This window comes from Cupressus sempervirens, chromosome 4 (genome assembly GCF_028749045.1).
Source record: "Cupressus sempervirens isolate cs-2001-9-10 chromosome 4, ASM2874904v1, whole genome shotgun sequence".
Taxonomy (NCBI): Eukaryota; Viridiplantae; Streptophyta; class Pinopsida; order Cupressales; family Cupressaceae; genus Cupressus; species Cupressus sempervirens.
Genome location: NC_143121.1, coordinates 409677184 through 409749272, shown reverse-complemented (window position 1 = coordinate 409749272; position 72089 = coordinate 409677184). Strand labels below are relative to the sequence as shown.

Sequence of the window (72089 nt, the reverse complement as noted above, 5' to 3'; positions counted from 1 at the left end):
TGTATCAAATCAACATGCATTTTCTTGACACCTGGATGTGTTGAGTAAGGTGTACGATGGGCCTCTGCTAAAATCAAGGTGTGAAGCTCATTTAGTAATGGCACATAAATCCTCCCCAAATGTCTCAAAAGACCATTTGACTCTTGGACATAGCCTGCAAACTTACCTTCCAAAGGTCTTCCTGAATCTAGTTCTCTGCACACCTCCTAATACCAAGAATCTGTAGGAAGTGCTTGAAGAATCTGACTCCTCAAATCCACACTAAGAGTCATAGATGATATCACATGTCTCTTGCAACTCAAAGTATCTGCCACCACATTCTCCTTTCCTTGAATGTACTTAACCTCAAAATCATACTCGCATAGAAATTCCATCCATCGCCTCTAGCGAGCATTCAAATTAGGCTGAGTGAAAATGTACTAAAGACTGTGATGATCGCTATGTAGCCTGAATCTGTGCCACAACAAGAAATGTCTCCACCTTGTCAAAGCATGAACTACTGCTGCTAACTCAAGATCATGAGTAGGATAATTTGGCTCATGATCCTTGAGCTTGTGTGGTTCATAGACAATCACTCATCCATTCTGCATCAAAATTGCTCCAATCCCTTCTAGGGAAGCATCTGTACACACCATGAAATCACCTTTTGGATCAGGTATGGCTAAGATCAGTGCACTAGTCAAAAGCTTCTTGAGCTTCTGAAATGCTTCCTCACATTTCTCTATCCACATGAACTTCTTTCCTTTCCTCTAAAGAGAAGTGATAGGATGTGCTACCCTAGAGAAGTTTTGGACAAATTTGCGATAATAACTAGCTAGACCCATAAAACTAAGAATTTTTGACACATTAGTCAATGTAGGCCAATCTATTATCACCTCAATCTTTGTAGGATACATTGAAATACCATCACCTGAAATGACATGCCCTAAATACTAAATCTCTTATTTGAAGAATTTTCACTTAGCTGCATTGGCATAAAACTGATTGTCTCTTAAACACTGTAAAACCAATTGCAAGTGTTCCTCATGCTCCTTCTGAGTCTTAGAATATATCAATATATCATCAAGAAACACAAGTACAAACCTATCCAGATAAGATTAGAACACACCATTCATCAATCTCATGAAAATTGATGGAGCATTAGTCAACTCGAAAGGTACCATTGTAAACTCATAATGCCCATAGCAAGTTTGAAAGGTGGTCTTGTGAATATCGTCTTCCTTAATGCGAAGCTGGTGCTATCCTGACTTAAGGTCAATCTTGAAGAATATTGTAGCTTCCTTGATTTGATCAAATAAGTCATCAATCCTTGGTAGAGGATACCTGTTCTTAATAGTCACCTTATTCAACTATCTGTAGTCAATACAAAGGTGCAAAGAACCGTCTTTCTTCTTCACAAAGAGCACTGAAGCTCCCCATGGTGATACACTAGGTTGAATGCTCCCTTTGGCAAGAATTTTCTCTAGCTGAAGATGTAACTCACCCAATTCTTATGTAGTCATATGATAAGGAGCTTTAGAGATAGGCTCTGCTCCAGGAATTAGATAAATACTAAAATCAATGTCCCTCTTTGGAGGCATGCCTGGAATCTCACTTGGAAAAACATCTGCATACTCCTATAAAATTGGGTGATCTAAAGTCTTCCTCATGGGATCTTCCTCATCAAGACCATTTACCATAATAGCAAATATCTAACATCCCTTATCAATGTAATACCACAAAATTGGCTCATTGCCATTATACCAATTTTGGTCTATTCTTGATGATTTCAAAGTCCTATTAGAATAGGCAATTCTCATTCTGCTATTTGCTACTTGACTTAATTGTCAGATGCAGAAAACCTAAATCTACATTCATCATGCTTATTATTTAATTCCTATAGTATTTACTAAGTATTAGTCACATTAAACCTATTCATTAATATTTAATTTAATTATTAAGTATTTATACTTTAATTAAATTATAATTATATCCTAAGGCTAATGTACTATGGAATTAAATTTATTTAATTTAATAAATACACCTATCTTAATTAATTAAATGTAATTATTTAATTAAATGAGAAAGGTATTTCTAATTAATTAAAAGAAATTATTTAATTAAATGGAGTACTTACTTCTAAATAATTAAACAAAGTTATTTAATTAAATGGGAAAACATTCTTAATTAATTAAATGAAGTTATTTAATTAAACAAAAGTGTCTCTAATTAATTAAAGATTATTTAATTAAATAGAAAAAGTAATTATGAGAGTATATTTCATTTTATTAAATTAAATATCTCAACAAAACCTCTCTTCAGTTCAAAAAGGGGAATTTCCAGTTCACTATTGATCAAAAATGAGTTAACTCAGTTAACTCCTTTTTCTACTCAAATTAAAATAGTTAACTCCTTATTTTACTCAAATTAAGTCTGTTAACTCCCTTTAATTTGGGAATCTCCCTTTATGACTGAAACTCATCTTCAATCCTGACCGTTGATCTAAATCGATCTCAATCATTGATGGATTCCAGGAGACTCTATTTAAGAGACCCTCATCTCCTCATTTTGAAGGATGAATTGATTTGCTATCGAATTGTTGTTGAAATTCATGCTCATATTTACTTACATTTCTTGCATACATTCTCATTCTTAATTTAATCTCATTTTAGTTTAATCATGCATATGCTTAATCTAGTTTGCTTCATTTGTTCTTAGATTACATTGTATCTTTCATTTTTTTGTCAGATTAATCGGTATACTCATTCTTAGCTTAATTTTATTGTCAAATCTTTCATTTCTAAAGGGTTTGGTTGCCTGTACCTCAATTCTAAGGATATTAATAGTCAAAATCTCTTTAGATAGAAGGCAACAGGTCACTTTGCAGGGAAAATTTCAGATGAACAATTCAATGTTCATTCCGCGATGAATCCACAAATAAGGACCGTGTTGAAGTGTGTGTGTTAGCATAGGCCACATTTTCACATATACAATGAAAACTCTACTTCAATTGCATCACATAAATCATCCGCAGAGATATAGGCCTTGGTATCCCAACTATCTTCACATCATTCCCTTGGTCATCTTGGTACATTATAATCTTCTTCCTACAATCTATACTAGCTCTATGAGATCCAAGCTAGTCTATGCCCAAAACCACATCATTGAAACCAAGCAGTATGACTCGAAGATCCACTATAGTATCAAAACCTCCTAAGCTAAGCCCACACTTATGAGCTAGCAAATCTGTGGAGACCTTAATACTTGAGGCTAGTTCCACTTGCCAACCATGATCTTGCTTCACCACGTCCAACTTACACTTAGAAACTATAGATGGTGAAATAAATGAATTTGTAGCTCCTAAATCAAACAATACTGAAAGAGATATACCTCAAATAGCACTTGTGGTCTCAACCACTATTCCCTGATGATCTGCCTAATGGTGATCTACTACTGCAAATACTGTATGAGCTCTTCCTACATCACCAACTGTAGGCTATGAAACTATAGGCCTAGTTCCTAAAAATTGAGGCGCTCACTATGGACATTGAGCTACATAATGTCCAATCTGTCCACATGAAAAAAAAATTGTATTTCTGCTAGATCCTTTACCCATAGGTCATACATTTGATTGCTGATGGCTGTTCTTGCTAACAAAAGACTGTCTACTCTGAGCTGGCTGATTGGACTGATTTTTTTATTGCGTTGAGTATTGTGGTTGTTCTTGGAGTTAGAACCTTTGCCACCACCTTGAGCCTAAGAATTCGATCCCTTCTGCTGCTGTGTCTGTTGAGACTGTTATTGATACTGTTTCCCCTTAGAAAAAGAACGCTTCCTATTACCACCTAAATTGTAGTTGCCTTTAGATCCTGATGATCCTGGTGCTCCTACAAAAACTCCTTGACCAAGGTTGACACTTTTCTCGAGAAGGATAGCTCAACATAACCCATCCTTGAGGGGTTTTGGCTCAAATACCTTGACACCCCCAATTATATGGTTATTCAAGCCCCTAATAAAGTGTTATGTCAACTGAACAGAATTTGTGCTGAATCCTAAAAAATACATGAGCTCATAAAACTTACACTCATACTCTATCACTGACATAGTGTACTGCCTGAGATTATGAAATTCATCTGCCCTTTACTGCTTTGATTCCTCGGGTAGGAATCGTTCACAAAAAATCTCTAAGAATAGTTCCCATGTGACACAACTCATATTAATTCCTAGCTTCTCCTCCTCAATTTCCCACCAAGTGGCCGCAAAATTCTCCAAATTGGTGAGCGCAAATCTTGCCTTAACATTGCTATCGAAATCCTGCATGGAAAAAATCTTGTCGAGGGAAATAAGCCACTATTTCGCCACATATCCAGAACCTTTCCCATTGAAAGGCTTGACCTTGGATCTCGAAAGATCCTTCATCTGAGTGGACACAATGGACATCTGATGATCCTTCTGAGGGCTCCTAGACTTGGGTCTATGCTCTTGCTCTGTCTGATGTGCTTTGGGCTAATCTTGAACAAGAGGTAGACGGTCAAGAATAGTTTGCATCATCTATCTCAAATCAACCTCTTTAGACTCAGCTTGGTCCTCTCTATGGTTCTCTTCCTACTTCTTACTAGCGTGCTCTCCTCTGCTCTCTTCATGAGCAGATTCCCCATGGGTAGACTCATGGACACTAATAGCTCTGCCATGACCACGACCTCTAGCATAGCCTCTAACAGAAGACCTAGTCCCAGATACAATCCTACAATAGTACAAAGTACTATTACAATTAGAAGACACATATTTGCAATAGTCTAAGTTCAATTTCAGTTTTGTCTATGTTTAGGTTTAAGTAAAATTTTTAGTTTTGAAAACTAAGTGTTGAAGTATGAAAAATATACAAGCAACAGTTCAAGTTCTGGTTCAGTTCACCTAGTTTTTAAGTTTGAAAAGATACACTTAATAGTTCAAAGTTCTAGTTGATCCAAAATACCTAGAGCTCCCAATGTAGAAACTCATGCTCTGATAACAATAGGGTGATCTCTTCTCTAACTTGGTATATCAAAATAATTTGTCAACATGTGGCAAACACTAGAACTAAAAGATCACACAATCAAATCAACACAACAAAACTATTGGCTCCATTCTTATTCATGAACAAGAATCCACAAAAATAACACACTACAACAAGAATAACTATGCTCAAAATGAGAGTACTAATAGCATACATTATTGCATCTTCTTAATTTATGTTTAGAGTGAGAGATCTCGTAAAGAAAACATATGCTTCTAAAATAATAATAAAAATCTAATAATATACAAACTAACTCTCTAAATGGTGCTAAGTAGGACTCCACACTTGTTTATATGAATTAATTGGTGAATAAGCCTTTACATGTCTTAAAAAAAAAAGAAAAAAAGAAGAAGTAAATAAGAAGAAGGAAGTTGCAAGATGATCTGAGAGTCACTACAGGCTCTAAAAACGAAAGCTTGACCTTCTTTGAGTGTTTCTAGGAGTTGAACTATAGTCAGAATACATTTCCAATGCACAGAAAGCTCTAAATTAACAACTAGCAGTCAACTATCAGCAGACACCTGTGCACCTTGAGCACCTACACACCTTGATGAAATTTTGTGAAAGGTGCTCAATTCACCAAAAAATAGTTCTTCTCTATTTTGAAAATGGTTTCTAGTATTTTCTTAGATGAGGTTTGGGAGTACTTGTATGTACTTATTTTTCCCTTTTCAATGATTTATACCCTCTTTATACCCCAAAATTTTTATAGACTTGAATGCCTTGTGCTTCTTCTATCTAAACTTCCAAAGTACATGTGTTGAATCTTATCATTGATAGTTTCATAAGATGAAAAACTTGTTTTGGTTCATGTGTCCAACCTTTGTATCTTTGATCTTCAGTGTAAATTCATAAATCAAAAAGTACATGTGACTCATTTGAAGGTGAAGGTTACCATCTTAGGTGAGATCTCTATTGCTTCTAATAATGAAGTTATTATGATAATCTATGCCCTTGCCCATTATGTGCCATAGCTTTGTGATATGCTCACTTGCACACCTTTGTGTTATGCACATCTTCATGCACTATGAAGTCTATTCCTTGACTTTTTCTTCTCTCCAAATACCCGATCCTTCCCAATCAGAGACTAGGTGATCTAAATCATCCAAAATGATCCAATGTTTGAAAATTTTTCATTTTTTTAACAAGCTTTTCTAGCCATTTTTAACTAGCTTTTTCAGAGGTCTTTTGTTCAAAATTTAAAGTTGAATCTTTCATCGGTCCTTAAAATTTGGAAGCCATGGGATCACTATTTTAGGGATTGAAATTATATTTTTAGTTCTTCTTTCCAATGGGGTAAACAGTTTTGAATTGTAAACTCTAAGTCAAAAGTTATAACCCTGACAAGTTAAGGATGCCCTATTATATGCATAAAGAAGAAAAAATTAGTTATCTTATGTTGGAAGAAACAAAAGAGGACTCAACAAGAGTTGGACTAATAAAAATTGGGTCATCAGTCAAATGATACAAGACATTGGATTTTTTCCCCCCAAAAGCTAGTTTTGTGCACTCGTGCACCTAGTGCACCTTGGAAAGAGCGCTAGTGTTCTAATTTTCCTTAGGAATGGAAAAATGTGTAGCTTTGAAATAGCACATGTGTGCACCTTAACAAGTTGTGCATGGTGCACATGTGTACAACTGTGCACATGTGCATAGGGCATTGTGCAAGTTAGGGGTGGGCATCAAAGTGTGCACCTTCATAGGTATGCACCTTTGAAGGTGCACACCTCTTAGGGTGCACACATGCACTATGCATAGCCAGAGTGGGGATTAAGTGTTCATGTGCACACTTGGCACACCTATTCATGTGTGCATGCGCACAGTTTAAGTACATAAAAGTTTTAAAGATGCTTTTTTCACCTATCTGACTACTTGACCCTTCCTAATCAAAGATCAAGGTTTGACCTAGACCCAAGGGAGAGTCCAAAATGATTGTGGCTTCAGACTAGATGCCTCATAGGGAGTATTAAAAGTAGGGGCCCCCCATTTTGTGACTCAAAATGGGGCGTGCATTGTGAAACTATAACATTTATGTCAACCTAAAAGTGGTTTGCATAGTACATTGTGCCATTAAAAACAACTATATCTTTATCTATTCACTTAGCATTCAAAGGATTTGATGCTCAGCCAACACTATGCTCTTAATGATATAACTCAACTTCTAAAAAACTTGGCACACACTATTTACTCAAAACCTGAATCACTTAGTACATACTAGCTACTCAGCTCTTAAATGACTTGGCATGCATAGACTACTCAAAACCTACTAGTGCTTGACACTAACTATCATATTGTTTGCCATGTATTTTCTTGCAAGTTATGCTCGGCGTGCACTCTGCAGTTGGCTAGATAATGACTTAAGTCTTTTGTCTTTACCCTTTCAAAACCAAAATGAGATCAACAATTTATTGGTTATGAAACATTGGCTAGGAAACCACCAGGGCCTCATGAATAAACTTTTCATCCAACACTCGGTTCAAAATCCCCCACTCCTAGTTAACCCCCTAGCCTTTATCACCCTTCATGTCTCCTTGGACTCTAGCTATAGCTCTACCCTTAAGAGGTCCATGAAAGTCCATGCCATCAAGGTCAAAATTAGCCTTGAAGTCAAAGTTAGCATTATTGAGTCTAACTCAAACACTCGAAAGGGCTAATCTGTTGGCCCCTCGTTCCACCTTGTGGTTCCAAGCCCAACACCACATTAAATAGGGGACGGGTCTGCAGGACATAAGCATTAAATGCTCCACTAGGAAACCCTTTTGTGCTTTTTAGAACTCACTAATTTCTAAGTTGTGGACTCGTTTTGGCTTGTGTGAGGGGTTAAATGTTCCACATCTTTGGACTCACCTCACATTAGTTAAAGTGTTAAGTGTACCACTTTGTTGCTTTTTGATTACTCTTAGATAGATTTTCTTTCAGGAATTAACATCTGTACACACATAGTAATTAAGCCCCCATGAACACTATTCCTGGATCTTGACAGAGTGGGTTCCTAGTGAAACTCTTCTCTAAGACGGATTCCTTATGGGTGGGGAGGATACTTTGAGCATCTCGTAGATAGATGAATCTTTGACTTGTTGATTAAGGCATCCTTTCTCCGGAGAGGTTGATAGATCACAGGAAGATGATATCATAGATCTTTAAGAGATAATCTTAGTTTAGCCTGTCGGATTAATCTGTTTGTTTTGATTGGGCTAAAGGTGAAAAGGTGTCAAAACCTTGAATCTGGAAGCTAAGTCCCCTTGTGGTACACTATTGTGAGTTAGTCACCTTTAGAGAGGGTTAACCGTAGCAAAAAATCCCTCTACAGGGAAAACTGCGTTGACGGAACCTCAAGCGGTAATAGCCATTTTTGCCATGTTAGTGACAACCGCTATATAAATGTCCTTGTGGAAGAAATCTCGACGGGTGTGGTTCATTGTGGGTTATCAGATCTCCCTAGCAGCTCTTGAAGATTAAGTTCTCAGACTGTGTCAAAACCTCGGTGCACCAGGATTGGAGGTCACCCCTGTGAGTCATAAAAGTTGCAAAGTCAAACCATTACTAAATACCTTAGAGAAGCCAACTTTTATTTTCTAGGAATGTGTGCAATGATTGCAAAACTCTTTGAAAACATACACAAATAGCTCTCTTAAGGATTAGCACAAACTAAGTCAATTGATTTTTCATGCGCAAGGTTGCTTTTGCCCTTGCTCATTGTTTTTAGACGTGCTTGAAATCACTTGCTTGCTGTTCTAAGTGCCTATTTATCTGCTTGGTTATTGGATCGATCAAAAATTTTGTCAAAACCAATCGCTATTGTGAAAGTGTTCTGTCCTCTCGCTCGAAATCATTTTTCTCTCATGCGAAGCCATTTTTCCCTCGCGCGAAATTAAAGTTTTATTGTGCATCTTCGCATGATCAGAAAACATTCTCGCGTGAAATTAAAAATTTTTACTGATCTTTGCACGAGACAGAAACATCTTCGTGTGGCGCATAAAACTTCTTCGCACGGCCCGTAAAAGTGTTTCACGTGAGACTTTGTGTCAACATTAACAATCTGGGTTTGTTCTAGCTATCTGTGGCCTGCACACTGTCCTTTTTTGCATCCGTTCATCAATCTCTATTTGTAAATAGTCCTGGAACAATGACACTTCGCTTAACTGAAACTTGTGTCTTATACCTTGACTAGTCTTGTCTCATACATAATCTTGGTCCTTGTCTTAATGCTTGTCATACTTTGTGCTGCAGTGGTCATAATCTCTAGCTATTCTAGCCTTTAAATCAGACCATTTGAGCCTTGGTGAACATCATTCTTGCTACTATCTTGTCCTTTTTGAGACTTAGTTTTCGTATAGTCCTTGTCCAGGTTCTAGCTTCTTGTCCTTGCCTATGACTATCACAACCAGAAGCAGCAACATGTTTTGTCCTGATAATATTAGACGTGGTCGTGCTAGGGGTTGTAATCGCGGTAGAGGTAGCTTACCTTTCGCTATGCAATCTATATCCAGTTTCGCTAGTGAGGCATCTTCATGGTCTTCCTCACCTGCAAGGTCATCTCAAAATCAACGAACATTTTCCAATTTGCAACAAAGTAGGAATCCTTTTTACCAAAAGGATACTGAGACAGGTAGGAGTCTTGCATTCTCAAACACAATGTATGATCCTTTCTCCACGGATCCTTTTGAAACACAACATACAAAAACTGAACAAGTTCCTATAATGACTAATCGTGAACTTGAACGGGGTAGTCATAGTTGATATCAAGAACAACCTAGGGATGACAAGGAGAAAGAGAAAGAAAATGACATTGATGAAGAACAAGAAGAGGTGGAAATCCTTCCTAAACACATAGCAAGATGTCGAAGAGACAAAAAATTTCAGAAGGTCATGGGAATCCTACTCAACGAAGAGAAAGAAAAGTACTTTCTCAAACTTTCCCAAGAGGGAGCTAAACTGCCCATACATTTCAATGTGGAGACCATTATCACACCTAAAGAAGAAACTGAGACCACTAAGCTCCAAAAACAACTGTAAATTATGCAAGACCAATTGGCTCAGATGATGCATGAGAAAGAGAAGCCCAAAAAGACATACACATTGGACGCTCTTTGTTCATTTCCATTTGACAAAAGTATAAAAATGGCGCCTTTCCCAAGAGGCGTAGAACTACCCAAATATGACAAGTACTTTGGTACTACTGATCCCCAAGATCACTTGTGGGAATTTGGTGCTTTGTCTATGGAGTTTATACACAATCAAACGTACCTCATGCGTTTATTCTCTAGAAGCCTAGGTGGTCAAGCTTTGGAGTGGTTCTCACATCTACCTCCTGGTATCAAGACGTTTGACGAAATTGCTAATTCATTTGTTCAATAATATTCTCATAATATTCAATATCTTGTAAATATTCGAGATCTATGCAACCTTAAACAGAAGGTTGGTGAGCCTTTTCTCACTTTCCTCCAATGGTGGAGACAACTTTATATCAAGTACTCCCGTAAAATCCTAGAAACGGAGAAGCTCGACATTTTCATTGATAACCTCTTACCTAATTTTTGGTATAGAGTCCAACTACAAGGTCCATGTACCTTTGAAGACATGATTACACAGGCTATCCATATCGAAGAATTTATGGTCAAGAAAGGTGAGCTCACTCTTCAGAGAGACTCAAAACAAGGTTCCACTTCCAACAAGGATAAAACCAAACATGTCAACAAGAACTGAGAAATTGTACATGATGGGGTTGTTGATAATGTCACACCAAAACCTGCCAAAGTAGCATTTAATCTCACAGACTGCTTCAAAGTGGCCAAAAGTGTTAAGAAGTCTCCTCTTGACAATAAAACATCAGGGAACAAACCGAGAAACTCATGGGAAGCACGACCCAAGAGAGAGTATACGCCTTTAGGAGAACCTTTGGATGTGTTTAAAAAACTTTGCTACAACACAAGCTCATCTCACCAATGGATAACCCTCATCCCTATGATCTACAACCACATCCACCATGGTGGAATGAGACCTCATTTTGTGAGTATCACCAAAACAAGGGACATAAAACCATCAACTGTATAAACTTATGTCATAAAGTCCAGGACATGATTGATGCTGGTGAACTTGTGGTAGATGGACATAACAAAAACTCGAACCACATTGCGTTCAAAGAGCCTTTCCCACCTTATGAAAAAGGAGAGACTTCGAAACCAAAACCCTACAATAAGGTCAACTATACGTATTCCAATGAGGACAATGTCATTCACATGGTTGAACCTATAGATTCTGAATACTGCGATGTTATTATCATAAAGGGGAAGCAAGATAACGATAAACCTAAGACACCATTTGTCTTGAGAGGCCCTACTTCCAATAACATGGCTAATGCATCTTTGCAACACTGTGCTAACGCTGTTACTTGCTCTCATGCGAAATTGGTGCTCAAAGGCCCTACACCTCCTACTTCGAATCTTGAACAACACAAGGACAAAGCCATTGTTGGTCCATCCGGTAAAGGTGCAAAACACATGACGAACTTGACTGCAACCAGTTATAGTGTTCTAGATCAATTGAAATGAACTAATGCTCACATTTCTATATTTGAGCTACTTAAAATCTCGCCTGCTCATAGGCAAATTCTGGACAAAGCTCTCACTAAGGCAAACATTCCTTAGGATCTTGATCTTGAACGATTTCAATCGATGGTAGGTCATCTGACCTCGCCTCATCTTATGACCTCTGAGGAGGATGATAACTCACTGAATCACCCACACAATCAGCCTCTACACATTGAGGTTATGATCCACTAGACACGTGTTCGTCGAGTACTCATCAACAATGGCACTGGCCTAAATATTGTTTCTGCAACTCTGCTTAGACAATTGGACTATTTTGAGGACTCTATTAATCCTCGACGAAAGATCACTATTAAAGCATATGATGAAGTAGAATGAAAGTCACTAGGTCTTTTGACTTTACCAATTCGCGTCGGTCCTTTTGAAAGGGATGTCACCTGTTAGGTGCTTGACATTCCATTAGCCTACAACATTTTTTTGGGACGACCATGGATACATGAGATGTGCGCCGTGCCATCCACATACCACCAATGCATTAAATTCTCATTTCATGGCTCTGAAGTTACTATTCTTGCAACTACTAGCTACACTTGCAATATGCTGAAAGCTGCTAATTCTTTTGTCCCTGCTAACCGTGAGTCTACTGATTGTCACAACAATAAGTTGAAAAAAATTGATCAGTCATTTAAATTGAAAGAAACCAGTATGGGAGAGTACCACATGAAACTAGTGTTATCATTAACATCAATTCCAGATTCCCCTCGACATTTTGGGAGACCCTCAGTAGCAAAGAAGCCATTTGTGTTGACACCTCAGACCAAGTTTAATGGCTCTTTTGTCAAAGCTACAACTCCCTTAGAAGATGAAAGCGAAAATAGAGCCATTGCTATATGGCTTTACAAAGAAGAGTCTCTAGTAGACCTAACAGAACAAGTTTGAGAAATCACTCCTAAGAAGTATGGACCTGGTCTTAAGCTTATGAAGCATTTTGGCTACAAGGGAACCAGCCCTATTGGGTGCAATAACAATGGTTTAATAGATCCTGTCAAGGCAACAGCTCGAAGCAATAGTGACACAACTGGCCTAGGGTTCAAGAAGGTCCCTTTCCATTTGGGATCCAATAAATTCATACCTATACCTAAGAGTTCATCCAAAGATGAGTCACAATCTGAATCAGGTACTCAAAATGAAGAATCTGATGATGAGGATTCTTACCCTTATCCTATTCCTTATGATCTTGCTAAATTTTTTGCTGAGTCAGATGACTTTGTGCCATGTGTTAGCACTGTGGATGATACTAGTGATTCTTCTAAGGACAATACTGAGCAACTCAAATATCATTCAGAAAAGGGGGAATCTAGTCAGTCATGTCATATTGAGTATTAGTGTAAGAATCCAGAGGCTGAAGGAGAGTATGTCCCTATCACTATTGGGGAATTCTATAGTCTCTCACCATGTAGCACCGATTCTCATGAATATGAATTTGAGAATATTTCAAAATCGACTACTGATAAAGACATTGACCAAGTGCATGTCTATGGAAATCAAATTGAAGTGAGTGAAATGTCTAGGGATAGGTCATAGGGGTCTGATCCAACTAGTGTCTTAGAGTCATCAGTTACTAACGTTCGTACTTTGAGACGTTTGAATACACCTGTGGGTGAGGTTTTTGTAGGTCTTGAATTGCTGGTCCATGCATTTAATAACTATACTATGAACGCAATTGAACCAGCCACTACTCTCTCACTCGCACATCCCGAGCTTATAGACTGGAACCCCAATGCATCTAACAAAGTCCCCACGTTCCAGAATGACTATACTCTTGCCTGTTACCTAAACACTATCGAACCTGCAACGTCTTCCACCAATGAGCAGAGCGTCAACATGACTGAGGCCGACATCAAATATCTCAATCACATAATTAAAAAGAAAAAATGCAAGAGGTTTGATGGTGAAAACCACATTGTGGCAGTGTCGGATCCAAAAAAAGTAACAAAAAAAGACATAACTAAGGGTGAAAAACTCTCTGAGGCACCCTCGGATGAGATATTTGATGTCCTTCTTAGTCACTTTCAGGAGAGATCATCAGTGTTAATAGAGCCAACACAACCAATTAACCTGGGCATAGAAGAACATCCTCATGTGATACATCTGGCTCAGTCATCGTCAACTGAAGAAAAGGAACAATCATTGCCTTTTTCAAAGGAAAGAAAATAATTTTTTCTTGGACATATCCTGACATGCCAGGATTGGATCTTGATCTTATTATGCATCACTTGTCCATAACACCAGGCATTAAACCAGTCAAACAAAAGCTTCAGAAAATGTATCCTCATGTTGCATTACTAGTCAAAGCCGAATTAGAGAAACTTTTGAAGGCTAGTTTCATTTATGCAATTGATTATGCTGAATGGATATCTAATATTGTCCATGTGTCCAAGCATGATAAGTCTATCAGAGTTTGTACAGATTTCTGTGATCTTAACTTGGCATGTCCTAAAGACGACTTCCCACTCCCTAATATTGACATGATTGTGGACATGACGGCTGGCTATGAGATGTACTCACTTATAAATGGTTTTTCTGGATACAATCAGATAAAAATTACACCAGAAGATCAAGAGAAAATAGCCTTCACATGTGCATGGGGAACCTTTTGTTGGAATGTGATGCCATTTGGTTTAAAGAATGCTGGAGCTACATATGAGCGGGCTGTTACTACAATTTTCCATGACATGATGCATAGATCTATGTAAGACTATGTTGATGATACTTTGGTCAAAAGCGCTAAATGCAATACCCATTTGCATGATTTGGGACCAATCCTAGATCGTATGGAAAAGTTTAGTCTTTGGCTCAATCCTAAGAAGTATGCATTTGGTGTCACATTAGGAAAACTGTTAGGATATATTATTTTTGCAAAGGGAATTGAAGTAGATCCAGAAAAGGTACAAGCAATAATGGACATGCCACCACCTCGAAACATCAATCAAATGAGAGGACTGTAGGGAAGGCTTCAATCTATTCACAGATTTATTTCACAATTGGCGGATAAATCACAACCCTTCACAAAGACCTTACATAAGGGTGTGAAATTCAATTGGAGCCAGGATTGTGAGCAAATCTTAACACAAATTAAACAATATCTTGTCAATCCACCAATCTTGATGCCTCCTATGCATGGGAAACCTTTGCTTTTATACATTTCAGCCACTGAAACATCTTTGGGAATCCTGTTGGCTCAGGAAGACAATGATAACAAAGAAAGAGCTATTTATTACTTGAACCGAACATTGGTCTCTTATGAGAAAAACTACAGTATTATTGAGAAAGCTTGCTTGGCGATTGTCTTTGCTTCCCAAAAGTTGAGACACTACATGCTTGCTCACACTACACGGCTTGTGGCTAAAATAGATCCATTAAAGTATTTGCTCAGTAAGGCAGCTCTCACAGGAAAATTGGCTAAATGGGCCATGATACTAAGTGAGTTTGACATCCAATATGTTGAAAACAAAGCTATAAAGGGATGGGCAATAGCAGACTAGCTAGCTGAGACACCCATACAGAGTCTTCTACCAATAAACATTGATTTTCCAGATGAGTCAATTCTAACACTGACTCACCATACATGGGTTATGTTCTTTGATGGATACTTCACACAACAAGGATCAAGTGCTGGATTAATTTTCATCACATCACAAAAATACTCATTGAACAAAGCATACAAGATTCTATTTCCTTGTACAAATAACATTGCTGAATATGAAGCTTTGATCAATGGTATGAAAATTGCAGCTGAATGGAGAGTAGATCAATTGGATATCTTCGGTGACTCTCAGCTTGATATCAACCAAGTAAATGATGTGTATCAAACAAAGGATGAAAAAATAATTCCTTACAAATGCATGGTTGATGACTTGACAAAATATTTTGCACACATCACCTTCCAACAAGTTCCACGCACAGATAATAAAGCAGCTGACGCCATGGCCACTCTGGCCTCCCTTTTACAAATGCCAGAAAATGATCTCCGACACGAGTTCTTGGTGGAAACATTACACTACTTAGCCTATGACACACCTGATTCCAAGATGATCTATTCTATTATAGGACAAGAATCATTCTGCTACCATCACATCTATTCCTACCTTCGTAATCAAACCATTCTGGAAGGTCTGACCCAGAATGAGAAACGTTACCTAATCCATAACGCTTCACATTATGTCATTATTGCTGACGATCTATATAGGAGAGGTCTCGACAGAACACTCATTAGGTGTTTAGAACCCGACAAGTCCAAACGTGCACTAATTAACATTCACGAAGGCATTTGCAGATCTCATTCCAATGGTCTAACACTAGCTCGCAAACTCCTTCGTGCTAGTTACTACTAGCCTAAAATGGAGCAAGAAGTTATTAAATATGCTAGGTCCTACAAACAATGTCAGCTACACATGAATCTCATTCACGCTCTAGCTAGAGAGCTGATTCCCTCTACTACAACATGGCCATTTCAACAATGGGCCTTTGAATTGTTCAGGCAGATTCACCCAACCTCTTCTAATGGACATAAGTTCATTATCACCATTACAGATTATTTCACGAAATGGGTAGAGGAAGTCCCTGTCACAATTGCTGATGGAAAATCTGTAGCGCTTTTTATCACAAACTACATCATCTGTAGATATGGTATACCATCCTCAATCATTATTGACAATGGAGGACAGTTCAAAAATAAAGACCTTAAGGAACTGTGTGAGAAATTCAAAATTACACAACATTGGTATTCCATTTATTACCCCCAAGGTAATGGCCAAGCTGAGGCATCCAATAAGGTGATCCTCAAAATTCTTCATCGCACAGTTGGTAAGTCAGGGAGAGATTGGCATCTCCAAATCAATCCAGCCCTCTGGGCATATAGAACAAGCATTAGAACTCCAACAGGCACGACTACTTTTGCATTGGCATATGGGGCAGATGTTGTGCTTCCGATAGAGGTCGAGATTCCTACCTTGAGAATCTCCATGAAAGGTCTTATCATGGACGATGACTATAGGATAGCCCAGCTTCAAGAGCTTGTGTTGCTGGATGAATGATGACAAGTGGCCTGTGATAATCTATGAGCATATCAACAAAGAATGGCACGAAGCTACAATAGGAGAATTAGGCCACGTGACTTCTAGCTGGGTGATGTCATCCTGAGAGAGAATCCCAAGAATCAACAACAACGAATGCAAAAGGGAAAGTTTGAACCAAACTGGCTAGGTCCTTACATCATTACTGCAGTATATGGATCTAGCACCTATCAGCTTTCCACAATCGAAGGAGAAGTGCTTAAAGAGCCTATGAACACTCTCCACCTAAAGCAGTTGTACAATTGATTCAATCTCAGCAAGCTCTCTGTACATATCTAAATGTCCTACAAAAAATCCTAAAAATAAGAAAAAGTCCTAAAAAAATTATTACCCTGGTACAAACCTAGCAATAGGCACCTTCATAAGAAACAAACAAAAAAAAAAAAAAAAAACAAGGAAAAATTGCCAAGAAGGTGAAAACCTAGTAAACAGGCGCCTCTTGTTCCCAATGTTCCATCTTGTAGTGCATCTTCTGGCTATTCTGTACAGTCACTTTCATGCTTTCACTTCATTGCTTCCTACTCATGTATCCATGGATTGAGTCTTGTCATAGCTCGGAGGCATTCCCCCCTTAGTGTCACTTTCTTTTCGAGATTCTCCTCATAGAATCTCCTTTGCGACAGTCACCAGTCGTTCTGACTGCGTCTGCCTACTGTCGCTAGTATCACTCTTGTTGATATTCTCTTCATAGAATCTCCTTTGTGACAGTCACCAATCATTCTGGCTATGTCTGCCTACTATTGCTGGTGTCACTCTTTTTGAGATTCTCCTCATAGAATCTCTTTCACAATGGTCACCAATTGTTACAGCTGTGTCTGCCTACCATTGCTCGGGTTATGTCTCCAGATTCCTTTATGAAAGGTCTCTTTTGCATTAGTCACCAATCGTCCTAGCTGTGTTTGTCTACCGTCGCTTAGTCCTTCTTAGGTTCTCCATCGTGAAGATTCCTCTTTGACCTCAGTCACCAGTCATTCTGACTGTGTCTACCTACTGTTGTTACCCTACTGAAGAGATTTCTTTCTTATATGTTTTGGTCATTGACACTTGACATCAATGCCGAAAACATTAAACTCAAAAAAAGAATGATATACTTATTTGGATATGCTGACCATTTTCTTTGTTTTCTTTTTTTTTTGCTTTATCATATCTCCTCGAGCAACTCGATGATGTCATCTTCGACTAGAGAAGTAATGACCGGGGGCATATTTTTTTCTTTGCTTTCTGTTTGCGGTTTAGTTCTAATAAGTTGATCTATTCCTATAAGAGGGGTGTCCACTATAAGAGCCTCTATGTCGTATTGGATGGCCGTGTGTACCTCGACTCCTTTTATAAAAATACATCAATGACATTGGTTCTTCTCTTTGTTTGTTGGAGTGAACTCTTCGAGCTATAGTACATATGGATACTCATCCTATTAAGTGAACGTACAGGTCACTGTGAGTATATCAAGCACATTTCTGTCTCAGGTTACGAATGCAAGGGTCATTGCGGATAGAATGAATACTGAATACTTAGCATAAGAAGAATCTCCCATGTGTTTGGTGTGCCTGTCATGCAAGCAACATTCAGGCCATCCTAGCATTCATGCTTTGATGCTTATGTTAACTTGCTACATTAAAAGGGACAAATATTCTGGTCATTCTGGCTTCTTGTGCCTCGAATGCTTACATTTAATCCAGACATCCCAATAATGTATGTTATATTCATTTTTTCATGATTGCAATGTCAGTGAAAATTGTATAACATACAACCCTTATTTTCTATCCAATGATGATAAATTGTCGAAGCTTGGTAACCAGACCTAGGGTTGCATTTAACATAGTCTTGCATTACATACTCCATTTTAATTAGCACACAATTCGATGGTAATTTTTTTCATACTCCACATGCATCAGATTCTTCCACGGCTACACAGGCATTTGATTCATCGATACTCGCTCCTCAATGGAATACCTGTGACTGTCAAACAAAAACACATAACACTACATCAGATGTTAGTTCATACATATGTGTTCTAGCTAAATATACATCTCATATACATCAGAGCAAAACAAAATAGACAATGACATTTATACAGGAATACTCGACTCAAAATCTCGTATATATGTATATCAAAGAATGGGTCAGTACAAAAATGAGTGCTACTTGAGTGCAATCGATCAAAAATGATACATGTGGTGTTGGCACACCAATCGATACATAGCCAGAGATCAAAATCAAAAATTAGGCACAGAGTGTCTAACTCTGTCCCAAACTCTCACCTCCAGGAGGAGCAGAAGGAACAGGGGCAATAGGTGGCAGAGGCGGTGGTGTCATATCCGACCTGACAGGAGGTCGTGGACCTCCAAACTCTAGTGCGTACTAAGAGAATCACTACACCTGCAATGTCTCATCAGGTACTGCACTAGTATATGCTGCATTAAAATATGTAGCCTGAGCAGACTGAAAGCGAATCTCATCCTGTGCCAGCTCTAGCCTCCGCTTTGCAACCTTCGCGCTCTCTCTCTGATGATCTGTCTCTCTCTGTCTCTCTACCAGCTGTGCATCCCTGACTACCACTGCAATTTGCAACTCTCCCAATTGTTGGGAGGCTGCACGAACCCACTCTCGATACCGCCATACCACATCTTGTACCCCATCTACCGGTTGATCCGGCATATCCTCATTGACCATCTCTGGTGCATGTTGCGGTGGAGGCACCTGCTGCTGTGGGACCTCCTACTGAGAGGCCTGTTCCTCTGTCCTCTGCCTCCTCCACCGACTATGTCCTGCCCCTAGCCCCTGGGTCTGATCCCATCTACCATGGGGGAATAGGTATCTACTGTACCCAATGCTGGACTTGTGGTGGCATCTATGGCTATGCCTGCTGCTGCTGGGGCACTTGTCTCTATCCTTGTACTTGCCCTACCATCCCTAGTGGATCCATGAAGCGTGGGAATAGATGGATCATCAAAAATGCTTGATATGCAGGTGTCATCCTGGCATCTACTACCTCTGGTAGGTAGTCCCACTGAACTGCAACTAGGATGTGGATATTTATCATGGATCGTCCTGGATCCATCCGTGGAGGCCATCCTTTCTCTCTATCCTTCTGCACCCTAGCATAGGCACAGTACTTAGCTGAAATGTCCTGTGGTCAGCCATACTGCTGCCACACTTGTGAGATGATGAATCTCTCTATGACGGATGTCATCTTGCCTGCCAGCGGTCGAGAACTAAACATCCAAGGTAGCTCTCTCAAGGCATCATCCTAGTCCTCTGTCTCTCTCCAGGGTCGCCATACAATAGACACTAGGTCATCAAGATGTGTCCACCAATGCTCAGTCTTACCTAGGTGGGCCTAGGTAATATGCCCTCAATATCTACAGATGTAGGGCTCCATGGGCTCCTAAGAATCCTAAAAAAATTGGCCCACATACAGGTAGATGCTCCCAGGCCCAGATCTGTAGTACATAAACACCTACTGCCATGGTCTTCTTCTCATGGAAGACGACCTCATGCATCTCATGAAAAAGATGGGCCAACATGCACTGACCCCATCCAAAGATCTCAGGTGCCTCAACCATCCTATGGAGCATGACACCCAATCCACACTCCAATCCATTTTGTCCCCTGTCAGGACACAGGAAGCAGCTAAAGAAAATACCCAACACGGATGCCAACCTGTGTGTGGGTCCATAAGTATGCATCAGCTCATCCCAGCTGATGGCTCTGCCTCTCAGTAGCTCTCTCCCAAATACAATGGAAAGTGCCTCTGTCCCTAATCGAGGCACTGTATCATAAATGACTCGAGCACCGTGAAATGGGATCCTTAGTATCCTCCAAATATCCTCTGGGGTAATCGTCATCTCACCCATTGACAAATGAAATGTGTTCATCTCCGAATGGAAATGCTCTACCAATGCAGTGAGAAGGCCATGATTCACCATCATGGCTGGAATTCAACATAGTGAAGACAAGCCCAATTGAGCAATGTGTGCTCAATCTGCATCATCCAAACTCCCTAATAACTCTCCATAGGGCAGATAATGAGATCTGAATGACACATCTCTAAAAACCTCCTGCACGTACAACAAAAAAAAAAAAAAAAAATCAAACGATCAGTATCAAGTCAAATCAAAGCATCAAAACGAAATAAAGTGCAATTTTTAAATGTGAAAACACAAAACTGTCATGAAATTTCGTGCAAAATCCATAAAATCTCACGCGAAGATGTTTAGTTTCACACGAAACTAATTTTTCTTCGCGGCAAGAATCTCTCCTTCGCGCGAAAAAAGATATTCTCGCGCGAAGATGGATCTTCACGTGCGAGAAAAGAGGTTCTCGCATGAAACATGAATTGTCTTGCACAAAGAATCTCCATCTTCACGTGAAACCAAAATTGCTCCGCACGAAGATATTTCAGCCACGCGCAAAGAAACAACGCATCCTATTTCTTCGCGCGAAGAAAGAAGATCTTCACACAAGAAGAGATCAGTCTCGCGCGAAGAAAGAATTGAACATCCTAAAACATGCTAAAAACGTGCATAAAAGACCTCAAAATGCGTGACCAAAAAAAAAGTACGGAGATAGGAAATTGATGACTCATCGGTGGTATGTACTTTGCTGGTTGACTGTGTCGTCTAGAGTGCTCAAGATGATGATATCTTAGGTTGACTACCATGTCTCTATCAGAGCTCCAAATCACTAGAAGACAAAAGTACAAATGAATTGAAAATGACCCTTCAAGCCATTATATAGGTGTTGACCAAATTTTTCAAAATGCTTGAATTTGTGCAAAAATCACACCCCTAGCTAATTGGACCATTCTGGATCTATTTTTGAGATCAAATTCAAAATCTGACACACCTAAGAGCCTTAAAAATGCGTTTTACAATTTTGGGGATAGACATGATAGAACGCTTATGCAGCCCAAATCTTTCTGATACTTTATGATTCTTGGAATCCTTTCAACTTTACATTCTCTATATTTTCAAAATTCATTTTGAAAATAGTCAACTGAAGTCAACTTTGGCTGACTCTGGTCAACTTTTGGTCAAATTTGGTTTTTTGCGACTTCGCAATCATTTCAAATCAACCCAATCTTTAGATTGTTCTGATCCCTTCTAGATTCTGCTGACATGATATACTGCTTCAAATCATATTTTTGGTGTATCATCTTTCGATTTTGCTCCCGAGGGGGCAGGATGATTACATCATTAAATACTTATTGGTCGGGGCATCTAATTCCCATCTTATGTCCTAGTCACTCGGGGCATCTCATCACTTGGGGCTTTTTGTTCCCTTCTATCTGACATCTCTACCATCTATCTTATCTTTTCATCAATTGATCAACCTTATAACAACTCTTCTTAGAGTTCGATGGACAGGTATTGGGATAGTCTAAACCCCAACTCCTGAGGATCAAGCCTTATTCTGGGGATGATTCTATGACTCATGATGGGACCTTGTTATCTTTTATCAATTTTGGGTATCTAGGTGTTCTATCTGGATCCTTGACCGTTAAGCTCTGTTTTGGAGATAATCTTCTAAATTCTATTACTCTTAGGTATCTAGGTGTTCTATCTAGATCCTTGAAGGTTAAGCTCTATTCTGGAGATAATCTTCAAAATGCTTATCAATCTTAGGTATCTAGGTGTTCTATTTGGATCCTCGAAGATTAATCTCTGTTCTGTAGATAATCTTCTAAATGCTATCAATTTTAGGTATCTAGACATTCTGTTTGGATCCTCAAAAATTAAGCTTCATTCTGGAGGTAATCTTTTAAATGATATAAGGTATCTAAGTGTTCTACTTGGATCCCTTAGGATTAAGCTTTGTTCTAGAGATGGTCCTTAAAAACTTACCAATTGGTCTCCACGTCATCAACTTCGGAACCAATCTCATCTTTGCATCATGCTTTTTGATTTTCTTTGAATTAAACGTGCTGCTTGCACATTCATTCAAAGAGGGGAAAAATGTAATACCCCAAAATTGGCTCATTTCCATTATACCAATTCTGGTCTATTCCTGATAATTTCAAAGTCCTATTCTAATAGGCAATTCTCATTCTGCTATTCGCTACTTGACTTAATTGTCAGATGCAGAAAACCTAAATCTGCATTCATCATGCTTATTATTTAATTCCTATAGTATTTACTAAGTATTAGTCACATTAAACCTATTGATTAATATTTAATTTAATTATTAAGTATTTATACTTTAATTAAATTATAATTATATCCTAAGGCTAATGTACTATGGAATTAAATTTATTTAATTTAATAAATACGCCTATCTTAATTAATTAAATGTAATTATTTAATTAAATGGGAAAGGTATTTCTAATTAATTAAAAGAAATTATTTAATTAAATGGAGTACTTACTTCTAAATAATTAAACAAAGTTATTTAATTAAATGGGAAAACATTCCTAATTAATTAAATGAAGTTATTTAATTAAACAAAAGTGTCTCTAATTAATTAAAGATTATTTAATTAAATAGAAAAAGTAATTATGAGAGCATATTTCATTTTATTAAATTAAATATCTCAACAAAATCTCTCTTCAGTTCAAAAAGGGGAATTTCCAGTTCACTATTGATAAAAAATGAGTTAACTTAGTTAACTCCTTTTTCTACTCAAATTAAAACAGTTAACTCCTTATTTTACTCAAATTAAGTCTGCTAACTCCCTTTAATTTGGGAATCTCCCTTTATGACTGAAACTCATCTTCAATCCTGACCGTTGATCTGAATCGATCTCGACCGTTGATGGGTTCTAGGAGACTCTATTTAAGAGACCCTCATCTCCTCATTTTGAAGGATGAATTGATTTGCTATCGAATTGCTGTTGAAATTCATGCTCATATTTACTTACATTTCTTGCATACATTCTCATTCTTAGTTTAATCTCATTTTAGTTTAATCATGCATATGCTTAATCTAGTTTGCTTCATTTGTTCTTAGATTACATTGCATCTTTCATTTTTTTCATAGATTAATCAGTATACTCATTCTTAGCTTAATTTCATTGTCAAATCCATCATTCTTAGAGGGTCTAGTTGCCTATACCTCAATTCTGAGGATATTAATAGGAAAAATCCCTTTAGATAGAAGGAAACAGGTTGCTTTGCAAGGCAAATTTTAGATGAACAATTCAATGTTCATTCCGCGATGAATCCATGAAGAAGGACCATGTTGAAGTGTGTGTATTAGCATAGGCCACATTTTCACATATACAATGAAAACTTTGCTTCAATTGCATCACATAAATCATCCATGGAGATATAGGCGTTGGTATCCCAACTATCTTCACATCATTCCCTTGGTCATCTTGGTACCTTATAATCTTCTTCCTACAATCTATACTGGCTCTATGAGATCCAAGCCAGTCCATGCCAAAAACCACATCATTGAAACCAAGGGGTATGACTCAAAGATCCACTATAGTATCAAAACCTCCTAAGCTAAGCCCACACTTATGAATTATAGAATCTATGGAGACCTTAATACCTAAGGCTAGTTCCACTTGCCAACCATGATCTTGCTTTACCACGTCCAAGTTACACTTAGAAACTATAGATGGTGAAATAAATGAATCTATAGCTCCTGAATCAAACAATACAGAAAGAGATATACCTCAAATAGCACTTGTGATCTCAACCACTATTCCCTAATGATCTGCCTAATGGTGATCTACTACTGCAAATACTCTATGAGCTCTTCCTGCATCACCAACTGTATGCTCTGAAACTATAGGCCTAGGTCCTACAAATTGAGGTGCTCACTATGGACATTGAGCTGCATAATGTCCAATCTATCCACATGAAAAAACTTTTGTATTTCTGCTAGATCCTTTACCCATAGGTCATACATTTTATTCCTGACGGTTGTTCTTTCTAACAAAAGACTGACTACTCTGAGCTAGCTGATTGGACTGATTTTGTTTATTGCGTTGAATATTGTGGTTGTTCTTGGAGTTAGAACCTTTGCCACCACCTTGAGCCTAAGAATTCGATCTCTTCTGCTGCTGTGTCTGTTGAGACTGCTGTTGATACTGTTTCCCCTTAGAAAAAGAATGCTTCCTATTACCACCTGAATTGTAGTTGCCTTTAGATCCTGATGATACTGGTGCTCCTAAAAAACCTCTTTGACAAAGGTTGACACTTTGCTCGACATAGATAGCTCAACGTACCACATCCTTGAGGGTTTTTGGCTCAAATACCTTGACACCCCCAATTATATGGTTATTCAAGCCCCTAATAAAGTGTTATGTCAACTGAACTGAATTTTTGCTGAATTCTAAAAAAGACATGAGCTCATAAAACTTACACTCATACTCTATCACTGACATAGTGTACTGCCTGAGATTATGAAATTCATCTTCCCTTTACTACTTTGATTCCTTAGGTAGGAATCGTTCACAAAAACTCTCCAAGAATAGTTCCCACGTGACACTCCTCTTATTGATTCCTAGCTTCTTCTCCTCAATTGCCCACCAAGTGGCTGCAAAATTCTCCAAATTGGTGAGTGCAAATCTTGCCTTAACATTGCTATCAAAATCCTGCATGGCAAAAATCTTGTCAAGGGAAGTAAGCCACCATTTGGCCACATATGCAGAACCTTGCCCATTGAAAGGGTTGACCTTGGATCTCAAAAGATCCTTCATCAGAGTGGACACAATTGACCTCTGATGATCCTTCTAAGGGCTCCTAGACTTGGGTCTATGCTCTTGTTCTGTCTAATGTGCTTTGGGCTGATCTTGAACAAGAGGTAGACGTTCAAGAATAGTTTGCATCATCTATCTCAAATCAACCTCTTTGGACTCAGCTTGGTCCTCTCTATGGTTCTCTTCCTGCTGCTTACTAGCATGCTCTCCTCTGCTCTCTTCATGAGTAGATTCCCCATGGGTAGAATCATGGACACTAATAGCTCTGCCATGACCACGACCTCTAGCATAGCGTCTAGCATAGCCTCTAACAGAAGACCTAGTCCCAGATACCATCCTACAATAGTACAAAGTACTATTACAATTAGAAGACACATATTTGCAATAGTCTAAGTTCAATTTCAGTTTTGTCTATGTTTAGGTTTAAGTAAAATTTTTAGTTTTGAAAACTAAGTGTTGAAGTATGAAAAATATACAAGCAACAGTTCAAGTTCTGGTTCAGTTCACCTAGTTTTTAAGTTTGAAAAGATACACTTAATAGTTCAAAGTTCTAGTTGTTCCAAAATACCTAGAGCTCCCAATGTAGAAACTCACACTCTGATAACAATAGGGTGATCTCTTTTCTAACTTGGTATATCAAAATAATTTGTCAACATGTGGTAAACACTAGAAATAAAAGATCACACAATCAAATCAACACAACAAAACTATTGGCTCCATTCTTATTCATGAACAAGAATCCACAAAAATAACACACTACAACAAGAATAACTATGCTCAAAATGAGAGTACTAATAGCATATATTATTGCATCAAAATAATGGCCTAGAATACATGTTACATTCTTGAATTTGTAAGAAATCATCTCCTTAATTTATGTTTAGAGTGAGAGATCTCATAAAGAAAACATATGCTTCTGAAATAATAATAAAAATCTAATTATATACAAACTAACTCTCTAAATGGTGCTAAGTAGGACTCCACACTTGTTTATATGAATTAATTGGTGAATAATCCTTTACATGTCTTAAGAAAAAGAAAAAAAGAAGAAGTAAATAAGAAAAAGGAAGATGCAAGATGATCTGAGAGTCACTACAAGCTCTAAAAATGGAAGCGTGACCTTCTTTGAGTGTTTCTAGGAGTTGAACTATAGTCAGAATACATTTGGAATGCATAGAAAGCTCTAAATTAACAACTAGCAGTCAACTGTCAGCACACACCTGTGCACCTTGAGCACCTACACACCTTGATGAAATTTTGTGAAAGCTGCTCAATTCACCAAAAAATAGAAGTTCTCTATTTTGAAAATGGTTTCTAGTATTTTCTTAGATGAGGTTTGGGAGTACTTGTATGTACTTATTTTTCCCTTTTCGATGATTTATAACCTCTTTATAGCCCAACATTTTTATAGACTTGAACTCCTTGTGCTTCTTCTATCTAAAATTCCAAAGTACATGTGTTGAATCTTATCATTGATAGTTTCATAAGATGAAAAACTTGTTTTGGTTCATGTGTCCAACCTTTGTATCTTTGATCTTCAATGTAAATTCATAAATCAAAAAGTACATGTGACTCATTTGAAGGTGAAGGTTACCATCTTAGGTGAGATCTCTATTTCTTCTAATAATGAAGTTATTATGATAATCTATGCCCTTGCCCATTATGTGCCACAGCTTTGTGATATGCTCACTTGCACACCTTTGTGTTATGCACATCTTCATGCACTATGAAGTCTATTCCTTGACTTTTTCTTCTCTCCAAATACCCGATCCTTCCCAATCAGAGACCAGGTGATCTAAATCATCCAAAATGATCCAATGTTTGAAAAATTTTCATTTTTTTAACAAGCTTTTCTAGCCATTTTTAACTAGCTTTTTCAGAGGTCTAAGTCAAAATTTATAACCGTGACAAGTTAAGGATGCCCTATCATATGCAAAAAGAAGAAAAAATTAGTTATCTTATGTTGGAAGAAACAAAAGAGGACTCAACAAGAGTTGGACTAATAAAAATTGGGTCATTGGTCAAATGAGACAAGACATTGGATTTTTTCCCCCCAAAAGCTAGTTTTGTGCACTCGTGCACCTGGTGCACCTTGGAAAGTGTGCTAGTGTGCTAATTTTCCTTAGAAATGGAAAAATGTGTAGCTTTGAAATAGCACATGTGTGCACTTTAACAAGTTGTGCATGGTGCACATGTGCATAGGGCATTATGCAAGTGAGGGGTGGGCATCAAAGTGTGCACCTTCATAGGTATGCACCTTTGAAGGTGCACACCTCTTAGGGTGCACACATGCACTATGCATAGCCAGAGTGGGCATTAAGTGTTCATGTGCACACTTGGCACACCTATTCATGTGTGCATGTGCACAGTTTAAGTACATGAAAGTTTTAAGGATGCTTTTTTCACCTATTTGACTACTTGAACCTTCCTAATCAAAGATCAAGGTTTGACCTAGACCCAAGGGAGAGTCCAAAATGATTGTGGCTTTAGACTAGATGCCTCATAGGGAGTTTTAAAAGTAGGGGTCCCCCATTTTGTGACTCAAAATGGGGCATGCATTGTGAAACTATAACATTTATGTCAACTTAAAAGTGGTTTGCATAGTACATTGTGCCATTACAAACAACTATGTCTTTATCTATTCACTTAGCATTCAAAGGATCTGATGCTCAGCCAACACTATGCTCTTAATGCTATAACTCAACTTCTAAAAAACTTGGCACACACTATTTACTCAAAACCTGAATCACTCAGTACATACTATCTACTCAGCTCTTAAATGGCTTGGCATGCATAGACTACTCAAAACCTACTAGTGCTTGACACTAACTATCATATTGTTTGCCATGTATTTTCTTGCAAGTTATGCTCGGCGTGCACTCTGCAGTTGGCTAGATAATGACTTAAGTCTTTTGTCACTACCCTTTCAAAACCAAAATGAGATCAATAATTTATTGGTTATGAAACATTGGCTAGGAAAATACTAGGGCATCATGAATAAACTTTTCATCCAACACTTGGTTCAAAGTCCCCCACTCCTAGTTAACCCCCTAGCCTCTATCACCCTTCATGTCTCCTTGGACCCTAGCTATAGCTCTACCCTTAAGAGGTCCATGAAATTCCATGCCATCAAGGTAAAAATTAGCCTTGAAGTCAAAGTTAGCATTATTGAGTCTAACTCAAACACTCGGAAGGGCAAGCATTGTGCTAGGAGAACCAACAAGCACATCCAACTTGAAAAATTCAAGACCTCCCCGAAGTATGACTCAAACTTTGACTCCTTTGATAGTGAGGATAAAACTACTAAAGAAAAGTGTCACCACAAGGACATTAACCCTACCCCTACCTATATCAGCCCATCCCATGTCTCTGATACCCTCAAAGCTACCCTGACTCATAGTGGAGGGGAAGACATCACCTTTGCTAGGAAGGAAACCACCAAGGTCACTAGGAAGAAAGTTAAACATAGTCACATTAAGATATAGATTGAGAGGCTTGAGAAGGCTATGATACACCTACTAGATAACCATATCACTATTTGTCATAGATTCAAAACCTTGGCTGAGTTCCCCATAAAGGTTATGCACTCCACAACCGCAACCCTCTACTTCCTACAGGCTAACAAAGAGGAGTACATGGAAAAGATATCTAAGACACCCCATTCCATCTATGGGTTCCTTGTAGAGGACTGAATAAAAACCATCTTGGATAGACTAGTGAAAGAAGAGGAGGAGGATACAACTAAGGAAGCAACTGAGGAGTAGAAGAATGGTAACATGAGAACTTGAAGAGGGCATCTAGCCCAGGGTCCATTGTCTTTTATCTATGTTTTTATGTTAATTTCACTAAAAATTACACCCAATGAGGTTTTTTGGAATATGATGAGTATTTGGACCAATAGCAGAAATATTTTTAAATGTTGTTGGTTTATTATACAACTTCTTATGCATAGTAGTTTAAGGACTATGGTTTGTAGGTGCACTTTTAGTAAACCATTTTTTCAAACTTTTAAAGTTGCCTCTTGTAAATAATTTCTCAAATTTGTTTCTAGTTTTCTCAACAATATTTCTATGAAGGATAAAGATCAAAAGTTCCATTGTAGATGTGAAAGTTCCTATGCCACAATTCAGCTTCATGCTCATAATCTAACTTGGAAAAAGAAACAATTGTGTTAGTCTTCGAAATTATTTGATTGACTATACAAAAGGAAGCAGAATTGGAATTGGAATGCAAAAATAGAATTGGGATGGAGAATCACTTTTCATGTTCTTTTTCAATGGGCTATCTCATTGTACGGTAAAACCAAATTCATCATGCAGACCTGAGTTTGAGAGAAAGATGAAGATTCCCAATATCATTTTGAAGTTGAAATCAAGCTGAGTAGCATCCAACATGTGAAAAACATAATCATGTTTGAAAGGTTCCTATTGGGGGTGCATGCCATTTAATGGATGTGCCAATGAGTAATTGTATCAATAGTGGAATCAACAAATTTTACATTCTTACTCAATTTAATTCTACTTCTCTCAATTGACACCTTGCAAGGGCAGACAACTTTACTAATGGAGTAAACTTTGGGGATGGCTTTGTTGAGGAATCTCAATTTCATGTTCCATGGAATAGTTCATTGCATAGGTAATTAGTATAATATAAAAGGCCTCAGTTGCTACTCAAAGACCTCGATAAAAAGGGAAAATTTGGTTTCAAGGTACGATAGATGTTGTGTGTTAGTTTCATTAGCTTCTTGATGATGCATTAAATAAGGAAATTGAATATGTCTTGATCCTACCTTGAGATTACTTGTACTATATGGATTATATGGACTTTGTTCATAATCATAGAAGTAGTGGTGCAAATATTACCATTTCATGCATCCCTATGGATGATAGTCGTGCATCTGATTTTGGGTTGATAAAGATTGATGATAATGGTCAAGTCCTCTACTTTAGTGAGAAGCCAAAAGGAAAGGACCTGCAAGCTATGGGTGTGGACACAACTATTTTGGGCTTATCACCAGAAGGTGTAAAGGAAAAGCCTTATATTGCATCAATGGGTGTATGTCTATTTAAAAAATATATCCTCTTGAATCTTCTAAGATGGCACTTTCCTACTGCAAATGACTTTGGCTCAGAAATTATTCATGCCTTAACAAAAGAGAAAATCTTGCTCTCACTATATAGCCACCAAAGTTCAGCTTCAATGATGCAAAAAAACCTATTTATATAGCACCTTGAAGTATACCACCAAAGAAAGTTGAGCAATCCAAGGTCATGTATTCAATTGTTTCTAATGGTTGATTCTTGAAAAGCTATTTTATCAAACACTCAAACATTGGCCTCAAGTCGTGCATAGAATCTAGTGTTTCTTTAAAGGATACAGTAATGCTTGATGCATATTACTATGAAATAGATAATGAAAGAAGATCATTTCTTGTAGAAGGTGGAGTTGCTATAGGAATTGGAGAAAACACCAATATTAGGAACTACATTAATGACAAAAATGCAGGAATTAGGAATAATTTTATCATCAATAATGCAAAGTATATACAAGAGGCTGATAAGACTACTAAGGGATTTTACAATCATTGTGGAATCATCACACTCCCAAAGAACTCGACAATCAAGGATGTGTTAGTTATTTGAAAGGCTAGTGACACGGCAAGTCATTGCTACGTAAATCAAAAATACAAAAAAAGAATTGTGCATTAGAATTGTTTAATGTACAAGTACAATGTGGAATGACAAATCCAAAGCATTTGTATTGCAATGATACAAGTGCATACATGTTTTGGGATATTGCGCATCCAACAAAAAAAGCATATGAACTATTTTCACAACACATATGGAGGGGAAATTATTTTATTATATACACACTTAATAGGCTTCGGGTTACAAATGATGTCTAATCTCTAGATCCTTAAAAGTCCAAATAGAGCATTAGATAAGAGAAACGTAAAGCATCAAATTGGCTCTCAATCACATGATTCAACTATCATTATCAACTTATAAGGTTAGAGCCATTATGACATATCACAAGTGTCTAATCAATATTTGATTGCATGTCAAATTTAGAGTTTCTTTCTCAATTAAAGAGCAACATCTACATACATTGTGGTTTGGCAAAAAATACCCTCCCAAGCTTATTTTTTGCAAGGAGAAGCTATTTGCTTATTTTTTGCAAGGATAAGTTCTTTGCTCATTCTCCCCCAAAGAGAAAGCCATGCATGTGTGATTCACAATATGCTAGTTGATATACACAACCATTGGAAATATGCAAAGGCTATGAGAATAAAATGCCAAGTATGTAAATAATTGATATGGATAATGTCTATCTTCACTTTGAGGGTGATGAGCCATAGGTAAAAGTTGACAAGCTTGCCTCAACTAAGACACAACTTCTATATGATTACTATTACTTGGAACTCGAAAGAGAGAATTGAAGCAAAAGTAGAAAAAAGTGATGAAGCAGCAAAACAATTGCTAGAAGAAATATAATGAATTAAGACACATAAGTCTAATACAGTTTTGGTGAGTAGATTTCTTTGTGATAATAATATTCATGCAAAGAGCTACCATGGTGGTTTAACTTTGAAGGATAAAAAATGCACACTCGATATGTTCTACTCTAATAAGCTCCAAGTGGTTACAACAATTGTAGCATTTGGCATGGGACTTAACAAGAGTGACATTGAAGCTATTATTCACTGTAGCTTGCTTGGAAACATGGAACACTATGTTCAAGAAACAGATAGTGTAGGTCATGATGGTAAGTTGGCTTATTGCCATCTATTTTTGGAAAATACCACTTATTTCAAGATCCAAAGTCTTGTCTATAGTAATAGTGCAAACAAATATGAAATAGACAAGCTCTTGTGTGAAGTATCTTCCTATATGAAGAAACCATCACAAGTTTGCTCCTTAATCATTTCAACTTCATCTAGGAACTTTGAATGACCTAGCGAGTGTTAGTTTAAAGTACAACAATGTGGATTTTTATCAGATAGCTAAGACTATTGTCACTCCAACTATCATGCTATTAGAGTTCCTCATTTTTTGGAGAAAATTTTCTATGCAGGAGGTACTAGCTTTGATAGTTGTTTCTATGAGAGTGGCTATTGGAACTGCAATAGATTTGCAATTCAACTTATTTGGTGCTTTGGTAATACCAAGTGTTGCAATCAAGATTTTATGGTCGAGTCTGCAGTAGCAAGATAATTGAATAACACTTGAATCCTCCCAGTTTAAGATCATTTGATTGGAGTCTCTCCCATGTATTGGCCATTATTTTCTCTATGATTCTTGGATTTTTGCTTCAATGGTCTGGTGCTTTAGCACTTGGTGCTACTTTGGCTACTACACATGTTGTGCTTGGATAGTTCAATACATGGTTGATTCTTCTTGGAAGTTTTCTTCTCTTTCATAATAATCCTAGATTCTCAAGCATTTGTGGTACAACTATGGCTCTTAGAGCAATGACTATTTATACATATCTTAACCTACATGAAACCCAAGAATCTATAGGAAATATGTAAAGTCAATGTTTGAGCCTCTACATATTGATATCTATGAAAGAGTTTATTTGTAGAAGCTTCAAACCCATGCCAAACACCAACATAGATGTGTTAATTATAAGATACTCCATATACTAGTCCAACATTGAACTTGGAAATGATCAAATTTGAAAGATTTACAAAGAGAATCTGAAAAGACAAAAATGAAGTGGAGAATTAGAAAGAAATAGTTATGAAACCAAAGGTCACCATGGGAGAATTGAAATGTTGTGAAGGAGATTATTAATTGTCATATTTTACTAGGAAGAGGGTTCTTCTTTTATACAAAAAGTAGGATTGCTGGACTAGAGAGGAGGGCATTTCATTTTTGCATTTTGGTTATGCATTAGAGATTAATAATCAATATTGTAATAGATTTGGTGGATATTGCGAGAAAATGTAGTCAAAGTGTTATGTTTTTTGTATTTAAAACAAGAGAGGTTTTGTTATGAATCAAAGTATTCAAGCATCACTTTTTCTGATTACTTTCAATCAAAGTATTCTTACAGTCAATTTTGAGCACTTTCTTGCATTCTCAGCTAAATGGTGAACGTGTGATAGATTAGAGTACTTTCATTTATTCTTGTTGTAGGCATTAGCGTGTTTAATCTCCATTTTCATTTCATGTCATTGCATTTGCATAATTATCAACAACTTTGCATTACCAATGTCAAGAAGTCATAGGAATTGTGGGTTCGTGGTATTGGCTAGGTTTAGGAACTAAAATCTACTTGAGTTAGTTTTGTCTAGGGCTGGTTTGGGTTTCCTCTTCTGTTCTAAAATTAAGAACATACTTAATTAGTTTAGGAACTAGTAAATTCATTGAATATTATTTGATAAGGGAGCTTTACCTTTCAATTAAGAGGAAATCAATTAATGTAAAGATAGATTATCAAATTGTTGTTATATGATTATTCTTTTAGATTTGGGCATTTGAGAGTTGAATTAAAAAGAACCAATCTATTTACCAACATATTTTTGGTGACTCTGCTAGGGAGAACTTTAAATGTTACATTTTTTTGGTTTTCCCTTTTTAATAACTGATCCTATGGAGATAAGGTGCTTGCCACAAGGATTAGGGTTCTAGTCCTATAGTCTCAACTCGATGAAGAAAGAATTAATTCAAAGTTGATGACTTTAAGTTTTTGCTAAGGAAAAATAGAGGAGAACATTGGTGTTGATGTTTTCTTCCTTAGTGGTTATGGATATCTCTGCTACCTAGAGATGGGTGACTCCATTCTAGTTCTCATAACTTTGGTTGAGAAGTCCAGTGTTTACATTTTCAAATTTTATTATCTGTAACTTGTAGTGGTTGGTGTTTCTATTGATTAAAAAGGACCATGTCTATTAAAATGATGAAAGGAAGGAAACTAGACCCTTCGCTTATAGAACTCCATCACACTACTAACCTTGTGTTGCATGTTATGTTTGAAACTTGGAGAGAAAGCATCAATCATGGAGTAAGGATGAACCTGAGTGCTAAAGAAGATCATGCAACTATTCTATTATGGAAAAGTATCTGTGCAAGATATCACCTGCTGAAAGAGGTTGAAGTGAAGAAATTTTTTTTACAGCATTATGAAGAAAGGACATTACAGCTAAGGAACTAAAGGTGGATGATGATGAAGTTTCAAAGATCCCACATGATCACATCTCTTACAATTTTTTAGTCCTGAGTGAACAAGAAGTTCAATCAATAAAGAAAACCCACATTCAAAGAGATAGATGTTGAAAGTGACTTCAATTTACATTTACTTTGGACTACATTTAAACAAAGTATAGCTGAACTTGAAGAAAAAAGATTAGGCTTCTCCAAAGATCATCAATATACCTAGATATTAAAGTGTGTACATCAAAGGTACTTTAATGTTCAAGATCAAATAAGAAAAGAGATATACTATTCAGCCCATCTGCCTAATGAAAAACCAGTAAATGAAGAGCCCATATCAACCAATTGTTCAATTTTTGAAGAGAAAGAGATGCCTTGGTTTTTGGGAGCACAATTTTCAGCAAACGAAGACATCCTTCATAGTGATAAAGAATTGGTAAGAAAAGTAGACAAATAAGTTTTTCCCGTGCCTTCATTTACTACAAATTTAAAAGGTTTTAGATTTGAAGAAAATAAACATAAAATTTTGCATGAAGTTTCTTTCGAAAATCATCTGATGATTAATGCACTTCTAGAACATGGAAAGTTTAACTTCATTGAAGATTTTGGCAAAAATGATTTTTGATTTGCAGAGGTTGATAATGTTCCTATGTTAGAATCTATTTGTCTTGAAGAAAATGCAATGATTAATCCTCTTGATGAATTTTGTATTGAAGAAAAAGTGAGACATGTTTTGTCAAATCTAAAAATATGGTTGAAGAGATGGCAAGAAGAATTGGAAGAGAGGAACTTTCCATGTTTTCCTCCTCTTCTGAGAATAATAGAAATAAAATGGAGATCATGTTTTGAATAGTGTTTCTCCTAAAAATTATCCTGAGATCAATGTTCTATCAAAAGGTGGAATCCCTAGTGTTGTTGAAGAACATGGTAGGGTTGACTCTTCACCCATTATAGATGATAGGGATCCAATGCAAGAAGCACTCTTTTTACAAGGTAATGCAATATTGGGTTTTCCTAATCATATCGATACACATGGAAAGTTTACAATATGTTTTGATGATCATCCTGCTGAACTTGAGAATGTTGTTGAAGAAATGATTATAGCAATAAATTATGAGGAAGAGTTTTCACATGTTAATGATGTATTGCAACATCATGGAGAAGATAAAGAGCTCGATCATGGTTCTTCTTGTTCTAAAATGGAGGTTAATCAAACCATGATGCCTACATGAGAATCTTCTTCCATAGTTAATCTAGGTATTGAAATTTTAAATTTAGATGAATATCTTGCAGAATTGACAATTGCAACAAATGAAGAAGATGTTTCAATCTAAATGGAACCTATGTATCATGAAGAATCACCTTGTTTCAATTTTTCTTTAGAACCTAAAGTTGCTAAAGAGAATACATGTGACCAGTATGATGCCATTTTATTTCTAGAATCTCTTAAATGCTCCAATGTTCTCAATCTTGGTTTAGTTTTTGATATATCTACTAAGGATGATATGGTTGATATAAGTAGATGTGAGTGTTTTCCAGTAGTGCTTTTAGAATATATAAAATACTTTGATGTTCTCCATCCTAGTTTTAATGCTAACATTCCTATTAGAAGTTATATTATTGATATAAGTAGATGTGATTATGTTCTAGTAGTACACTTAGAATCTAGTGAATGCTTTTCTCCTTGATAGAAGATGGTTGAACATATGAAAGGTGGTGTGCAGAAAAGTATAGAAGAACTAGAGATTTATGATGAGACATGGTTATTTGGAAAGGTCATATGGGTTACTATAATGCAAATTTATTTTGGAATTATTTTCAACAATGAAGGTGTTGCCAGAGGTTATCGGTGTTGTTTCAAACTAGTGAAGCATCTTCCTCTATTTTAGAAAGGATCATATTTCTCTATTCTAGTCCATGGCCATGTATGATTCTTTCCTTATTCTCTATTCTATTGGTGAGGTCTCCTCATTTGTAGCATTTAGGTTTTTCTTTCCAATTTTGGGTGTGCTTAATGTAGCCTTTCCTACTTGGTGTAGTATAGTCTTCCCCTACTTTTGTAGTTTGTTGTCTTCCTGTTTTGGTAGCTTCAGTTTTCCTTGCTCCCCTCCACCCTTCTGGCAAGAAACTCTATGTTTACCCTCTTTTTGGCTCGACTCTATAACTTAATGGATAAGGCACTTGTCTTCTACTTGAGATTTTGGATTCTTTATGTACTTTGTAGCACATAATCCCCATTCAGAGCCAGCTATAGGTACACTTTCAGTACACCATTTTAAAAAACTTTTAAAGTTGCCTCCTGTAAAGTATTTCCCAAATTTTTTTCTAGTTTTCTTAACAAACTTTCTATGAAGGATAAAGATCAAAAGTTCTAATGAAAATGTGAAAGTTCCTATGCCACAATTCAGAGTTCATTGCCTCTATTTAGAATTATAGATTTAGTTTGATATTATTTATTGTGCCTCTTCAGCTCCATGTTAATAATATGACTTCGAAAAAGAAACAATTGAGTTAATCTTTGAAATTGTTTGATTGAATATACAAAACGAAACATAATTGGAATTGGAATGCAGAAATAGAATTGGGATGGAGAATCACTTTTCATGTTTTTTGTTATGGCCTATCTTGTTATATAGTAAAGCCAAATTCATCATGTAGACCTGAGTTCAAGAGAAAGATGAAGATTCCCAATATCATTTTGAAGTTGAAATCAAAGCCAAGTAGTATCCAACATGTGAAAAATATAATTGTGTTTGAAAGGTTCCTATTCGGGGTGCATACCATTTAATTAATGTGCTAATGAGTAATTGTATCAATAGTGGAATCAACAAAGTTTACATTCTTACTCAATTAAATTCAGCTTCTCTCAATTGAAACCTTGCAAGGGCACACAACTTTGGTAATGGAGTAAAATTTGGGGATGGCTTTGTTGAGGAATCTCAATTTCATGTTCCATGGAATAGTTCATTGCATAAGAAATGTGTGTAATATGAAAGGCCTCGGTTGCCATTCAAAGACCTCAAGAAAAATGGAAAAATTAGTTTCAAGGTACAACAAATGTTGTGTGTTAGTTTCATTGGCTTCTTGAGGATGCAAGAAATAAGGAAATTGAAGATGTCCTAATCCTACCTAGAGAATACTTGTATTGTATGGATTACATGGACTTTGTTCAGAATCATAGAAGTAGCAGTGTAGATATTACCATTTCATGCATCTCTATGGATGATAGTCATGCATCTGATTTTGGGTTGATAAAGATTGATGATAATGGTCAAGTCCTCTACTTTAGTGAGAAGCCAAAAGGAAAGGACCTACAAGCTATGGGTGTGGACACAACTATTTTGGGCTTATCACTAGAAGGTGCAAAGAAAAAGCCTTATATTTCATCAATGGGTGTCTATGTATTTAAAAAGGATATCCTCTTGAATCTTCTAAGATGGTGCTTTCCTACTACAAATGACTTTAGCTCAAAAATTAGTCCTGCTTCAGCAAAAGAGAAAATCTAGCTCTCACTACACAACCACCAAAGTTCAACTTCTATGATATAGAAAAGCATATTTATACAACATGTTAGAGTATACCAAAAAAAAATGTTGAGCAATCCAAGATCGTGGATTCAATTGTTTCTCATGGTTGTTTCTTGAAAAGCTATTTTATCGAACACTCAAACATTGGTCTCCAGTCTCGCATATAATTTGGTGTTTTTCTAAAGGATATGGAAATGTTGGGTGTAGATTACTATGAAATAGATAATTAAAGAAGATCATTTCTTGCAAAAGGTGGAGTTTCTATAGGAATTGGAGAAAACACCAGTATCAGGAAATGCTTTATAGACCAAAATGTAGGAATTGGGAAGAATTTCACCATCAATAATGCCGATAATATACAAGAGGCTGATAAGATTACTGAGGGATTTTACATTTTTTGTGGAATCATTGTAGTCCCAAAGAACTCAATAATTGAGGATGGATTAGTTATTTGAAAAGCCAGGGAAGTGGCAAGTCATTGCTAGGTAAATCCAAAATACAAAAAATGAACCGTGGATTAGAATTTTTTAATGTACAAGTACAATGTGGAATGACAAATGCAAAGCATTTGTATTGCAATGATACAACTGCATACATGTTCTAGGATATTGTTCATCCAATTGAAAAAGTGTATGAACAGTTTTCAAAACAGATATGGAGGGGAAATTCTTCTGTTATATACCCATTTAATAGCTCTAGACTAGTCTCATGTTAAAGGCTTCATGTTACAAATGATGTCTAATCTCTAGATCCTTAAATGTCCAAATAGAACATTAGATAAGAGAAACATAAAACATCAAATTGGCTCTCAATAAAATGGTTTGGCTATCATTATCAACTTAAAAGGTTAGATCCATTACGACATATCACAAGTGTCTAATCAATATTTGATTGCATGTCAAATTTAGAGTTTCTTTCTCATATAAAGAGCAACATCCACATCCATTGTAGTTTGGTAAAATATACCCTTCCATGCTTATTTTTTGAAAGGAGAAGCTATTTTCTTATTTTTTGCAAGGAGAAGCTATTTGCTTATTTTCCGCAAGGAGAAGTTATTCACTCATTCTCCCCCAAAGGGATAGCCATGTGGGTGTGATTCACAATATGCTAGTTGATATACACAACCATTGGAAATATGCAAAGGCTATGACAACAAAATGCTAGGTTTGCCAACAATTGATATGGCTAATGTCTATCTTTAATTCAAGGGTGATGAGCCACAGGTAAAAGTGGATAAGCTAGCCTCAACTAAGACACAACTTCCTTATGATTACTATTATTTGGAACTAGAAAGAGAGAATTGAAGAAAAATCAAAAAAAAGTAATGAAGCAGCAATACAATTGCAAGAAGAAATACAATGAATTAAGACACATAAGTCTAATACATTTTGGGTGAGTAGATTTCTTGATGATAATAATATTCATGCAAAGAGCTATCATGGTGGTTTAACATCGAAGGATAAAAACTGCACACTAGACATGTTCTGCTCTAATAAGCTCCGAGTGGTTACAACAAATGTAGCATTTGGCATGAGACTTAACAATAGTGACATTGAAGCTATTATTCACTATATCTTGCCTAGAAGCTTGAAACAGTATGTTTAGGAAATAGATAGTGTAGGTCTTGATGGTAAGTTGGCTTATTGCCATCTATTTTTGGAAGATGCCACTTATTTCAAGATCTGGAGTCTTGCCTATAGTAATAGTGCAAATGTAGCATTTGGCATGGGACTTAACAAGAGTTATATTGAAGCTATTATTCACTATAGCTTTCCTAGAAGCTTGGAACACTATGTTTAGGAAATAGATATGCAGGTCTTGATGGTAAGTTGGCTTATTTCCATCTATTTTTGGAAGACACCACTTATTTCAAGATCTGGAGTCTTGCCTACAGTAATAGTGCAAATGAACATGCAATAAACAAGTTCTTTTGTGAAGTATCTTCCCATATGAAGAAACCATAACGAGTTTTATCCTTAAACATTTCAACTTCATCTAGGAACTTTGATCTTTAAGAAGAGGTCAGGGAAACAATTTTATCATTCCTAGATAATGACATTTTCCAATGACTTAGCAAATGTCAGTTTAAAGTAAGACAATGTGGATTTTTATCAGATGGCTAAGATTGCTATCACTCCAACTATCATGCTATCAGAGTTCCTCATTTTTTGGGGAAATTTTCTATGCAAAAGGTACTAGCAATGATAGTTATTTCTATGAGAGTGGCTATTGCAACCACAATAGATTTGCAATTCAACTTATTTGGTGCTTTGTTAATACCAAGTGCTGCAATCAAGATTTTATGGTTGAGTTTGTAGAAGCAAGACAATTGAATAGCACTTGAATCCTCCTTGTTTAATATCATTTGATTGGAGTCTCTCCTGTATATTGGCCATTATTTTCTCTATGGTTCTTAGATTTTTTCTTCAATGGTCTAGTCCTACTTCAGCTACTACGCATGTTGTGCTTGGATAGTATAATACTTGTGTGATTCTTCTTGGAAACTTTCTTCTCTTTCATAATAATCTTGGATTCTCAAGTATTTGTGGTGCAATTGTGGCTCCTAGAGAAATGACTATTTACACATATCTTAACTTTCATGAAACCCAATAATCTATAGGAAATATGCAAAAGGCAATGTTTGAGTCTCTGCATATTGATATTTGGGAAAGAGTTTATTTGTAGAAGCTTCACACTGATGCCAAACACCAACATAGATGTGTTAATTATAAGATACTCCATCTAATAGTCCAACATTGAAGTTCGAAATGATCAAATTTGAAAGATTTACAAAGAGAATCTAAAAAGACAAATAAGAAGTGGAGAATTAGAAGGAAATAGTTATGAAACCAAAGGTCACCATGGGAGAACTGCAGGGTTGTGAAGGAGATTATTTATTGTCATATTTTTCCAAGAAGAGGGGTTCTTCTTTTCTACAAAAATTATGATTGCTTGAGTAGAGAGGAGGGAATTTAATTTTTGTAGTTGGTTATGCATTAGAGATTAATAATCAATATTGTAATAGATTTGGTGGATATTGTGAGAAAATGTAGTCAAAGTGTTATGTTTGTTGTATTTAAAACAAGAGAGTATTCGAGCATCACTTTTTCTGATTACTTTCAATTAGAGTATTGTTACAGTCAATTTTGAGCACTTTCTTGCATTCTCAGCTAAATGGTGAATGGGTGATAGATTAGAGTACTGTCAATCGTTCTTGTTGTAGGGATTGTGGGTTCTTTTTATTAGCTAGGTTTAATAATTAAAATCTACCTAAGTTAGTTCTATCTAGGGTTGGCTTGGTTTTCCTCTTCCATTCTTAGGTTAAGAATGTACTGAATTAGTTTAGGAACTAGTAAATTCATTGAATATCATTTGATAAGGGAGTTGTACCTTTCAATTTAGAGGAAATCTATTAACCTAAAGATAGATTATCCAACTATTGGTATCTAGTTTTTATTTCATAGTTGGGCATTTGAGAGTTGAATTAAAAAGAACCAATCTGTTTACCAACATGGTTAAAGAAAATTTGGCTCTTAACATTTTATGGTTTTTGATGTTTAAAGTTAGTATAAATTAGATAGCTAGGTGGTAACCTCCAACTAAATTCTCATCCTTCTTGTCCTTTGGGGCCATCCCCCTATTGTTTTGACTACTATCAACTACTTCAAAAACATTGGGTATGAAGGTAAAAATTCATAGCTTAACTAATGTAAAATAAAAGAAGTGTATATATAATTCAATTACGAGGAAGAAAGCAATTGGGTGTTGCACCAAGAAAGAAATCAAAATTTTGTTTAAGATGCCAATCTACAATGAGTAAAAGAGGTACTTATTATAAAATTTATATCATAATTAAGAATTCAAGCTAGTTGATGAATCTAGGATGAATGTCCTGGGTATGTGTAGGATCATGGTCAACCAAACTATGCCCATATAAAGTGGCAATAAAAAATCAAAAAATTAGGGTTATCTCAACTTGACGTGCTATTTTCTACTTATTATTAACTTTATATCAAAAATTTGAGAGAAAAGAGTCTCTAGAAAATTGAATCTGGTTTCTAAACTACTAGGAATTATGTCAAAACAATAAAAATTGATTCTTTAAAATTTTGAATTATAATGCAATATTACAAAAATTTCAGAACAAAAATAAGAAGCAAACATATGTTTGACCATCTTAAAAAAAAGGAAATGATAATATTTTTAAATAATATTCTAGATACAAGTAGTAGACTCATGCCTAGATGCGACACATATTTTTGGGTAATTTTATTCTAAATGAATAATAAATAATTAAAATTTAACTTTAGTATTTTTGGAATAAAAAAATTATCATGTCTGACTACCTAAACTAATTCAAAACTTTGTAAAATTCAATTTTCAATTTTTTCCTTGTAGTAAAAGAAACATAGAATGTGATGCATCTTTTGGATTTAAAAAATGTTGTACCATTTGAAAGTTATAGTTGTTTTTCAAGTAGTGTGTGAGTCAACACTTTATATGTAACTCCATTAGAAAATAAGTAATAATTAGTTACTAAACTCATAATTTGACAAACCTTACATTTATGGAAAGATAATGACATTCTTAAGAAACCCTTTTCATTTCATCAAATTTTGGTGAAAAAAAAGTCATCAGCTACATGTTTGAAGTAAAAATCATATAAAAGCAAGCCAAAAGCACAATTTTAGGATGTTTTTAAAGTTGACCATATAGGTTTGGTATCAAAAAATATAGTAGACCTTGTAAAGATATTAATTGTTTTCATTTATTATAGGCTGGGTGGAAAAAAAGTTGGAATAGATTTTGAAATGGTTTGAGATATTTCAGATCGCCACTTTTTGGCACACCATGATCCTACACATACCGTCCTACTAGAAATTTTTTTAGTGTTCCCCTTGGAATTAGTGACAAGTGTTTAACTATCTCCTATGCACTATAAGTTGAGTGGTTCTATTAGGCACTAACAAATTGATCTTTTGGTACAACAATAGCCCCACTCTAACAAGTAAGAACTTTTTATGCTAAAAAAAAAAATTAGAAAAAATCATAAACAAAGAATTTTCAATATGATCCACTATGCCAACATAGAAAGAGAAAATACAAGTTTAAATGTCATTATTACGATCACATAGGAACTCTCTAGGTTATAAAACATATACAAACTTCTAGATACACATATCATGAGAGTAATTCATCTTTACGGTTCGTACTAGCAAAATAGATACATAAGATCTCCACAAATCAACAAATTCCCAATTAAGCTCCAGATATACACTAGTCAAGAAATATGTAGAAAAAAGAAGTTATGGGTATGTACAAGATCATGGTCAACCAAACTATGCCCTTACGTGGCAATAAAAAATCAACAAATCAAGGTTAAGTCAACTTTATGTGCAATTTTCAACTGATTATGAACTTTATATTGAAAATTTGATAGAAAAGAATATCTAGGAAATTGAATTTACTTTCTAAAATACTAAGTCTTATTGAAAAAATAAAAATTGATTGGTCAATTATTTTAATTTTAATGCACTAGAACAAAAATTTTAGGACAAAAATAAGAAGTAGGCATATGTCTAACCACCTTAATCAAAACCAAACAATTATATTTTTTAATAATATTATATATATAATAATTAGACTCATTCACATATGTGAGACATACTTTTGGGTTTTTTTGTTCTAAATAAAAAATTAATTATTAGTTTTCTACAATAGTATTTTTGGAATAAAAAACCTCTTGTCTCTGACCACCTTAACTAATTCAAAATTCTATAAAATTTAGATTTCTTTTTCTTATAGTAGGAGAAGCATATAATGTGGTGCAACTTTTACATTTTAAAAGTGTTGTACCATTAGTTGTTTTTAAATCAATGCATCAATCAGTATTTTATATGTAACTTCATTAGACAATAAGTAATAATTACTTATTGAACTCATAATTTGACATACATTACATTTATGAAAAGCTAACAAAATTCTTAAGAAACCCTTTCCATTTCATTAAATTTGGGTCATTTTGTTTTAAAGCTACATGTTTGAAGTTAAAAAACAAACAAGTGCGGGCAAAAAATACATTTTCGAGACATTTTTGAAGGTGACGATGTAGGGTTGCTATGAAAATATATAATATGACTTATAAAGGTATTTCTTTTTGGGTTTGGTATCATGATGGGTGGGAAAAATGGTGAAATAGTGTTTGAAATGCTTTAAGGCATTTCAAAACTACATAATTTTTAGTTCGCCACTTTTGGGCACACCATGATCCTACACATACAAGAGACTAAATAAAAGAATTTGACAAAGAGAACCATATTTATGAAGAAGGAAATAATAGACTGAATTCAAAAAAATTATGACAAGAGACTCACAAGGAACATCATGCAACCTCAATTATGCAATTAGGCCTATATTGTGCATATAAATAAGGCTCTAGGTTAAAATGTCAAATTGATACTTATAATAACCAAATAAAAACAAGCCCTAATGTGACCTAAATTAAAATTTTAGGTCTTAATTTGACATTTTATAGATAGAAGATGATCTAATTGAACTTAAACATGAAAATATTAAAATTCCAACCAAAAAACATCAAGAAAATTTGACCAACCTTTAGTAACTCAAGTGAAAACAAAAAACATGCACTAATTATTCAATTATATCATTCAATAAAAAATGATCACCTAATATTATCATAATTCTATAGTAGACTAAAGTAATCCTTAGGTTATGTGTGTGTGGGCGTGTACATCAAAAGTAATCCTTCTTGAGGTGTCTATTTTTATCAAATCCTATTTTCAAGTTTCTATGATTTGATGGAAATAAGAACCTTGAAAAGGACACCTCTTGACATATATACATATACATATATACATATCCACAAAAACCTATATACATGTGTGTGTGTGTGTATGTATGTATATATAAATATGTATATGTGTATATATATCTATATACATACATATAATATACATATGTATATATATCTACACACACACACACACATGGGTGAATGCACAAAGATGGGTTGCACTTCCATGGAAGTGAATTCTATAGAATGAAACCCCTTTAGAAATAGGTACCCTATTATAACAAATTGGGTATCTATACTCAATTCGTATTCAAAAATCATGTACCTGATTTTTGTACCCAAACCATAATTTTAAAATTGGGTACCCAATTTCTAAAAACCATAAAAGCCATTTTTTTCTGGATTTTTACTCATTTTCATGGTCATTCTAAATGTGAGCCTAATTTTAGCTTTGAAACATGAGCCCATTTTTGGTTTTCTACTAGGCCCTGACTATTATTTTTCACTCAATCAGGTATTTTACTTTGTTTTCTATTATTTTATTTCATTTTCTTTAGTTTTTCACTTTATAGTTCTATCAATTTATTGGTTTTTCTTTCATGTTTAATATTTTTGAGTATGTAAAATTCTAGATTTCCATTGTTAATAGTTTTAGATATAAATTATTGTATTTGCTCATTTAAATTTTTGTTGTGCAAATGTTAATTTAAAAATTATTATTTTAGATGTTTCAATGTATTTAATGAAAGTTAGAGTGATGAATGATTAGATATATCTGTTTAGACTATTTAAACATGTAATTACATTGATGTTTTAGATTTATTCAATTAAATAGTATTTAATTGTAAATAAATTTGTAAACCATATAACAAAAAATGTAAACATAAATGTATACCATGATGTTAGACACTAAATTCTAAATGTAAATGTAAACCATAATGTTAGCTACCCATATTCATAGCCTAACACTAAACCTAACCAAGTTAAATGAACTCATACCCTAAAATGTGTTTTCTAAAACTTAACCATGTAACCCTATCTTGTAGTTTAAGGTGATGTATGTATGTTGACATGTAAGAATTGATAACATTATATGAAAAAATCAAGCTAGAATTTAGTTTAATTTTTAAATAATAAATAATAAATATTTATGTATTAAAAATAATTCTAAATTCAATATATATCAAATAATAGATAATTTAAGCAATTTACTTAATGATCTTGATCACAAATATTAAATCATAATGGGTTCAAACAAGGTACAAAATCTTAATACTAATCATGACATAGACCTAATACATTATCCTAAGTCTAACCTTATTAAAAATCATAACTTCAACCATAAAACTAACTATATTCCTAAGTCTAACCTCAACGTAACCATAACTATACAATAATTTAATCTAAGCCCTAAACATAAATCTAAGTATTTAATGTGCTCCCTTACTTAAAAATATAATTTTAATTCTAAATTCTAGATTCATGTAACTCTAATCCTAACATTAACTAAAATCGTAATCCTAAAAAAACAATCATAACCAAAATCCTTAACACACCTTAGCCCTGATTATGACATAAACTTAGATACTCTTAAATTCTATTTGTGATTTTCAATAAGTCATGTTTCCCTTCTAAATCAAGTGTAAAATTTTAAATGGTGTAGTCCAAATTATGTGTCATCATATGTATCATTTTATTATTTCATTATTTGGTTAGATAAATTTTACAAAAAAAATTCAATGATTTAATGGCCATATCTTTATTTATAAAACTACACACCAACCCTAAACATAATATTAACCTTGATGTAAAATCTTACTCTCTCCATAATTCTAAGCCTAAGCCTAACACTAATTAAAATTTTAACCATTATATTAAAAATGAGAAACCTAACCCTAATCATTAATTTCAAACCCTAATACAAGTATCCTACCCCATTTTTTTAATGGTAAACCCAATCCCAAATGTTAAACACTAATTCTGATTGTAACTTCAAATCTTAAACCTAACACTTGAACCCTAGCCCTAACCATAACAATAACCACAATGGAAAGTAATCTCAATCATAACCATAATTGAAAATTATAATCCTTAAAGCTAGCACATGATCCTAAAATATGAACCCTAATTGTAATCCTAATTTTAAGCACTAATTCTAAGTGCTAAACATTAATTTCTTAAATTACCATCCATATTTATCCTGTATCTGAACCTAAACCATGTAATTTTAAATTCTAAAGCCCAATCTTAAATAATAAGCCAAAATACTAGCCATGATCATAAATCTTATATTTTATGCCCCAACCATAGTGTTAATTTTATGCTAAACTAATTGTAAATGGATAACGCTAAATCCTAACCCAAACAACAATCTTAAATGTTAAATTGTAATTGTTAATATTGAACCTTAATCATAAATATTAAATATAAATGCTAAACACTCATATTAAATCCTAGAAAATACATATCATAATCCTAATTCATACCTCTAATAATGATGTAAACCCATGCTATAATCTTTATCCTAGCCCTAATTCTAAATGCCAAACCATGAATCCTAAATCTTAACCTAAACCATAATTCTAAATTGTAATGCCTAATCTTAAATGAAAACCCAAAATACTTAAGATCTATCTCATCTCTCCCCCTCCCCATCCTCTCTCTTAATCTCATCTCTTCCCCCTACCTATTATCCCTTTTCTCTCTTTCACCTCTTGATTATTATCTATATTTTTGGATTTTTATTTTATTTTATTTAAATTTACGATTCATATTGTCGTAGATTTTGGTTTGGTTTGTAGTAATGATTCAATTTATTTTATCATTCTATTATTTGTAGAATTCACATTTAAGTTGATTTATTAATTATTTTTGGAAGTATTATTTTAAATGACTAGGCTTAAATTTGGTATAATGTTTGAAACTAGCCTTTAGATTAAAGTTTACTAAAGTATTTAACTCTATTTGGTGTAGATTAAGATAAAACTAAATGTATTATTACATTGATATGTTTAAAAAGGTTTAGTTAAATTTGTTATATTCAAGTAGTTAAAAAGACATATAGTAAATGTAAACTAATAGCTGTACATTTATATCATTGATATTTTAGATTTATTTTATTAAATAGTAATTACGTGAATTTTTATGAATTGTTTACATATATGCAAGTTATATTTGATGGACCCACCCCCACTCACACCCTCTCCAACACCCCCGCCCCTACCCCCTCAATTTTCACCTCCACCTCCACCTCGACCCCCACCTCCATGACCACCTAGTTGTCCTCCACCACCTACCCTAGAGAATCTAAGGGACAAAATGAAGCACAACCCTTGTGATCTCATGCAAGACATCTAGACCATTAGGCTCGAGCACCCTCCCCCCCCCACCTACTTCACCTTTGTAGATAGACTGCAAGGCATTGCACAATTGATTGAGCATTTGGATAGTGACCTCAATAGCTTTAGATTATGCAGGAAAAACATGTGTACATTCTACTCTGATGGTCTATCCTCTAAAGAGGTCCATGAACTAAAATTAAATAAAGGGCATTTTATTAAAGCATATTTTGTAAACCCTAAGATGGGTGATCATATTAGGAAGAAGAAGCCTCACATATCTATTAGATGATGCACACATCCAAGTATATCAGAGCACTTTTGGGAGTGGTGGTGGATGGTATTTGACCATCCACCACACACAAATCATGAGGTGGTCATCTACTTTCTTAAGAAGCTATGGGCTGAGTTTGAATTGGATTTGAAACCTAATTATTTTCATATTAGAGCATTTCATGGGGTTGGTTAAGGGATGTGTTTGGATAGGGTTGGAGCAAAGCTCAACAATAACACAAGTAATTGTAGACATTCACAACCTCTTGTATCACTTCTTGCTTCATTGACTGCCCTTTTGGGCAATTTATCACAACAGTCAACCTAGGCAACACATGTTCATCCACTTGGACATGTTTGTACTAGTTATAGAGATATATGTAGAGGCCTCAACGATGATGATGATCTAGCATAGAATGACCATTATGTTGAGGCTGCTAGTTTTGATGATGACGTTTACATTGCTCATGGTGGTGGTGGTGATGACATTGATGTTGATTCATTTGTTGACCCTCTTTGTGGAGAGGGAGAGAGTCAAGAGTAGCAGGTCAAAATTTAATTTTAAAATTTATAAAGTACATAATTATTTACTTTCTACATACATGCATAATTTTATTAACCATATTAATGTATGTTGATTTTTTACTAACATAGGATGGATGATATTGTTCCTCCTAGGAGGTAGTATAGTCTTTTTTCAAGATCTTCAGATGTTGGCATCCTTCATATGGTATGCACTTTGAATTACACTATAAATAATGTACATTAGAACTCAAATTTAATGACATGTTCTCATATATTCTTTTTATCTTATTTTGTAGTGATTCTTATTTGTTACACAGTCTAATGCTTATATATGTCTTGATCCATTAACTAGTGATACACAACCTTACATACCTACAATATGAACTAAGTTTGACAATAAATAATTTGTACTATTTTTATGTACACATTGTTATAACTAACTTATCTTCAACTTTGGTTCATGTACAATAATGTATTTTTGTTTTATGAATAGGAGATGGATCGTACTCATCCATATAGGCCGAAATATAGTCTATTTTTTGACTTCTTCATCTTTTGACCTTTTTAGACATGTCAATGATCATCCTGGTAGCATATTTGTAGACATGTTTGTGACACTAGCTACCACCCAAGTATGATATATATTTTTATTTCAAAAAAATGTAGTGTAAATTATGTACTTTTTAATTTACGTACTTTGTAATTCATGTATATATAATTTTGACTCAAGGCATATGTATCCATGACTTTAGGACTATGTTGCCATGAGTGTTGTTGAGACTATGAGACTAAGCCAGATGGAGGTACAAACGTCATCCTTTAAGATCAATACTATCATAATTTATACATACATAGTTCATTATGATATTTATGAAATTTTAAAAAGTTATGTATTCTAAATTTTAGGCCTCACCATAGCCACATTTGGTAGCTTTGATAGTGCACCTCCTCTTGTTATGGGCTAACATCTATCTCATGTGGTATTATTTTTAATAAGTACTAAATTTTTAATTTATTTGAAAGCTATATTTTGAAACCCATTTCAATTAAGCATGTGGATATTGTCTTCTCAGGATGTGACACATGATGCCCAACATGATGTCCCACATGATGAAACTCATTGTGTTACATAGGATGATCCATCTGAGTCCTCTTCCCATGGAGTAAAGAGGACTACAAATGAGATAGATTAGGTCTTTTGGAACCTTTAGATTGTTTTTTTATATGTATTATATGTATTGACTATATTATATGTATTTTTTGACTTCATAGATTATATTATGGCATGTTAGACCAGGTTATATAATATTAGGACTTCTTATCATGGTAGTGTATGCAATATAGATTATTATGTTATCACATTGTAAGTATGAACTATTTTCTTTATTGTGACATATTTTATTCATATTATGACACATTTTGTTAGTATATGTTACATGAAAAATAATTTTAATAATTTTAATTAAATATTACAACAATAATTTAAACACAAATAAATGTAAAAGGAATGGAAAATATAGGAGGTCATTACTTGAATTGACAAAGAATTTTTAATATTAAGTGCAAACCTTAAACTTTCAAATAGAAGTGAACTCCTACATTTTACACAACTGAAATCATATAAAATTAAAATGAATGAAATAGTATATATGTAACACAATGCAAAAGACATAAATAGAAGTGAACTCCTATTTTAAAATATTTAGCACATGCTTCAATTTCAAAATAAAAAATTGGTTCAACACTTTTCTTCAAATGAGATCCTACAAAATAAAATTTTAAAAGAAAAACATGTGTTAATAAATGCATAAATTACTAAGAGTTAATTGTATTATGTAAATATGTGTAATGTATGTACTCACTATGTGCAATTATAGAAGATGTTGATGTTTGATCCACCTTACACATTTAAATTTGCATAAATTGTAATTGAGACCTTAATATGAGGTATATATAAGCTCTATAATTTTCTATTGACAATGCATACATTCATTCAAGTAATATAACTACATATATAAAAAGAGCACAACAAAGAAAAATTTACATGTGTTTGATTTGAATGTAGCCATCTCACTATACCATTTGCATCCTCTCTCTTTTGTAATGCATCTATGATTGTCTCATGCTCATCCATTGAAATTGTCCATAATATCTTACTGGTGGATATCCCTTTGTATCTTTCTAATTTGATATTCATTGTCACAACCAAATGAGAATAGTGTAAAATCTTCTTTTCTGATAGATAGTCTTGAAATGTTGGTAAACAATTTATTCTTGTTAGGTATGTACATAGCCAAGTGCCAACTACAATGATAGACCCAATTGGATACTCAAAACCATCATCATCTACTTGATTGCATGTCAATTTTTTCTTAGGTTCCATACATCTAGCTAGCCAATACTCAATTTGTTGATCATTATCATTAAGTGCAATAACAACATAAACATGTCCTACAAGATAAAATACATAAAAAATTTAATCACATATGTACATAAATAAATAATATATTAATGACATGTACTTGAATCATATTAATGAAATGTAAAAAAATAAATAATATAAATTAAAGCACAAGCACAACAAAAATTAACTATTTATTGTGCATGTCAGGTTGTATAAGGTCTAAAGTAAAACCATAGTCTTTTGATGCAAAAGTAACATTATGACCTTCATTTAATATATCATCTTGAAAATGTGTGTTAGCTGGTGCTAATGATTTATATTTACAATCTTCAACCCATTCTATATTCTTTCATTCTTCTCATTCACCTACAAGACAAAACAAACAACAACAAGAAAGCTCCCTAGTCCATATAGTCCAAGTGTTAGAATCTGAACTCCTAAATGAATGGCATTTAGCTGACCCACTAATTGTGTCAAAGTCATATCTTGAAAGGACATAATTCTCTTCAACTAGGTAGAAGAAATGTCTGATTGTTGAGTTCTAACTTGATCCTATGTATAAATATTAGTTACACCATTCCTGAATCTCATTTGCATTTTTAAATTTTGATTTTTCCTCAGATTTTAATTGCTCTCTACAAAGGGCTCTCTTCACCCATGCACCAGCACCATCATGTTCTCCTTTACCATGTCCATCCTCAAATAAACTCCACACATGTTTGATATTAGTTTGCCTATGTGTCCTACTCTATAATGGAACATTCTAGCATTCTTGAATTGTCTTGTACAATTATCTGATCATATCCAATGTTGTGTCATTTGAATTTACATCTCTCTTTTAAATTATCCTAAAAGACATTGAAACAATATTGGATAGACACATATGAATGAAGTTTATTATCACTTATATAGAAGTAGTACTCTCTCAATATTTTCTAATCCTCCTCTATACTATCAAGTGCATGCCTATAAACTATATGAACATAAATTGTAATATTGTGGTTGTACCCCATCTTGTAGTGCAAGTGTGTAGTTGTCTGAAAAGTCAAAAATTGAAAGTATAGTACCAATTGGAAACATATTCTTACATATGTGAAATTGTCCATCATGTCATCTAGCATATTGAGAGTGTAACATATTTTGGTATGATCACACTCTTAAACTCATTCATAAATGCTTGACAACTAACTTTTCTATAACTAGATCACAACTTCTTCCAATCTTCCCATCCTTCAATGGATATTCAATAGTTTTGAATCTTTTTCAATCAACTAATTGTTGTCCAAAAGTAGTCAAAGAATTTTCATGCAAACATTCATCTAACAAAGAAAGATTGCCACACATATCACATGTACTTTAAAAAAATGCATTGAAAAGAAAATATTGGTTGTTGGGTGACTTACAAAATAAACCTGATATGAAATCATTTCTAGTTTAAGGTGGTATTTTTATACCGCATTCCTACAATATTTATTTATTATGTATGGTATCATGTATAGAAAAAAATACGTCATAAGGGTACTAAAATTGAACATTGGTTTACAACAAAATGTGATTATTTTATTGTTAATCCTCACATACCATGGTTTACACTTTTGAAAAGAACTTTGACTAATGGTAATAGTTAACACCTAATCTTCTAATTTTTTTTTGAACAATTCAGATTGAATCATGTCCAAAGGTGTTTAGGATGTGGATCATGTATTTTTGTGCCAACTCTCAATTTAAGAACATCTCTTGAATTAGGTGAAACTCTTGTATTATCATGGCAAATTTTTTCAAACAAACTTTTGACTTCACTAGTAAGTTTCATATTAGATCTTGGGAGTCTACCACTAGAAGTCCACAAACTATTTGTTCAATCACATTCAAAGTTAGCCCTTCTCTTTGAGGCTCTTCCTAAAGCCTTACGATTTACATTAATATATTCACTTATGTTACTAATTAATCTTTTGTCAATAGTTTATTTGTTAACTAAAGCTGTTGTTATTGCTCAATGTGTTGCATTCTTATCTTTAGAGAGACTTCTCTTTTTGATAACATCAAAGACACCAACAATTGTGGATACAACTTGTTTTAAAGACACATTTTTATTCTTGAATGTTGCATACATTCCTAACCTTTTCATCACATTTTGCATTTTAAACATTTTAAATAGTTGCAACATCAACTGACATTGAAACCCAAATTTCATATTATAAAATAAATGTCTATATAATCTATTAGCATGTGTCCTAATTTTTCTTCATGAAAGCAATTCCTAAAGATTATCTAGCACATCATAAGGAAAATAAAAATTGCGTTCATGCACTTCAGTATCATTCTAACATTTTTGTTCAGTACTTGGTGTTTCCATGTCTACATTCATACCATTGTTATTTTCAATTGTCATTTCATTTTCTTTTTTTCTTGGTATTTTTTTCGGGGTATTCATTTCCATTAGAGTTTTTTGTGCATCATCATTTGGAAATCTATTCTCATGAAGAAAATCTAAATCATTTAAATTGTAACTTGCTTCTAAAAAATCACCAAATTCAGCATGAGAAAAAACTTGAGGGTTTGGAGACACACCTCTATTTAATGGTTGATTAGAATGTCCACCTAAATCTCCTTGTATTGGGTTCTCTTATTTAGCATCTTCATCCATCATGGTATCCTTAATAAGTTTCTCCTCTAAAATATTGCTCAACTCTCTAATTCTTTGTCTTCTCTCTTGTTGACATTGTCTTTCATTCTCTTTGTTTGTTGCAATCTCCTTATTTGTCATAAATTTTAGTTTCTTCTTTCTTCATTGTTTTGATCCCATGTTTGCACTAGTTTTGAATTCAAATCATTAGCTTGCAAATAGTAGAAGATGACAAGAAAACAAGATAATTGTGATAGAAATTCATTGTTGCAGCTCAAAACTATCATTCAATCATTGCAGTCATTGAAAAGCTTTTTGTGGGGCATATTCTAGGGCCCAACGAGTACAATAGAATTGGGTACGAAATTTCTAAACAATTAGGTACCCAATTTTAAATCAAGTACCTAGTTTTGTTAATGGCTAAATCCAAATCAGGCACCCAATTTTGGAATTACAAATCAGGTGCTTGATTCTAATGCCATGACTGAGAACTTTCCATGGGTGTGAATTTGCATTGGATTTTTCATTAGAGAAAGGCATGGCATAGGCTATGAACCAAATTTTGTCTAAGGCATTTAATGAACAATTTTAGGGATTGTCATAATTTTTATATAGTCATCCCCATTGAATTTTTTAAAAAAAGAAAACCCATTATAGGTCTTACTGTTCTCATTTCAAAAATTTAAATTTTATAGTGTAATGAGTTTATTTTCTATTTTTCCATTATGTATTAATCAAAAGTATCTCTTAAAAATAAAATAGTGAGATTCATGAAAACTTTAATAACTTTTTTGATTTTGTATATTTTAAAAATTAATTTAGACATCATCAATCTTCACACAATTCTTTTGAAGTTAAAAAAATTCAAAAAAAAAAAATTGATTAAATTATGGTGTCGATACACAAGAGGTTTTAGAAATTAGCTTGATCGTCAATTAAAAATTAATTTAAAAAATATTCATTAAAAAAATCAAGAAAATTATTCTCATCAATCTTTGGTGTGTCAGGTAACTTCATTTAAAAGGATTCACAAAAATTCATTTAGTTGTGTCAAATTATGGTGTCTATACATGAGTGTGGTATGGTCCTAAAACAAATATTTCGAAAAATGGTTTTTAAAGATCCATACCATAAAGAAAATCTATCATATGTGTATACAAATAAATTACATAATCAGAAAGTAGATTCCAGGCACTATAATTTTTATTTCTAAAGTTTTTTTATATTTAATCTCTAAATGCCTCAAATTTTTGCATCAATTGACAATACATTTCAAAAACAAGAAAAATACTTCCACTTTTTGGCCAAAAGTGAGACCCAAATTCTTGCACTAACCCATATATATCCACATACATAAACACACACATATATATGTACATGTGTGTGTGTGTGTGCGCGCGTTTATATATATATATATATATATATATATATATATATATATATATATATATATATATATATATATATATATATATATATATATATATATATATATATATATATATATATATGTACACGCATGCGCACACACACACACACACACACACACACACACACACACACATCTTTGTGTGTGTGTAGTAGCAGTCCTTGCACAACCATGGAAGATATTTTCAAAGAAATATGGATGACAATAGTTTCATTTAAATTTTTTATTTCTATCTTTTTAACTTTTTTATGATATGGTTTCACTTAGGGTTAGGGTTTAGATTACAATTTTCCTTCTATATGTAGTATTTTATATGCAAAACTCAAACAAATGATTCATTTTCTTCATTTCAGTACAGTTTTAGTAATTTATTTAACTTTAAATGTTATAATATTAATTTATGCATTTATGGATAGTGATACATGTAGAATTAGATTTCGGAACATAATTAGGGTTATGATTAGACATAGGTTTACCAATAGAGCAAGGGCTAGGGTTAGTGTTAGGGTTAGAGTGAGGCATATTTTAAGGTAACTGCTATGATTATATTTAGGATTAGGGTTTTCCTTAAGGTTATAAGTAAGGTTGTAGTTATACTTAGTACTAGGAATATGGTAAGGACTAGGAGTAGGGTTATGATAAGGATCAATGATGGACTTATGATTAGGGTTATGGATATAATTAGAGATAAGATTTGGATAAACTTATGCTCAGAGTAATATTTTTATATAAATCTAAAGTAACAAGAAATATAGTTATGATTAGAGTCAAAATACGATAAGGTAAGTGTTAGGATCATGATTATGGTTTAGATTCAAGAGTAGAATTATTATTAGGAATCATGATTAGGGAAATATTTACATTTAGTTGTAGGCTTAGGCATTAAGTTATAGTTATACTTATGATGAGAAGTGGTGATGGATTTAAGGTTAGGGTTAGACCAAGGATAAGTGAAGGGATAGGCATAGGATTATGGTTATGACCAAGATTTCTCATTTAGGGTTATATTCATAGTTATAGGTAGCAACATAGTTATGGAGATATGTTTCAAGGTTACAATTAGGAGTAGAGGTAGGCTTAGATTTTAGATAAGATTTATTTTTATAGTTAGGAATCCTATAAGAGCTATATATATGCTTAAAATTATGGGTAAGGTTTGTTCAAATGTAAATTCCACCAATATAACTGACAGGGGGGGTGGGTGAATTAGTAAAAACCCTATTATAATTATCAACCTTATTAATCCTTAACTATATGAGTATTATAGTCAGAGACCATAAAAAGCTACTCATACACAATAACACAAGATATGATAACTAGGGAAACCCTTGATCAAAGGGAAAACCTTGGTAGTAATGATACCCACAAAATGAAGTACTAATATAAATATTCCTTGTTAGGGAATGGATCTTGTTAAGAGTCAATAAAAAAAATATGTATAGATTAGTCCTTGTTAGGAGATTCCAACTCTATTAGGAGTTGTGCTAGCCTTTTTAGGAGTTACAGAAGGCAGTTGGGCTCACTATCCAACCAAGTTTAGGGGAAAGACCAATGAAACCACTGCCCAAATGATATTTCTGTTATTCCTTATAGAATAGTGGAAATGAATTGTACTTGTAATTCCTCTTCCTTTGTCCTATCAGCCAAACTATTTCTTCTTCTTCTGATCTTGATGCTAGATCACAAACTTTACATCCAATAATCCCTTGGATTACCTATTCAAATTTACTAAATATTGTACTCTTGTTCACACACTTCACACTTCTTGAACACACAATTCAAAATTTACCAAAAGGAAAATAATTTTTCTTGATACCATGTCCTCAAAAAAACTCCTTGAATCGGCCTTGAGTATTTCAAAATTAATTATAATAGGACCACATGAAGATAATTAATTATTTTACAATCACAAAATATTTTTGGTTAATAGTCTTTACAACTTCTCACATGTGAACCTCCGAACATTTTGTACTCATTGATGTCATGATCTAAATATTTATTGTCATTGTCTAACTTCCCATATCACAATTCCATCTCTATTAGGAGATACAATCCATTCATCATAATTTTTTTCTTAGATACTCTATCTATATACTAATGTCTATAAATTAATAATATCTTATGTGTGTCTTTGACTTACCTCATGCACACTTAACCTCTTCATTAGGACAAAATGTAGAACACATCCTCAACCATAGTTTACTTGATCATCCTTACATTGTTCATACAACCTCGATATATGTTTTCTACTCTGCCAGTCTTCATAGAAACCATACTATGCTATCATGAATGAAAAAAATAGTCATGAATGCAACATGCTAAAAATATCTAGATACTTTAGAAATTCCTAAGACACTCCCCCAAAGGAATTTCATCAACGGGTAAAAGCACAAACCTATGTAACCCTTCTGTAAAGAAAAATGTTAACAAAAGTATAACTGTTCACCTTCAATGACATAAAATTGGTTTATTATTTTGAATTTGAAAATAAGGTAAACTACTGAAATGTGTAGAAATGGATGAAGTTTAGGATTTTAATTTTTAATAATTATTTGGAATAAGAATTGATATATTTTCCTAATTTTTATAGATAATTTTTTAGCTGTTGAAAAATGTTGAAAATTAGAGGTCTACTTCCTACCATAAAACTAGATGGAAATAAATTTATTTCCCTTTGATCTAAGACTATGTTATAGATAACATATATAGCTAGAATAGTCAAAAATAAAAATTAGCTTTAGACTGATATTTTCTCTTTTATAATGATTCAAATTTCAACTCACCTGAAATCGATAGTTTTCATCTCCTGGCATATTTTTCAAAACAAACTTATTCTAACTAGGAGAAAAAATGTACATTCTAAAAGAGGACTCTCTCCTCTAGAACTTCATATAATTTTAAATTTATTTTTATATATGATTTAATATTTTTTTCTTTCTCAAAATTGAAATCTTTACAAGTGTTAAAATATGTACTTGTAGAATTTTTTAATTACAATATACTATATCTAATTAAAACACTATAAACTCTATATAAGAATATTCTTAACTCTGAGCTCTATAAAATGGTGTTTACATGTTATTAAAAAACCATAATTAAAAATAGTAAGAGTTATTGAAATGCCACTTTTCTAAAATAATTGTATTTCTTTAGTAATTGGATATAAACTACTATAAAACATGCATTTAATAAATATTTCCAATTGGAAAAGTGTGAGAACATATATAAATTAGCTAGAATGAATTTATCTAGATCATATGTTTGGAAAAAATTGACTTTTATATAGAAATGCTCAAATTTAGTTGTTCTAATAAGTCAACCTAAAAGGTGACATAGCTTTGTACTTTAACCCCAACATTCATGCTAACAATCTCCCCCTTTGGCATTGATGACAACATAGATGAAAAATGTTTAAGTTCGAAGAATACATGTCACAACTATTGTTGTTGTTATGTTCTTTTCATATCCTCTTCATCAATCAAATCTGAAATCATCTTGAACACTGCTCTATTCTATATCTCTTTCCTTAAGATTGACATTTGTTGGTTTTACACTAAACAACTATCAGCTTCTTCCTCATTTAGTGTATATCCCCATTAAAACTTTATACATAGGAATATATAGGATATGTCAATCTCTCCTTGTTGATAAATCTTTCATTAGAGAAACATCTCCCCAATTCATGGTACTTCTGTATGCAATCTCTCCTCCATAGTACTATGGAGATGCTTTTCTCTCCCCAGTGCATACACTCCCCATCTAAGGAAACTTTTTAAAGTGAAACTCTCCCCCATTGACATCAATGTCAAAGGCTTCATTATGTCAATCATCTTCTCTAACCCTTCAATTAGCTCAAGTGTCCAAAGAAACTATTCAAGGCCAATTACAATATGTCCCTGATGACTCTACTCATTTTAGATACTCCCCCATATAAGAAGCATCAACATTGAGTCTAGTCAAAAAATAGTGCTCCATACCACTAGACTCATGCAATCTCTACATCATCTACATAGAATTAGGAAGGAACATAACCCCACACATACCACTTAATTACTTAAATGTATCTTTAGGCAATGGCTTCATAAAGATATCTACAATCTGATTTTTTGTACTAACATACTTCAATTTGATTTATTTCTCTCACAAAACATGATAGTTAATATATGTGTACATAGTCTTAGAATGTGATACAAGATTCTTAGACATACTCAATGTACTTGTGTTATCACAATGTATGATAAAATGATCTAAAAATTCTATCCAAACATCCTTTAACATCTTCTTCATCCACATGATCTTATTACAATTATTCGCTACTACTGTATACTCTACTTTAGTTGTACTATGTGAAATACAGTATTGTTTCTTTCTTGGTCAAGAAACTAGTCTTCCTCCAATGAAGAATTCTCCACCACTAGTGATTATTCTATCATCCATATTTCCTACCCAATCTGCATCAGTATAATAACATTAAGTGAAATCACTTTATCTATCATACCATGATCCATAATGGTGCACCCTTTAAATATATGAATAACCCTTTCACTGATGCGAAATGATACTTCTTAGGATTAGCTTGAAATCTAGAGCTGCAATTTCTACATTTTGTATGGTGTGAGTCATATATTACAAACCTCCAATCATTGATATATACTTCTTCTACTCAATTGTAGGTGTCTTGTCCTTACAAGATAACTTGTGATAAGTTACCATTGGTGTACTAATAGGCTTAAAACTATCCAAGCTAGATCTTTTCAACAAGTCTTTCAAATACTTATCTTCTGAAATAAAAATGCCATCATTATTTTGCACAATCTATAAACCTAGGAAAAGTTCACTTCACTAATCATTCTAATCTCAAGTTCATTCTTCATCTCTTTAGAAAATTTATCACTTGCTTCATAATTACCTCCAAAGACTATATCATTAACAAATATTACAATGATCAAAAAGCCATTCTCAATTTATTCCAAATATAAGTTAGCATATGTCGCACCTTTAACAAATCCAAGTTTTTCTAAAAACTTATCAATTCTACCATACTAGGTTCTAGGTGCTTGCTCTAGACCATATAGTGCTTTCTTCAATTTGCACACTATGTCTTTTTCTTCTGTTAAATGAAATCCTTCAGGATGATCAATGTAGACTTCTTCTTCAAGTTCTCCATTCAGAAAGGATAACTTGACATCCATCTGATACACTTTGAACTTCTTGCTTGTTATGTAACCAAAAATAATTCTCACTACTTCCATTCTGGTTATAGGGGCATATGCTTCTTCATAATGTATTCCTTCTAGCTTTAAGTAACCTTTTCATACTAGTCTATGTTTTTTTCTCACAACTTCATTTTGTCGATTTATCTTGTTTCTAAATACCCTTTTAGTTCCTATAATATTTGTGTCTTTAGGTCTATCAACTGATCCCCATGTCTCATTCTTTACAATCTGATCTAGTTCTTCCTTTATTTCTTGGATCCAATGATCATCTTTGCATTCCTCATATGAACTCTTAGGTTCCACTTGAGAAATCAAACATGATTTCTCATTTACTCTATATCTTGTCATTTCTCCTTTGTTTTTTCTTCCAATTATCTTCTCTATGTAGTGCTTCTTTATCAGGTTTATGTTAGGTGTAGGAGTTGCTATCTCAACTCTTATCTCTTCTCTTTGTTCAACTCTTTATTGTCCTATTTGCTCAATAATTAGTATATCATTCTGCAAGTCATTAATAGTCTCAAAGAGAAATTCTCCATTCTCTCCAATAATTCTAGAATTTAATTGTTCCTCATCAAAATTATAACCCATAATCCTCTTATTAACTCAAAAAATTTCATCAACTTTCACATTTGGATGCTCAACAATTGTCTTAGTTTTGTAATTAAAACATTTGTAAACTTCTTTTTCCATGAATAACCAAGGAACATATCTTTTATCAATTCTAGGATAAAACTCACCATTATTATCATCTATCTTTATGCAACACTTAATTCCAAAAATTCTATAATAATTTACTAGAAATGTATCACCAAACAATAGTTCATAAGGATTTTTTCTTTTTTCATTTTTGGTCTACACTTTGTTCATGGTGTATACTACTGTGCTAACTAATTCTCTCCAAAATTTCTTGAATACATCATTCTCAAACATCATTTCTCTTGCTTCCTCTAATAGTGATATGTTTCTCCTTTCTAATATTTAAGTCCACTTAAAAGTCTTAGGTAATGATAATTACCTCTTAGTTCCATTTTGTTCACAAAACATGTTAAACACTATAGAAGTATACTCTCCACCTCTATCTAATCTCAAACAATTAATATTTACACTAGATTCATTCTCAACTCTATTCTTAAATATCTTAAACTTTTTGAACATTTCATATTTTTCTTTAAGAAGTGATACCCACATCATTCTAATGAAATCATCAAAAAAATCATAAAGTACCTTTCCCAATAGAATCCTCTTGTTCTTATAGGGCCACCCAGATCTATATGAACAATATCCATCTATTCTATAGTAGTGAACTTCTTGCTAGGAAATGTTAGCTTCTTCTCCTTAGTGATGATACACTCTTTGCAAATAACATTAGTAGGCTTCATGGTCTTAGGAAAATCTCTAGCTGCAAATGTGCTACTAAACTTCATTATGTTATCAAAGTTTATATGAAAAAACCTTCTAGGCCATAACAAACTATTCACCACTTTTGCAACCAAACATGTTATCTTAGTAAGATTCAATTGAAACACATTACCTTTAGTTTTTGTATCTATTCCAATCAGGTTACCATTCTTATCTTTGATAATACATGTCATCTTTGTAAATTGCAACTGATAGCCTTTATTAACAAACTATCCAACACTCAATAAGTTACGTGTTTAAACCATCAACAAATTAAACATCATCAACTTTAGTCTTTCCTTCATGAGTAATAGATCCTATCCTCATGATGTGACATGTTGCATTATTTTCAAATCTAAAAATACCTCCGTCATGATTTCCAAATCTAACAAACTTTTCATATCACCAGCCATATGATGTAAACAACCAATATCTATAATCTAATCTAATTTCTTTTCAACTGGAGAGACTAGACATTTTTCTTCTCTAACTTTAATTTTAGACCATTCTTCTTTTATAGCCACAAATCTTAATTCATCGTCACTCTCACTGTAGACTCTTTTCTTAGATTCATCATCTTCATTAGCATACAAAAAATCTCTAGGTCTTCTAGGCTTGAAATTTCTCGTATACATTCTCTCTCTTTTTGAACACTTAGAAGAATAATGACCTAATTCATCGCAAGTCCAACATTTAAATATTTTTTTACCACCCATTTCTCTTCTCACAAGAAAGGATATAACTTCTTCAATATTTCTATCTTCTTCATATATGGATGTCTTTTTGTTAGCATAATCTCCATGCATGCTTGCACTAATGGATAAGGAGGGAAAAATAATCAAAGCACTAAAAGTTGTCTCCACTATTGCCAATTCTCCTGACTATCTCAAATTGGATTCTACTTCTTCTAATCTTCCAAGCAAAGTCTCGTTGGTAAACTTCTTAGTGTGAGGTATCAAAAGATTAATCATCTATAATACTTGCTTAAATGGTGGTGCAAAAGTTTTTAAAATCTTCCACGCAATCTCATCCTCCTCTGTGGATCCCCTATAAGATTTGATTCCCCTAATAATCTTAGATATCCTACCAATATTGCTTCTCACAAATTCTACTTCCAACATTTTAGCATCTTGAAAAAACATATCTAATTTTGTAATTTTAGAATCTAAAGCTTTTAAAATCTTATGAGATGTTTGAGGTAATTTTAGCAGACTATATTCATTTTTAGGAAGAGCTATCAACAAGGATTTTGTATCTAACATACTACACATAAACTTACCTATTTCTACTTTGCTACATTCCTCAAGCTTGATTTCTTCCACAATATTTTGGTTATCCTTTGTCAAAAACCAATATCTTCATCCACACATAGAAAATGAGTCTTCATCTTTTCCTTTCGACTATCATAGTTAACTCCATCAAACTCAAGACTTTCTTTTCTAAAGTGACTTGCGAAGGACTTGAAGCTCTAATTCCAATTATTAGAATGTTAAGTTTTTATATTCAAGGATGTGAAGCTCTAATACCAATTATTAGAATGTTAATTCCACCAATATAAATGAGATAGAAGCAGAGGGGATGTGAATCAGTTATCCAACTATTATAATTACCAACCTTATTAGTCCCTAACCATATCAGTTTTATAATAAATAACCATAACAAGATACTCACACACAATAATACCAAATATATTAATATAGAAACCCTTTATTATAGGGAAAACCCCAGTGGGGATGATACCCACAAGATGATGTACTAATATAAATATTCCTTGATAGAGGATGGACCCTGTTAGGATTCAATAAAAACATTTAGTACATATGCATCCTTGTTAGGAGACTTTGAATCCATGTTAGAAGATTCTAACACTATTAGGAGTTGTACCAACCTTGTTAGGAGTTTTAGAAGGAATATGGACCTATTTTCCAAAGAGCTTCAGGGGCAAGACCAATGATGCCACTATCCAAATGATCTATGTATTATTCCTTGCATAATAACAGAAATGAGTTGTACTTATAGTTCCTTTTCCTCCACCCTATAAACTAAATTACTACTTCTTATTCTAGTCCTGATACCAGACCATAAAATTTGCATCTAATAATCCCTTCAATCACTTACCCATAGTTACCAAATACTCTTCTCTTGTTTGCACACTTCACAGTTCTTCAAAAGATAATTCACACTATACCAAAAGGAACATAACATTCCTTTATAGCATGCCCTCAAAATAATTCCTTGAGTTAACCTTAAGGATTTCCCAATTAATTATAATAGGGCCACATTAAAGTAATTAATTATTTTCTAATTGCACAATGTTGTCAACTCATAGTTTTTACAGCTTCTCACATGTGTGACTCTAGACTTTGTGCACTCAAATAAATCATCATCAGACTATCATATTTCAATGTTTAACTTCACATATCACGATTCCATCTTTGTTAGGAGTTACAATCCATTCATCAAAAACTAGTTCTTAGATATAGTGTCTATATACTGCTCTATGTAAATAAAGCATATGTTTTGTATGTCTTCAACTTACTTCATGCACTCTTAACCTTGTCATCAGGACATAGTGTAGAACACATCCTCAACTACACATCACTTGATCACCCATACATTTTTTATACAATGTTGATCTATGTCTGCTACTCTACCAATCTTCATAGAAACCATACTATGTTGTCATTTTCATCAATGGAAACCATAGTCATGAATACCATGCTCTAGCAATGTTTACGATACTCCCCCAAATGAATACCATAAACATTCATGGTAGCAAGGTTAAGGATATGATTATGACTATGTTTAGAGTTGGAGTTAAGGTTACAAACATGATTATAGTTAGGGTAAAGTTTAGAACTACAGTTAGGGTTATGGTTAGGTTTAGAGTTAAAACTAGAGGTAGGGTTACATTAGGAGTTAGAGTTAGTTCAAAATCTATGAGAAGGTAGGGGTTAATCTTATGATTATTGTTATGTTAAGGAGTAGAGATAGGGTTATATTAACAAATAGAGTGATTTTTATCATTAGTGGTGTTATACAAGTTACAAAAAGACTTATGATTATGAGGTAGGGTTAGGAATAGGAGTAGAAGTGTATATAATTTTTGTTATAGATAGGGTTATGGATAGGGGAAAAATTAAAATTAGCATTAGGAATATGATGAGTGTTATAGTTAGAATTAGATTTAGGGATACGGATGGGGTTAGGGTTAGAATCATGTATATAATAAGGTAATTATAGAGTTGATAGTTAGGCTTATATACAAAGTTAGGGTATGTATTAGAGTTACAAGTAGTATTGCAAATAGTAAAATTGTTAGAATTAGAGTTAAAAAAAATTGCGTGCTTATGATTATGGTTAGGGTTAGTGTTAGGGTTAGGGTTAGGGTTAGATTTACAATCAGGTTATGTTTGGGATTTTAGTTACTATTTTGGTTAAGGTTAGGTTTAGAGTTATAGATAGTGGAAAAGTTATGATAAGGAAGGGTTTAGGCATATTACTAGGGTTAGCTAAAGGATTATAATTAGAGTTAGGCTTCAAAATAGAGTTATTGTTATAGTGAAGTGTTTTATACAACTTATGAAAAGGTTTACACTTGTGTGAAAGTTTTATATATATATATATATATATATATACATATATATATATATATACATATATATATATATATACATATGTCTATATATACATATATGTATATATATACATGTATATATATATACACATATGTATATATATACATGTATATATATACATATGTGTATATATACATATATATATATATATACATATATGTATATATACACATATGTATATATATACATGTATATATATACATATGTATATATACATATATATATATATACATATATGTATATACATATATGTATATATATATATACATATATGTATATGTATATATACATATACATATATGTATATATATATATATATATATATATATATATATATATATATGGATAGGGTTAAAGTTAGAGTTAGGATTAGGATTAGGGTTAGGGAGATGGTTAAAGGTTAATTAAAGAACTATAATATTTTTAGGCTTAGGAATATTGTTATTTAGTTGTGTAGTTATAGAAATGGTTAGGACTACATATGCAGAGGGAATTGCAAGAAGTGTGTTGAACCCTTCACACCAAATCACTACATTAAGAGATTACCCCAGATCCCTTCGTTTGTATTCTAGAACCCTTCACAAGTCCATCTCCCATTCCATGTACTCAATATTTTCCTTAAGGTTTCATAGGGCTTATATTTTAATCTCCCGAAATGAGAAAATTTAGAATTTACTTGGCCACCTATCGTAAAAGTGAAAATTTTGGGGTTTTAAATTGATCTCCTAAATGAAACTCAAGAAAGACCTTGGATCTTGTTAGAGGGGCTTATTTGATAGGTACCACCAATTGGTTGGACCAAGAAATTCATAATCCCTCATTCACCTTTTATTTCCTAGTGGGAAGGCCTAAAACAATTAGACCTTCTAAGTCAAATTTTTGACCTCAACGCCAAGTTATTGAACACAAACATAGAAAAATTTAAAAAAATCTAGAACCCCTTTTAGAGATCTAAAGTTTTCTATAATTTTAGATCTTGACTCAAAATCTAGACCTCCTTGGCCCAAATGTGTTGATTTAGGACTAATAGGGCTAATTTCTTCCATTTATGCATATGCTATATAAAAATGGGTTTATCCTTGGAAGCTAATGATTGAAACATCTCATAAGTCCTATTTAGACTTCAAAGTAGTTAAATATTTGGATCCCATGGTCTTCATCAAAGGACATTTAGATTTTGGGCCTAGAAAATCAAACTAAAACTAGCATATCTCAATTTATTGTTCCTAGCTCTTATCATACAATGTACATCCACTTTATTTCAACAGGAGACTATGAAATTCCAACAATGGAAAGTAAATTAAATTTCATTCTTCTAAGAAAACTAGGTGATAGTGAGGGTCGAGTGACTATCCACACAAAAACAAATGGATATAATTTATTGTGTAACTTTATAAATTTAAATGAAAACCAAGTTAAATATATTTCATCATATTATCATCATTTATACATTCAAGTTATGCATACAAGTCTGTACACTACTCTAAAATAGGAAAATTCTATCAAAAGTTTGAGTTTTTTTTTAATTTTTAAATTCACCAAAATCTTAATCATGAAATCACAATGATTATTTTTTTCCAACTTGTGACTATTTAAACCTCCTTCAATAGTTACATCTTCCATTTTAATCCCAAATGGCCATTGGGTGTTTTTTTGCATATTACTTGTAAAATTGTCAATGTTGCATAATGCAACATTGACAACGTTTTAGTAATCTTTACACATTTATTATATTTTTCTATTTCATTTGTTCCAAAAAACTTCAAAGGGATCCAACATGTATAAAAACACATAGAAACGATAAAAACATAAAATTTGCACCCTTTGACTAAGTTTGACCATAGGCTTATAATTTTACCTATTCATCAAATGGCCTTATAATTAGGTTTAAAAAATGAATCCTTATTATAATATCCATGTATCAATCATATCCTTTGTCTTGTATTGGTAGTGACCCTACATTAGTTACACAACATATTCTATCAGTATATTTGTGTGCTAGGGTTTCTTGCTCCCGTTGTTTATGCCTCCCAACATAATGAAATAATAGAAGGAATATGATGCTCATTAATTAAGATTATAATATTCCTTAGTTAGGTTTATAATTAGAGAAATGGTTGATAAAAATTATTCTTAGCATAAAATCATAGCACAAAGGGTTACTTAATTATATTGAGGTAATTGTTACTTAAATGAATATTATGCTTTATATTAGGCTGATACTTAGAATTTGCACATCAATTTTATACAAAACTTGATGGTCAACATATTAGTGATATTTTTCATGTGTAAGGAATTTAATCATACAAACATAAACTTTAAGATTAAATGTTGAAAATGTTTGAAAGTGTATTGTAATAAACATCATCTAAATAACAAAATTGGATGTTATTATTATCTTACATAGATGAAAGGAGAACTATATCTCATAGAGCAAATGTTTAGATGAAGCAAAAAGTAAAAGTTGAGAGATATGAATGCACTATATAGAGAATAGGTCTCCATAATGATGTAAGTACATCACATATTTTTATGAGATTAAAATGGTATTGTAAAATTTGTTTGTACAATTATCATCATAGACTTCATTCATGATGGCTAGAATTGTATCTACTTTTGAAGATGTGTCACGTATAAATCTTGCAAAATATTCCATCTCTATTATCTCCAATTCTCCCACTTCATCAATTAAAAAAGTTGTGTTATTGAGAGCTTTTATTATATTTTTTATAGACATCTCTAATTATTCATGTGAACTTATCAAATTTTACTTCCAAAAAATTTAGTATATCATGAGTGTCAAAAACACTTGAATATCATTTTCAATCTTAATCTTCTTTAGTATAACATGTCCATGACTCAACTTGGATACAAAACTTCAAAATTTCAAAATTTTGCAATGACCTATATGCCTCAAAATTTGATAACTCCCCCTCTAAAATCTGTGCTCCACTTTGAGTACATGTGTCTCTACTGAATCATACTCTTTCATGCTCTCTCTTAGGTGATATCTTTTCATTGTGCTTTATTTCTCCCTCAATCATGTATCTCCCCCTTTCTTTATTCTCTTCCATATTATCTATCTCCCCCTTTTTGATAATTATGTCAAATGGCCTAAACATGTATAGCATGTTTGTCCAAACATGATTTGTGGACCTCTAGTATTATTTTGAGAGCTACATCCTAGTTCTCACATGCAAAATCCAATGACTTGAGTTGGATGGAAAGCTCCAAAGAAAGGTGTAATAGGCCATCTAGAGTAGAAAGATTGGGGTCTTTCTTCAGTAGATTTTCAGCATAACCTAGCTCCTTATTTAGTATCTCCATATGAGGGTTGAGGGATGCCTACATACATGTCAATTTGGCTCTTATGATAGCCTCTTCTACTATTAATAGAACTAATTGACTTTGTGTCTGAAGCAATGTATTAAAATGCTTCTCACTCTAAGTAGGGTTCTGAGGTAACTTTGTACTTGATATGTTGAGATTTCTCTCCAGGCTCATAATATGATTTATGGTTTGTTGGGTGAAGAGTGTAGGGTCGCATAATTTGGTGCACAATGAGAATACATTCTCAAGTACCTTCTTCACATCCTCAATCTTTCTTGCTAGTGCAACTTGTGTGAGTGCTATCTCACTTGACATTTTCTCATTTACCTTGCTCTAGAAATTCTTTTTAGACAACTCAAAGAGTTTAACATTAGTATCAATGTCTTCATTATTAGTCTTTTCCACTATATCTAATAGTTGTTCTAGTAGTGGCTTGATCTCTTCAGGAGTTGGCAAACTAAATACATCCAAAAAGATGTCCTTAATATCCTAAAGTGCTTCTTTTTGCTTATGTTCTCTCCTAAGCATTTCTTGATGCTTTTTCCTCTTTAAGGCTTGTTGCAATATGCCTATTTGGTCTAATGTCCTTTTATCATAATCAAACTTAGCTATGAAAATCTCTTCATCAAGAGTGATATCTCCATAATGAATTACCTTTTCATCTTTTGAAGAGCCAGAGCCTAGCACTGAGATTTGCAATGGTATAGCTTCTATGCTTAGCTTTTGAAGAGCCTGTGTAGAAGGAATGCTAGATGTTGGTAGGGTTACTAGTGGTTGGATGGCCTCTTGTTCCTTCACCTTAGGTTTTTGTTGACTCTCTTCATGTTTTCTCTTTTCTATCACACTAACATGACTAGCACCTTGTCCTTGTGTTGTAGGTATAGATGAATCCATCTGTCCTTCTTTCTACTGCATAGTAGTAGTGTTTTTTTCTTCTTCTATAGTTTGCTTCTGCTTAATAGTATCAATTTTAATACTTGTCTCAACCTTAGCATATGAACCTACTATTGTTTGAGTCAAAGGTTGTACTTGAGTAACTAAAGGGATGATAGAAGGTGGTTCTTGTGGATTCACCTTATCTCTTGTGACATTAGTTACTGCCTTTTGGAGCTCATCTACACCAACCAAAAGTGGATTATCACATAGCTTAGCTTGCAGTGTAGATTGGTCTAATATCTTTTTTAAGTCTTCTATAGTTAGTGGATTGATGTTTTCAGTTGAATCATCAAGAAAATCCTTGAGAGTGATAGTTTTAGTAGACTTCACTATGTCATTGGGAGGACTAAAACTTGACACTTGTGTGTCTTGCACACTCTGTTCATCTTGTTGTTGCTTGGTTGTTGTCATGTCATCATCTTGCTTTTATTTTTCTTCCCCATCTATATTATATTTATTATCATCTTCCTTATCATCATCTTACTTGTCATCATCATGTTCATCATCCTTGTCATCATGTTTACCTTCTAAAGGATCAACTTCTCCTTCCTTCACAGTGGTCAACCCATAGATAAGTTTCGATATTTAGATTGATTTCTTGACAACGTCTTCAATTTTTTTTTGAAGAATGCTCGAGCCTCTATATTTAGGTGCAAACCTAACTACATATCTCTTGACAACCTTAGCAATTTTTCCCTTTGTCAATTCTGGCATTACTTGGGCTAATGTTGTTTCCCTAGTTTTTTTTTTTCAAATTTAGACAATAATGCCATTTTTTATAAACAATATCATATAAACCTTTTGGTATTAAGTTGGAAAATTCTATTGGAGTGTTTTTTAACTTTAACATCATGTCATATAATGCCTCTTCCACTTGACTCTTCACTTCTCTTCACAAGTTATCAAAATCAATATGTCTCAAACTAGATAAATCTACATTGCTTTTGATATTTTCACATAAGTTTTCAAGATCAGATAGAGGATTGTGACTTACCATTTGAAATTGGTTATTTTCATCTGATTCTATCCTTTCTTCATTAGAATCTAGCTATGCCACATATTTTCTTCTTTGTCTTTTTTGTTCCTGTCCTCCTTGATTTGTTTGCTTTTACTTTTCTTTGGCCTTTTGAGTATTTGCACATGTGCTAGCTCTTGTGGTAGGGGCATTAGGCCTAACTAGACTCAATTTGACAATCTTCTTTTCCCTAGCCACTGGTTGTTCCTTAGCCTTCCTCTTCTTTGGCTTGACAGGAGTAGGTGCTTCCTCATCTTCTTCTCCCTTAGCACCTTTAGTTTCCTCCTCTTCCTTGTCATCTCCCAATCCTTGGGTCAATGCAAGAATTCCTTGGGTTTTTTCTTGTTCTTCCTCTTCATCCTCTTCATCTTCTTCATCTTCCTCATCTACATCATCTCCAAATTTTTCTTTAAGCTTCTTCACTATCTCTTATTTCTTCTTGATGGCTGATGCAGTTTTCAACTCCATGGTAATCTTTGATTTTACCATCTCATAGTTGCCAAATATCTTTGCACTTTTATCAATTTCCTCTGCTAGTAATATTGTGATGGATGTTGAGGCTTCATCTACATTAATCTCATATTGTAGGGGTCTTAACCATCTTAAACTTGGTGTGGCAGCTTGTACAAATCTATAGTCAACATCAACAAGAAATCATATATCATTATAGTGTTGTTCAACTAGTATCTTCATTCTTTCCTTAATTGATTTTCTAAAAATCTTCAAAGTAACTTATCATCAATGTCTCAAAGTTTTCTCCCATTTTCTCAATGAATTCATTGATTTTCACCACAAATGACCTATTGGTCTTCCATCCTACATTACCAAAAGAGGGAAATGTATTTTGTACATAAAAGAATATGCAAACTAATATTGAACCAAACTTGCATTGTGCACTCTTGGTTTTCCTAATAGCTCCAAGGTTCTCCATCAGTTGTTGTAGTTGAAGTTCTACTAGATCATATGTATGATCTTTCTTTACAATTTTATAACCAACATCCATAGTTATGCAGGGTACACTATTCAATCTACTAGATTGATAGAATTTATGTGAGATTACCCTTACAACAAGGTATAGTAATGGATCAATGATAG

General features: G+C 33.8%; 3 pseudogenes; all 3 read left to right on the top strand.

Annotated features, from left to right (window-relative positions):
* Positions 1-19843: 19843 nt before the first annotated feature.
* Positions 19844-31009, top strand: LOC149561790 (glucose-1-phosphate adenylyltransferase large subunit 3, chloroplastic/amyloplastic-like; annotated as a pseudogene).
* Positions 31010-32032: 1023 nt separating this feature from the next.
* LOC149561789 (nucleotide-sugar uncharacterized transporter 2 pseudogene) lies at positions 32033-32898 on the top strand (annotated as a pseudogene).
* Positions 32899-34895: 1997 nt separating this feature from the next.
* Positions 34896-38507, top strand: LOC149561788 (glucose-1-phosphate adenylyltransferase large subunit 1, chloroplastic/amyloplastic pseudogene; annotated as a pseudogene).
* The last annotated feature ends 33582 nt before the right edge of the window (positions 38508-72089 follow it).